Below are 71829 nucleotides of genomic sequence, written 5' to 3' on the forward strand. Positions count from 1 at the left end.
AAAAACAATTAAAATCTGGCTTCAAATGTCAGCATCATTTATTGGTAGACGCAAATCAAATTTTGAGAAGTTGTACACTAGTGAGATGATCCCTATTTAGTTGCCTTCTTCTTTTACTTTGACGGGAAAATCGTGAAGAGTGTGGTTTAATCACAAATCGAGAGAAAACATATATATTTTCGACCGATTTAATGTATTTGATGCACCAAACACGCTTTATATACCCGATTTTAATGAAAGTTGGAATGAGTGACGAAAATTGTCCTACAAATAAATTTGTCAAACTATATTTTACCTTATTCGGGGTAGCGAAGCGCACCGGGTTCAGATAGTAAAATATAAACATTGACCTCAAGCTTAATAATCTTGTTTTCATTAACATTCGAAAGGTCAACAAAACGTAAATATTCGACAGAAAAATCCTTTTGTCCAATAGACATTTACGACACTGCGGTGGAACAGAAATTATATCATAAATAAATTTTATTGCAAATTTCAAACATAATAAAGAATTTGAAAAAAAATAGTTAATTATAAAAACGTGTTAGAGAAAATATACAAACACTTAAAACCACAAAGATTAAGCAACGGTTTTATCGTTTATTGTTGAATTGCTCTTATAAAAAATGTCAAAAACAAAATATCGCAAAAATGTTTATTTTCTGCATGTTGTTTATAAGCCAAAGTATTGGACATAATATGTTACAAACGTTCAATAAATACAAATAAACGTTTTGTTCTGAACTCAGTAACACTTACAGTCAGCCTAAAATTCCGATTAAACGCTTAAACTACACCTTAAAACTTAACAAGAACTATGGATAAAATTGCTCAAAAAGTCTAACTTGTTCATTATTTTTATATTTTAAATATATTGGACAATGAGTATACCAATGTAGTTAAATAATTCTCTGTAATACTGCCAACTACTTTACATATTTCTTGGACAATTTAAAACAGTTGAAAATTTTACTCAAAAATTAAATGGCTACGTCGGTGTATGGGACTATATATACATCTGCACCGATTTGTTTGAAAATTGGCTCAATGTTTTTTAGGCTAGTTCAGGTTGCATGTGTCAAATTTCAGTGATTTTGGTGCATTTTTATCTCATATCAGATGCGAATATATATGGAAGCTGCATCCAAATCTGGACCGATTTACATTATTTTCTATAGGATTAATCCTTGTACAGAAGATATGCTTTGTGCAAAATTTTATATCAATCGGACTATAAATGAGCTTTCTAGGGTTTTTGATCAACTTTTAACACAAATTTCCCCTCTGTACTCCGCCATGAAATATTCTGAACTAATACGGAATAGTTTTTTCGATTTTTCAAAATAGTCTGGCTTAATCCCTTTTGTTGTTTTAATATTTAAAACAACAAGTTTATTAGTGGAGAAGGTTTGGCATTGTTCGTCAAGGGGTAAGGCAAGGAAGACTAGTTTCGATCCACGCCACTGGATCTCATCAGTTCCCTTTGTTTCTTGTTTGTGGATATTCTCCACCGAAGTTATTTTTCAATAACTTCTTCAACAAGGAACTTTTTATACCCAAACATCAATCGTCAGCTCGAAGTATAAACGTAAACAAAGAAAACCCTTCAATGAGAAGTTTTTCTTTGGTAACCTAACACAACTCCGACGAAAGTGTTTACGAAACAAAGCAAACCTTCTTCCACTCGTATGTGTCGTTGATTTTTCAACAAATGCACATACCCAAATGCTGTTTGGTAGCTTATATACCAACAACACACAAAACCGTGCCAGTGTTTCTCAAATAGAACATTGGTGGCGTTTATTTAATTGGGATAGCTGTTACAATTTTGATTTTTCAAAATAGTCTGGCTTAATCCCTTTTGTTGTTTTAATATTTAAAACAACAAGTTTATTAGTGGAGAAGGTTTGGCATTGTTCGCCAAGGGGTAAGGCAAGGAAGACTAGTTTCGATCCACGCCACGCCACGCCTTGCCTTACCCCTTGGCGAACAATGCCAAACCTTCTCCACTAATAAACTTGTTGTTTTAAATATTAAAACAACAAAAGGGATTAAGCCAGACTATTTTGAAAAATCAAAATTGTAACAGCTATCCCAATTAAATAAACGCCACCAATGTTCTATTTGAGAAACACTGGCACGGTTTTGTGTGTTGTTGGTATATAAGCTACCAAACAGCATTTGGGTATGTGCATTTGTTGAAAAATCAACGACACATACGAGTGGAAGAAGGTTTGCTTTGTTTCGTAAACACTTTCGTCGGAGTTGTGTTAGGTTACCAAAGAAAAACTTCTCATTGAAGGGTTTTCTTTGTTTACGTTTATACTTCGAGCTGACGATTGATGTTTGGGTATAAAAAGTTCCTTGTTGAAGAAGTTATTGAAAAATAACTTCGGTGGAGAATATCCACAAACAAGAAACAAAGGGAACTGATGAGATCCAGTGGCGTGGATCGAAACTAGTCTTCCTTGCCTTACCCCTTGGCGAACAATGCCAAACCTTCTCCACTAATAAACTTGTTGTTTTAAATATTAAAACAACAAAAGGGATTAAGCCAGACTATTTTGAACAAGTAAAAAAGCATTAAGTTCGGCCGGGCCGAACTTTTCATACCCTCCACCATAAAATATTCATTCCTGTCCCCAACTTTAAGTGAGTACGTTAAAATGTCAGATAATGTACATAAAATGCTTCATTCGGGAGGCCCTTTTTTATGGTGCCTATATCTAACTGTTGACAATTTTTGGTGGGCTAGAAATTGGTAGGTACTGTTATATAGGGGTTATAATAAAACATGGGCCTATGTTGACAGTTTTTGATGGGAGCCTTTAATGTCAAATAACTCCTAATTCGGTTAAAAAATTTAGCTAGAATCCTCAAAATATCGAAAATCGGTACATAACGTGGGAACTTCAAATGTCATTAACAGCTAGTTCGGAGGTATGTGGGCTATACGAAAATGTGAACTTAAATGAACAATTTTTGTTGCAGAATTTTTGTTGACTTTTAAATTTCAAATTACAGAAAGTTCGTCCAAAAAATAAAGCTAAGGTACGGAAAATCCGGAGGTTTGTTTTGGGGCTATACAAAACCATGGACCTACGTTCGGTTAAACATTTTCAGTAAAATCCTCAAAGTACCGAAAATCGGGAAGTATCGTTATATTGGGGCTATGTTGAAAATTGTTGATGCAGATGTGTGGTGACCACTACAACCTTCAAATGTCAAATGGGAGGTACCGTTACATGGGAGCTACATCCGAACATGGACCTATATTGACAATTTTTGATGGAGAGGTGTTGTGACCACTAAGAACTTCAAATGTCAAATTACTGCTAGTTCGGTTTAATATTGTAGCTAAAATCATCAAATTACAGAAAATCGGGAGGTACAGTTATATGGGGGCTTTCTTGACAATTGTTGGTGGAGAGGTGTGGTGACCACTAAGAATTTCAAATGTCAAATGTTCAAATTACAGATAATTCGGTTAAAACTTGTTGGTAAAATTCTCAAAATAGCTGAAATCGGGCGGTAACGTTATATGGGGGCTATTCCAAAACATGGACCTATGTCCCCAACTTTTGTCACATAAGTTTATTGACATTTAAGAACTTCAAATGTCAAATTATAGCTAAATCGGTCTGAAAATGTAGCTAAAACCGTCAAAATACCGTAAATCAGGGGGTACCGTTATATGGGGGCTAAACCAAAACGTGGACCTATGTCCACAACTTTCGTTATATAAGTTTATTGACATTTAAGAACCCTAAATGTCAAATTATAGCAACATCGGTCTGAAAATGTAGCTAAAAACGTCAAATTACCGCAAATCGGGGGGTACCGTTATATGGGGGCTATACCAAAACGTGGATCTATGTCCACAACTTTTTTTATATAAGTTTATTGACATTTAAGAACCCTAAATGTCAAATTATAGCTACATCGGTCTGATAATGTAGCTAAAAACGTCAAAATACCGTTATATCGGGGGGTACCGTTATATGGGGGCTATACCAAAGCGTGGACCTACGTCCACAACTTTTGTTATATATGTTTATTGATACTTAAGAACCCTAAATGTCATATTATAGCTAAATCGGTCTAAAAATGTAGCTAAAACCGTCAAAATACCGTAAATCGGGGGGTACCGTTATATGGGGGCTATACCAAAACGTGGACCTATGTACACAACTTTTGTTATATAAGTTTATTGACATTTAAGAACCCTAAATGTCAAATTATAGCTACATCGGTCTGAAAATGTAGCTAAAAACGTCAAAATACCGCAAATCGGGGGGTACCGTTATATGGGGGCTATACCAAAACGTGGACCTATGTCCACAACTTTTGTTATATATGTTTACTGACACTTAAGAACCCTAAATGTCAAATTATAGCCAAATCGGTCTGAAAATGTAGCTAAAAACGTCAAAATACCGTAAATCGGGGGGTACCGTTATATGGGGGCTATACCAAAACATGGACCGATATAGCCCATCATCGAACTTGACCTGCCTGCAAACAAAAGACGCATTGTCCCAAAATTTCAGCGTCCTATCTCCATTTTTGTGGATGCTAGAGTGATTACCACAGACGGACGGACGGACGGACGGACGGACGGACGGACGTGCTAAGATCGACTTAGAATTTTACCCTGATCAAGAATATATATACTTTATAGGGTCGCAAATGAGTATTTCAATGCGTTACAAACGGAAAAACAAACTTAATATAACCTCCATACTATGGTGGAGGGTATAAAAATCAAAATTGTAACAGCTATCCCAATTAAATAAACGCCACCAATGTTCGAATAGTTTTTTCTTTTTGTTCCAAAAGTTCCAACGTTTTTTAGGTGGAAATGTTTTTGACCAAGGAAAACCTCAAATACCTAAAAGTTCACTTAGCTAACTATAACTACCTGAAATCGGGCGGTACCGTTGTATGGGGGCATGAACACTACTTGGGCCTATATAAAATTTTTGATTGAAAGTTTTTAACTACTGGAAACTATAAATACTTAATGACATTCAACTTTACCCGAAAATGTGGATAAAAACTAAAAGAAAAAATGAATTAGGTTGTGCCGTTGTATGGCGCCATAGCCAAATCCATCCAAATACCTTAAATCAGCCGGTACTTATTTCAAAACTATGACCTATGTCCGAAACTGTTGGCAGCAACGTTTGTTGATCACTACGAAACCTAAATGCTAGATTACAGTAAATTTAAACCGAAAATGAACACATGGAGGATATGCCTAAATATGTCAACAACTTTTAATACAGAAGTTTGTTGAAGGTTAAATTATAGATACTTCGGTCTGAAAATGTGGCTAAAACATAAAAATACCCGAAAAACCTTATATGGGGACTATATGTCCATAATTTTTGAGGTGAAGCATTTGGAATCTTATATGCCAAATCATAGCTAATTCGGTCTGAACATGTATCCATGGATCGATATAGTCCACCTTTGTACTTGACCTGCCTGCAAACAAAAGACGCATCTTTCCAAAATGTCAGTCTTCCCTCTCAATTTTTGTGGATGCTAGAGTGATTTCCACAGACGGACGGGCATGCATTGATCGACTAAGAATTTTATCCTGATCAAGAATATATATACTTTATAGGGTTGCGAATGATTATGTCAATGCGTTACAAACGGAAAAACAAACATAATATACCCTCCATACTATGCATGGTACAACATGATACTATGGTAGAGTAGAGGGTACATTTTCTTAAAAAATGTCGTTTTTAAATTTAGCATTATTTTTTGGCATTTTAATATTTATTTTAGCATTTTTTAGCATAATTTTAAAGCTAATTTAGCTGCAAATCTTTTTTAGATCTGGTCACACTGGCGAAAAGAGCAACTGCAAAAACCGAAAAATGTTCGTAAAATGTTTTTGAAAATATCGCGTTTTTTGTACATTGGTTGCCTTTCAATGAAGAAACTACCACATCACTCGCCTTTTTGCGAAAACAGCGGTTTAGAAAATTTAGTGGCATGGAAGCTGTATCCGATTTATCCCAAAAATAGTGTATGATGCTACATCCACGGTTCTTGATGGATTTTATCGAAAGAGGTTTAGATCGATGTATTTTTTCATGGATGCTAGTAAAATCGGATGCGCATAAAAAGTGTATGCACTTTGTGCAAATTATAATCGTTATACAGTTTGTTGCACACTAAACTGCAAACGATGCTACATCTTAGCAGCCAAAGTAAATCCTGGCAAATGTGTACAAATTAAAAGAGAAGAATTCGCTGTATTGGTAAACCGCATGCGTATCAAGTGTTTTTGAGGATTTCGCGTTTTATACGCATTTCAAAATGAACATTACCAGATACAGTTTTATTTCATGATTATACCCCATTTAAAGAAACCCAACATATATTTAAACGATACCCATATCTTCCGCTAGATATTAGCGTCTATTCGAGAAGTGATTAGAATAAAAATTTGATTTTTTGCGTGAAATGCAACTAAAATAGAAGTATAACTCCAATATATTTTTCCTAAATTTTCTTCAACAAAATAAATTTTAATAAATATTTTCTCTTACAAAAATTTTATAAATTTCTTCAATACATTTTTTTGTTTTTGCTATAATTTACAAACCACTAAATGGATTTGTATAGTTTCGGTTTCATTTTAATCTTCGCGATGTTTAGATTCCGTACATATTTTTATATATTTTTCAGATGCATAAATAGTTGCAAACTACTACCAATTGTTTTGAACTCTTTCCTAATTTCCGCGAAAATTTACAACTTTTTTACTAAGGTTATGGGACCTCAGTAAACATATAGTATGTAGGAAGCCATAAATTAACAACGTTTCTCGATATAATTAATGAATAGCGTTTTTATAAGATTTTTTCTAATAATCAGAATTGAAACCGCTATAACTTTTCCTCATATGTATATTCTTAATCAGTATAAAATTCTAAGACGATCTAGCCATGTCCGTCTGTTGTAATCACTCTAGCGTTCGCAATAATTGAGCTAGAGCCCTATATTTTTGCACCCGAGTGTCTTGTTTCCATAGGCAGATCAAGTTCGAAGAGGGGCTAATCGGTTTTGGTATAGCCCCCATATAACGGTACCTGCCGATTTTCGGTATTTTGGGATTTTAGCTTCATTTTTTGACCAAACTACTTGTTATTTCACACTTCGAGTTCCCAGTGGTCACAAAATATCTCCACCAAAAACCGCCAACATAGGTCCATGTTTTGGTATAGCCCCCATATAACGGTACCTCCCGATTTTCGGTATTTTGAGGATTTTAGCTACAATCTTTAATCGAACTACCTGTAATTTGACGTTTGAGGTTCCCAGTGGTCACAAAATATCTCCAACAAAAACAGACAACATAGGTCCACGTTTTGGCACAGCCCCCATATAACGGGGGCTCGGCCCGGCCGAACTTAAAGCTTTTTCACTTGTTATAATTGGTATAGACCAATTGTATCATATCTTCCGAATCGTTGCCGCCCATTGTCTTTTTCCGAATATTCCGTCTTTGTTTGACTCACGACAGTCAAGTTATGACGCGTCATATACCATATACCCTAGAAGTCATAAAAATCATTCATTTTGCAATTATTTAGTTGACATCAAATAAATGTGGCACTTATCCATTTTTCCTGTTGTTTTTGCTATTTCCGATCGATATCTGCATTTATTACTTTGATGTTGTCATAAATGACCTAATTATGTACATGTATTACTTTTCTGTAATTTATAAATTAGGAGGGTTGGCGTTTTTTTTGTTTGGGATGACGACTTCTATTTTGTTTTTCAAAATAGTCAGGCTTAGTCCCATAGTCGTTGTTTTAATATTTTATTAAAACAACTTTAATTTATTAGTGGGAAAAAATTGCCGATGTTTACCAAGGGGTAAGGCAGGGAATACTATAGTTTCAGATCTCGCCACAGATCTTCATCAGTTCCCTTATTTCTTGTTTTTCAACAAGAAACTTTTTATACCCAAGTGTCAATTGCTAGCTCAAATAGATACGTGCGCAAAGAAACACTCTGATCTAGAGTATAGGTAGTGCCAAAGAAATTCTCGATCAGAGTGTTCTGGAACAGAGCAAATATCTATGCTCTGTTCCAGAACCTGCAAAAAGCTACTACTCTTTACTACGATAACAATTTTTCCTTTATGTTATCCAGAAAAATAGTAAAAAGTTGTAGATTCTTGGAGTTCTGGAACAGACCACTAATATATTTAATCAACAAGGACTCTGTCGATTAATTAAACACTTGTGCCCAAAAGCGCTTTAACTTTGTCATGACTTGTAAACGGTTGGAAGCAAACTCATGAAAATTCGTGACTTTTATTTTGTGAAAAACAAGTAAAAAAGTATTGCTCTGTTCCAGAACCTGCAAGAAGCTACTATTTTTTACTACGATAACTTTTTTCCTTTATGTTATCGGAAAAAATAGTAACAAATAGTAGATTTTTGCAGTACTGGAACAAACCATATCTGTTCGCTTTTCCTGTGTGAATTGAATACCAGTTATAAAACTAAAATTTGTCTTCCAAAGAATGTCTTTAAAATTTTGCGAATGCGGACGTTCTGAATATATCCTTACATTTTGCTAATAAATTTGATTTGGCAAAATATATTGAACTTTTGTAGAGAAAATACTTCAAGGATGTACCAGTTTGGATGTGGATCTTATTTTGTCAGCCATTATTTTCAATAATTTTAGTTTGTCACCCTATAGATTTTAGACAATTATATAAGGAAGCATGGACTTGCCCACGGAAAATATAATATCGCACTAAACAAGACCACTAGAAGTACCCAATCCCACGGCAGCGGATTCTTTCGTACCGGACTGGCCCGATACCATAGTGTTTCGTCCAGCGGCTGTCAATCCATCATCAAAACTATTCTTCTACGTAGGTTACTTGTTGCTACAACAACAAGGAGTACCTTTTTTCAAAGGATTCTCGAAAATCCTTTCAACTGCACTTATGTTTAACATTTGTGCGGGAGGAACCCGAAGATGTTGTCCAATATAGGCCCTCTTGGAACTTGATGTACGTTTGGAAGTAAATTTACAATACGAAGTTTCCAAATCAAATATCGGTCAAATCGGATATTTGGTTTGAAGGACATATTGCGATATACGACGGTCATAAGAAAAAAAATCAAGTTGGTATTCTACATATAGAAGATTTTAGCAATTTTTGACGCACAACAAAAAATGTATCTTCATTGTTGTCTCCACTGTTTAGCAACAAATTTGTCTAAAATGTGATTACAAAATTTTGGTGAAGGCTGGAAACAAATTTCAAATTGGATTTCAAGATAGTCCCGATTTAAGCCTTTACCTAATTAACTGCGTGTTGCGTGTGCGTTCAAAAAAAAAACAAAAACAAAATACATGTATTTGTTTTTGTTTTCAATTTGAAATACATGTATTTTGTTTTTGTATTTTTGAACGTACACGCAACACGCAGTTAATTAGGTAAAGGCTTTACATTAGGGGAGTTTACATGCGACAATTTTTCTCGTTCCTTTTTAAACTTTCCTCTTGCGTTTATAAAAGGCAATTCTATTCCGACAAGTTTTGTTTTCAAAACAATGAAAATAATGTCAAATACGATAAATATAAAACGAATTGCCTGAAAATTTCCGGTACGAACAATTTTTTTCCATTTCCATTCCCCGTACGTGTCTCTACTACAAACAGGGACTTGCCGCAAGTAAACTTGCCTAATGTAAATTGGGACATATAGTCCACGAAAAACACTTGGTATATGGTACATTCTGTCCAATAGACATTTCATTTCATACCCCCTGGGTACGTCCCTGCATTTATGGTCCTTTGTGATTAAAAATTATTGACCATAAATTGTGGACCCTCGTTTCGGTATAGTCCCTCGATTGCAGGTGTTTTAACTGGTCAAAATGTCTCCGATTTCAGATATTTGGAAGTTTTTATCTACATTTTATTCACATTCCTGATAAAGACCTCATATAATGTTAGTCCCAATTTACATTAGGCGAGTTTACTTGCGGCAATTGTCAGTTTGAAGGAGAGAGAGGTGAGGCATATGGTAACAGCCCCCTCTCTCACCTACAAACGAGAATTGCCGCAAGTAAACTCTAAACCTAATGTCAATTGGGACTTACGCATGTTTCCAATTGAACTAACTGAAATTTTCATTACAGTTTCTGAGAGATCAGAAAACAGCCTGAATTGAGAGCTACAATATAGAACACCTATAGTTTGATTATAATGTAGTTCGATTTATTTACTAGTTATTATATGTATAATTATTAATAATATTTGAGATATTTTTATTGTGCAAAAATTATGTAATAAATTTAAATGTCTAATTTTTTTGTGTTTGCATTAAATTTTGAATGGAATTTGTTTTGAGTGACAAATGACAAAATTCAATTGTTTAACAATGCAATGAAATCAGAGTTTTTGTTTTTTTGGAACCGAAATAAATGGCACAAATTATCAAGACAAGAAGAAGAAAACTAACATACATACTTAAATGCCAAACTAAATATGTAAATGAATACTAATAGTAACTACTTAGTCATAGTTAAAAGTTCAACTTTTAAAGATCGTGTAAGAAAAACAAAACAAGTTTAAGAAAACTTAAAATTATTGCTATTAGAGATTACGAAATAACTATAGATATAATTGTATATGTGTATGTACTTTTAAAGCTTAAGGAATACAAACAAAATTGGGAGCAGGTATAGCAATCCAATTACATAGGTTTTTTACATAATACATTTGCATGTGTTACTATTAACGTGGCGGAATCAATTCGAACATGGCATATTTCCATGTCCAAGAGCGTGCTAAGGATTCGAAACGGCAGCGATTATGTTCATACATATAACCAAGATCGGGTTCCATGCAAACCTAAAATAGAACAACCATTGTTTATATTGGATGTAACAGTTTTGAAATCACACCTTACCTCTGTATAAGGATCCGTAAGCAAACTTTGTACAGACAACAATACTTTGGAAACATTCAATGCCAATGACCATTTATGTTGGAATATGTCTATGCCAACATCACCGTGCCGTGAAACATTTGGATGTAGAATTTTGGTAAGAAAGCGTACAGTGGGTGGTATCATGGGATATCTGAAAAAAAAAACAACAAAGTAAAAAAATTACTTTTAAACAAAAAATAATCTTCAATGATGTTTACCTTTCTGGAAAGAAAATAAATATGAAAAATTTACCACCCTCATAGGGACTGTTAGGTGGTCCCAATATGCTGGCCTGCCAGTATGTATTCTGTTTATCCAATGGTATAGCCTCTATGCCCTCGGTGGCATAACTATTGAGCAGACGAAAATCATTTATCAAGAAATTTGCTCTTATAGCACTTTGACGTCCTCGTGGTGGTGTCTTAAGGGCCATCTGCAGTAAACATGTTCGACAAAAACATGAACTCATCAGAGCGCCATACAACTTCATCCAATCTTGTATTTCCACCAAATTCTGGAACAATGGCCAACGTTCTTTAAAATATTTACGCCACATTTGTTGTGAAGTATTTTGGGCAATTATATCATGCCATTGTTTGCACACTTCACTTGCCTTCCACATCGACATATCATCCAGATAAGAAAATATTATAACCATAATCTCTACCGGAAACGATAGTATATGATTTGATGGTCTTAGGGATGGAGTTATGGCACCAATGCCAATTTCATTTGCATTTGCTCTAGCCTCAGACAATAGTTCCATTAGCTGTGGTAGAGAGCGGGGTGCCGATGGTCTAGGTCGTTCAACAGGAAGAATAAGGTCTATTGCTGCTAGTCTTTCTGGTACTTCATTATCCATCGGTAATGCAGGTTGATCCTCTCTAACTTCTAACATATCATTATCGGCTTCAAGTTCAACATCATCCATTACATCTTCTTCCACAGCATCATTATCAGGATCTTCTTCTTCCACATCATCATCGACATCAACGTCCACATCAACGTCTTCATCATCGTCATCATTTTCTTCGGTTTTGTCTTTAAACGGAGGTTCATCATTGCCCGAATCTTCATCATCAGAAATTGTCGTCTCCAGTTCTTCTGTAGGGTCCGTGTTATACAAAAAGGCATGGCATGTTCCACACAATGGTTCATCAAAATTTGGTCCATAATAGCCATTACAAACCCAGCATGTTGAACTATTCTGTAATTATCACATACCAAGAGTATTATTAAAAAATACTTTAAAGAATTATATCACGTCGCTTACTGGAAAATTAAAGTGTTCCTCATGTATTTCCCTTTGTTCCTTTTCGGGTCTACCTTGATCTTCCACATCGGAATTCATCAAATCGTCATCAGATATATCCATATTATTATTGTCCATATTGTTGTTCTGTTGCACACAGAATGATGCCATTATTTATGCGATACAAATGTTTTTAAATTAATTTTCTCACAGCCGTTCCTTTTTCTCAAATGTTTTTCGTTTTAATACCATTGATGGTGGCATACAAAATGCCATATTATACAGCTTTTTATTAAAAATATATTTTTATTATTTTTTCAATGCACACAGCAGAAACGAATGAAAAGTGTATTTAGAATGAGGATAATAAAGATGAATGAAAATGTCAAAAGTCAGACAATGACAATAGCAAAACAAAACAATCGAATAAACACAATCACCATCGCAAACTCTTATGTTACACGCTGAAACTTTCATACGAAACTTTCCCATTATTTTGGCGTTCTTAGGTCGAGTTCCCCATTACAGTAATTTCATAAAATTACTTTTGTATGGAACTCGATCTATGAACGCCAAATTAATGGGAAAGATTCTTATGAAAGTTTTAGCGTGTAACATAAGAGAAAGTGATGTCAAAATATATTATGGGACATGGCAGCACGTCGATTTTATTGGCGTTTGACATTGCACCCCAAAACTTGCCTGTGTGACCTAGGCGTCCAGACAACTGCAAAAACAGTTGTAAAATTATGAATGAAAATCACCGATTTCTTTTCGTTTTCCATTCACATATTTTATTTTTGAACATATTCTTTAGTTTTCAGCATATTTGAATTATCATCTCACTTCTTTTTCACAAAAATGTCAAAAACTTGTTAACCCGACTGTCTGTAAAAAATAATGGACAGATGGAAGACAGTCGAGAAATGTATGTTTGTGTTAGTAAATCAGAGTTGTATTTGAAGACAAACTGTCTGGTGTAAACGCCTATTTACCCTGCGTTTACACATGACAGGACAGTTGAGTACATGTGACGTAAGGTAGAAACATAATGAAATACGCCGCTTTATCACGCTCAGTTTTATGTAAAAGACTAAAGGCAAAGTACTACCTAATTCAAATTAATTAGACAGCATTTAAATTAGGTAGTACGTGGCCTTTAATCTTGTGTTTGGTTTACATTCGGCGTCTTTTCGTGATTTCGAAGGCGTTTCGTGATTTCGAGCGGAATCAAGCAAAAATTATCATGATTTCGCATACAAAAATGAAATCATCTCATTTCGTGATTTCAGCGAAATCAACATCGAAATCGCAGTACACATGATATACAACCCTGTTATTGCCTGAAAAAGTACCAAAAGTTGCAACACTTTTCACGTATCATAATAAACAAGGTAGATGGTCAATTGATGCAACAAAAAATTTTAGTATCAAAATTTGTAAACAATGTGAAAAAAATATTAAATTACTTTGGCACAATGCTATTTTTCAGTGTGTTATTGTACTTTTTTTAATGGTAATGTTAGAAAAAAGAGCGAGTTGTCAAAAATTGATTCCCCATACAAATTTATTAAAAAATAATGGAACGAAAAAATTACGGAAATTGCAAAAACTGCAGCAAATCAACGTATCAGCTATCGTATTTAGATGATAATGAACATGTTGCTAGTTTCTACTATGCCAAAATTGTACGGCAAAAAACAGGAAAATAGGGTGTTATTCGGCGCTGTTTTTGTTTAAAGAGAAGTGCAAGTCTTGCTAAACTTCGGAGTACGGGAACGCATTTTTAGCACTAAACGGGAAAACTGCTGCAAGTTCTGAACACAACTTTTATCTATCAAAATGTATTATTATGATGTCTCAACGATAAAATCATTTTTTATTTTTTCATTTGTTATTACTATACACAATTAATACGATATATAGATAATTTTACGATTATTTTTCGAAATAAAGTTGTAAAGTTCTATATTGTCGTATATTTTTGATGACTAATTCAATTTACAACAACTTGTTTTGAAAATTCATGTTCGATCAGGTGCGCATATGCATCTACCTTGATCATTGTGATATGTTTGAAATCAACAACAAAATAAGTGTAAACACCGGGATGTATTTCAGGATTTCGTGAAATCCAGTGGATTTTAGAGCGCAAGTGTAAACTTGGCATTGGACAATAAACTGAGCGTGAAAAAAGCGGGGTATTTCATTCTGTTCACACCTGTAGACGTCCATGCAACTGCAAAAACGGTTGTAAAATTATGAATGAAAATCGTCGATTTCTGTTTGTTTTCCGTTCACATATTTTGTTTTTGTCTTGTTTCATCCCAGTACTGTTGTCTTTTTTGTTATTTGAAATAGTTTTGTTTTCATTTATTCAAAAATGTCCATGTTTACTGTCCACGAAAATTACCAGACAGTAGTGGGATTCTGTAACTCATTTTTGCTGTTATCGATTATTGTCGGTAAAATTAAAATGCTTATAATTTCGATAATTAACGACAATTGGTAAGTTAAGATCAGTATACATTGTCAGATTTGAATGACGATTTTTTGCAATTATCGATAACTGTCCAACCGTCCAGCAACAACAAAATATTTTGTGGTTGCATGATGAATGACAAAAATGAACGGCCACACTAGCAAGCAACAACAAAGCTGTCATTCAAAACTGACAATGTGTACCTAGCTTTAACGATGAATAAAAAGTAGTCGCTAGCCTCTACTAAACATCTGCACAAGCCACTTGTTTCTCCATTCAAGCCTTGGAACAAAAAACAAGATAAGTCGTTGTATGTCAACGCTACAAACGAGTCAAGTAAATCAACTCAACAAAATTTTCAAGACCAATCAAGCTATGCCGACTCAACGAAATGTTCTAGTCAATCAAGCCACACAATGAAATGTTCGAGTCAATCAACTCACACAACAAAATGTTCGAGTCAATCAAGCCACACAAAGAAATTTTCAAGACCATCCAAGCTACACAACGAAATTTTCAAGACCACCCAAGCCAAACCAACCACCATTATAAAGTCGCTCAACACAACAGCTGAGTGGTGGGTGCGTCATAAAATATGTGTAAACGACAAATGTTTGAACAATTCGAAATGTTCTACCTGTTGGAGTGATGAAATGTCGTGTGTGAATTAGGTTACATGAATAAGAAAAACCTTAATGAAATCCCCATACATTTTATGACATTATGATACAATAAACGACTTTTTTGGAAAATTAGGATTTTTACTTTCAGGTGGTTTATTACCTTAGTAGGAATGTCCTCTCATAACATTACATCATAAAATCTCAACGTTTTTAAAGAAACTCGATAATCGAGTAAACGTTAAAACTATTTTGCCATAACCAAATGATTATGGCGTTCGAAATAAACATCGCCAATACTGCAATAAATGAATGAAATGATGTTACCTACTTCCCACGTGTAATGTGATGTGTGGCTTACGGTATGTATCTCTGCTCTTAGTGGTAAGCTCATACATCCATTGACATCTTCACAAAAATGTCTGTAATTTTTAATACAAATTCCAGAATATTTGATTATTATTTAAATAAAACACGGTTAGGTTTTTTAATTATTTTTTATTGTATAAACGGCAGAAAACCTTCCTGAAAACCCTGAAACCTAGAGAAAAGAATGATAGATTATTAAATTTGAAATATTTGTTTGTATTAAAATTAGACCAACAAAAAACAACTAAGAATAACTAAGTTTTAAAAATTAAAAAGAAAAAAATTAAATAAGATAAATAATAAATAAAATAAATATATAATAAAATAAAGAAATATGTAAAAAGTAAAATTAGTAATCAATACTTATAGTATTTAAAATAATACTTTTTAAATTTAAATTGCTATTTAAAAACATAATATTGTTAACGTTTGATGTGTTTTTACCAAGTACTGACCTTCTATCGGATAATTAATTACGTGCTCTAGAGAAAATTCTTTCTGACGCTGCAGTACTTGCAGGTGTGGCAAATAAAAAAACACTCAATTTATAAAGAAGTGGGAACTCACTTTTATGTAACTCCCACCAATTCAGTAAATTGAAATCTTTATAATACAAAACGGTTTTTGCAATGTATCTGGTTATTTCGTTACTCAACCCCTCACGTTGTCCTAGCAATGCTGAACTTTGAACAAAAAACTAAAATGCATCTTCATCAATATTTGTGTCTTTTACATCATTTGATGAACTATCACTTGAAGAATTTTCATAATGCTTTGCCATTTTTATACATTCCTCGTGAATTTGTTCCACATCCATCTGCTCAAAATGATGAAGTTTATTCGCTGGTGGAAACAAGAAGAGTGCCACCCTATGCACATCAAATATATTTGAGGCAACCAAGGTTTCTAGATAATGCAGTAGCCTTTCTTTAAATTTCCGCGTGATTTCCGAGTAGCTTGTTTGTCTGCATATACTTTTCAATTTGTGAATTTGAGGAATGACATGATGCAATGTGGGATAATTCTCAGCTTCCAATAGTCGTGAGGACTCCTCAAAAGGTTTAAGAATCTTAACGATGTCGTTGATGGTTCCCAAGTTGAGGTGAGATACTCTTCTGTATTCGTCCTTCTCCTCAAGAATTCGTGTTATATCTGTCCAATTATGTTTAATTGATTCCAACAGAAAGTAAATGGTATTCCATCGTGTTGGAGTGTAGCTTTTTAGAGTTGAATGAAGGCTGCTGTTTATACCTGCTTTCTTAAAGTATTTGACCACTTTTGCGCATTCACTTGACATTGTTTTGACCTCCTCCACATCAGCAATTGCTTTTTCAATGACGTTGTTAAGAAGGTGGTTTATGCAAAAAATGTGCTGCTCATTTGAAAAAGCCGTCTTCATGTTTGAGCCTCTGTCGGTTACGACGCGCACCAAATGGTTCAGCTCGCATCCAAAGTCTTTTAAAATGTTCTCCATTTTAATTCTGATGTTATGTCCTAAATTGATATAATTAATTATAAGTAATAAGACATAATTAAAAAATATGAACAAAAACAAAGAAAAATGTTAAATAAAATATTTACCAGTATTTTTAAGATTATCCATTCCTCTCATAGCCAAAACTTTATGTGACAGCGATCCATCCTCAATATAATGAGCGGTGGCGCCAATATATGTTCTCTTCAAAAAATCGTCCTTCCACAAATCACATGTTATAGCAAATCCATTATCTTTTATTGATACCAATTCCTCCTTTATTATAACATGTTGGGTTTGGTACAAAATGGCAATATTACGGGAAACGGTAGTAAAATGCGGTAATAACTTCATAAAATCGATATTTTTACCGTACGAATGACCAGTCTGTAGTATAAATTCTACTAGATTGTGTAAGCCGTCATCGTTTACAATGTTGAACGGTCTACAGTTGCCAACTACCCATTGCACGACCAGTTGTAAACACATTTTCTTCACTTCATTATCTGGTTGCACTTTAATATTATTTGATTCTTTATCGTTTTTATATTTTTTATAGCAAGGATGCCTCAGCAAATTCGAAGTGTATCGCAAATTGTTTTTATATATGTTTTTACACGTGTTACAAATCACGATATCTTTCAAAATTTCACCGTTTTCATTTTTAATATACATAAAAATATTATAGACTTCACTTCTTCCAGTTTTTTTAACTGTGGTATATTCTCCACTAGTTATTTTTTCTTTAATATTTTCAAAATTTTCCATATTTTCACTACTCAAACACAACCTTTCTATTGTAGAACACACACACAAATGATCACAACATTCGCTCAAGCGACCACAATGATCAAAATGAAACGCACAAGCGACCACAATGATCACAATATTCGTACAAGTGACCACAAGCTTGAAAATGGCACGTTGTCACTTAAGGCCTGCGTACATAAGCTGCCTTGCCTGCTTACCTTGCTTACTTCTGATAAAAGAATAAAAAAGAAAAGGGCAACCCAGTTCGAAATTTCCTCGGCCTTCTTTATTCTTTTATTTTTATTATGTCAAAAATGAAGCAGGAAAGCAAGGCAGTCAGGCAGAGCAGCTTATGTACGCAGGCCTTTACAGTCAATCAAGCTTGTGATCGATGTGGTCAAGCCTATACAAGCCATCACACAATGACTCACTTGAACTAATTCATAACTGTGATTTGAATCATTCGGCTTAGTTTGTGCGAATGACTTGAATGAATCAATAATGTCTTAGTCTTGAAAAATGTCAGTTCATTTAAGACGGCACTTGCAGCACTTTAGCCTCTACCGTAGAGCTGGCAAAAAATCGATGGCACTATCGATAATACCGATTGTTATTTAAAAATTCAATATCGATAGATAGATTTGCCTATCGATATTATCGGAATAAAAACCCCTAAATCTGGGTACACATTGTCAGTTTTGAATGACAGCTTTGTTGTTGCTTGCTAGTGTGGCCGTTAATTTTTGATATTCATCATGCAACCACAAAATGTTTTGTGGTTGCAGGACGGTTTGACAGCTATCGATAATTGCGAAATATCGACATTCAAAACTGACAATGTGTACCCAGCTTAACATGAAATCCATTGAAATAAATAGAAATTTCGCTGCTCTTCGGTTATGTGTGTGTAAGAAAGTAAGTCCGTAGTTACACGTACACATTTTTCGGAAAAGTAAAATGCATTTTCTTTATATTTTTATAAAATAAAAGCAATTGTTTATTCTCCTTTACATTTCTGTGAACTACTTGTGGAAAATGTCAAGAAAAGCATTGACATTTCCGCCATTTTCATCTCCAAATTAATGGTGTTGACAACTTAACGATAATATCGATAGCAATCGATATTTTAAAATATTATATCGAAAATATCTAATGTTGAGAATATCGATTGTTTGCCAGCTCTACTACTGATACCACTACCTGATAGTTCTGCCATGGTTGTACTTGTATTATTGGCCATGATTCTACTGTATTTTGAAGCAGAGTTGTAATTTACATTGTTGTGAAATTTAAATGATTCCAATTCTATCAGCTGGTGTTGTCTAAACAAAACAGTAGTTCGTTTTGTTGGCACGTGTAAAAAATCCGAAAAATTTAAACAGATTGCAAAAAATGAAGCCTAAAAAGAAATTAGGTAGTTTTCCATCGCATATTTTTGTAAAAAAAGTTATGGTAATACTTCTCTTCCATCCATAAAGGTGTTGGGTTAAGCCGTGAAGAACGACAGGTGATTGTTATTGGCGAAATAATACAGGAACTGTTGCAGGCACATGAAGAGAAAAAGGATGTAAATCTCAATCGCATGAAGTCAAGAATTTCATCCAAATATGGTTTGGAAAGTTCGCCACGTTTGGTGGATATAATTGCAGCAGTGCCGCAAGAGGCCAAGAAAATTCTTTTACCCAAGCTAAGGGCCAAGCCCATAAGAACAGCAAGTGGTGTAAGTTTGTTAGTTAATGTGTCGACAACGTTTTATACCCTATTTATTTTTTCTTGTAATCCATTTTAGATTGCCGTTGTCGCTGTAATGTGTAAGCCCCATCGTTGCCCACACATAAACATGACTGGAAATATTTGTGTTTATTGCCCAGGTGGCCCAGACAGTGATTTTGAGTATTCAACACAATCGTATACGGGTTATGAACCCACATCTATGCGTGCTATACGAGCTCGTTACAATCCATTTTTGCAGACGCGACATCGTGTGGAGCAGTTAAAACAACTGGGACACTCAGTGGATAAAGTCGAATTCATTGTTATGGGAGGAACATTTATGTGTTTGCCCGAAGATTATCGTGATTATTTCATAAGAAACTTGCATGATGCCCTGTCGGGACATACAAGCGCTAATGTTGCTGAAGCCGTTCGCTATTCAGAAAAATCACGCACCAAATGTATTGGTATTACAATTGAAACGAGGCCAGATTATTGTCTAAAACGTCATATATCCGATATGTTATCCTATGGTTGTACACGTTTGGAAATTGGTGTACAATCAGTTTATGAAGATGTTGCTCGAGATACAAACCGGGGTCACACTGTAAAGGCGGTGTGTGAGAGTTTTCATTTGGGTAAAGATGCCGGTTATAAAATAGTGACACACATGATGCCCGATTTACCTAACGTTGATTTTGAACGAGATATTGAACAGTTTATTGTAAGTGGAAATTTGTTTATATTAAGCGAATACAAGGAGGTTTTTGTACAATTTTGCTATGGTTTTAGGAATATTTTGAAAACCCAGCTTTCCGTTCAGATGGTCTAAAGATTTATCCAACATTGGTAATTCGTGGCACAGGATTGTATGAATTATGGAAGACGGGTCGCTACAAGTCATATCCCCCATCAATGTTGGTCGATTTGGTGGCGAAAATATTGGCTTTAGTTCCGCCATGGACTCGGGTATATCGTGTACAACGTGATATTCCCATGCCGCTAGTCAGGTAAGATGAAAAAAGAAATCAATCTCTATTTTCTGACATTCTATATTAAGTCTGGCTTTGCTTGAGTTTACACACTAAGCTCGGATCGGATTGGTATTTTTGTCACAGGTTAGTATCTTCACCTTGACATAACATTCATCCACAGAATTGGCCAAGGTCGATATCACCAAAACCTCGAACCTTTGTTGCCACATACTCATCCACCGCTCGTTGATGCTCAACATATGTCCTTATCAGGGATTGCGCTCTACATATACAACTACGGAATTATTTCGTCAATGTCTATGTAGCATCATGCTGTCCCAGTGAGTCTTCGTTGCCGCCAGATTATTAGACTCCTTAGCCATTCCCTCAACAAATACAGGAACAGCCACATTTCACTTTGCTTTACCAACCCCTGCCCAAGCATATTTCTAACAATTAACATGTTCTAGATTCCGGAAGCAAGAATTCAAGAAGACAATGCTCGGAAGGGTGAAACAGGCGGTTCTCCTGAGTATGTGGATCATTACATGTTTGTGGTGTCGGCTGCTACCATGGTTCAGTCAGACCGACTGATATGTCCTTATGTTCGTTTTGTAACTTTTGTAAATCTGTAGACTTAAAGAGCGGAAAATAGTGTATTTCAATCCAGCTACTACATTCAACTTGCTCCGTCTTTTTGACTTAAAATTACTCAGCTAGACCGGACAGTTGAGAAATCTGCAATTATATTTTATTCAAATAAAATCTAGAATTAATTCTCTACAGATTTGGAAACTTTCTAGCGATATAATATTATTTTTTACATATCCTTACAGCTCTGGTGTAGAACATGGCAATCTGCGTGAACTGGCTTTGGCTAGAATGAAAGATTTAGGTACCGAGTGTCGTGATGTACGTACCCGCGAAGTGGGTATTCAGGAAATTCATAATAAAGTACGGCCCTATGAAATCGAATTGATACGACGAGATTATGTGGCCAATGGTGGTTGGGAAACGTTTCTTTCATATGAAGATCCTGCACAAGATATTCTCGTGGGTTTGTTGCGTTTGCGTAAATGTTCACCTGAAACATTCAGACCAGAATTAAAGGAGGGTCAGTGTTCCATAGTAAGAGAATTGCATGTCTATGGATCAGTGGTGCCAGTTAATGCCAGAGATCCTACTAAATTTCAACATCAGGTATGTGAATTGAATCCTGGTTTCAAGTCTTTAATTAACAACAAAATTTGTTACAGGGCTTTGGTATGCTGTTGATGGAGGAGGCTGAAAGAATAGCCCGCGAAGAACATGGCAGCACCAAATTAGCCGTTATTTCTGGTGTTGGCACACGCAATTATTATCGTAAAATGGGCTATGAACTTGATGGTCCCTATATGTCAAAGAAAATTGCTTAAATATCACTTGTGATTTGAAGTTATCTTCTTCTTCTTCTCCATTTTTATTTTAATATATACTACTTAAAATGTAAAATTACATACTTTGTAAAAGTCTTTCTAAATATCAAGAAGAATGAGGAGGGAGAGGAAAAATACGACTTTTGTAAACAAAGATTCATTATTAGCTTAAATCAGAATACACATTTGTTTTTTTTTTTTGCGACAAAAAATTAAAGAAAGCTATTATCGTCAATATCATCAATCATCATTTACATATGTACTACTATTTTACACAATGAACAAATTGTATGTTTGTGTGTGCATTGTGATGCAGCGGAACGTTTCTCGGAGAAAGTTAAAACTAAACTAAATTAAATCACACAATAGCCTCAGCTGAGCCAAAGACCACAAATATTATCCAGCCCACAAGATTTATGCCAGCCGCTGCACTGAAGACCATTGGCCAGCTTTGTGTTACTTCGAGAATGTGACCAGCCAAATAGACACCCAAGAAACCAGGTATGGCTCCCACAGTGTTCATGAGACCAAAAACACTGCCTGAATGTGATGGCGCCAGATCTTGGGGATTAACAGTTACTGCATTATTGTGGAAACCGGTACCACCTGTAAGCAAATTGAATAATTTTATTTTAAATTGTGTTCAAAATTGAATTATCTTCACTCACTCACCAATAATAACTGTCATACATATCAAAGCAGTATGAAAATCTGTTGTCCTACTCATTATAAAGAGAGCTAAATTTTGCGCAGCAAAACAACAGCTTTGTATTATTTTTCTTACCGCCGACATTGACCAGTCACGAGCCAACAATCTTCCCGTTAGATATTTGGCAAAAAATGTACTTGGCGGTAATGCCAACCATGGAATCATATTTACCACCCATCCTTTCGCATGAGGGAATCCATCATGAAAATATGTTGGCAACCAAGAGAGCAAAACAAAGAAACAATTCATTTCACAGGCATGTGTTAGAACACAAGCCCAAAATGATAGTCTACTGAAATATTTTAACCACGGCACTGTGTCCACATTTGCCTTATTAACACACAAACGGGATGGTAATGAGACGTTTATGATACGATTACGCTCTCCAGCCATGGCATAGTAGCGCAGAACCAATGCCCAGGCAACGCCCATAAAGCCAATTACCCGAAACACATATGACCAGCCAAAATAATCCAAAACAAATGAACCCAATATGCCTGTTAGCAGAGTTCCAATTGCCGATCCAGAGGTGAGTAGACCAAAAAAGCTTGTGCGTTCATTCGAGCAGAGGTTCTAAAGAGAAAACAAAAGTGAACATATTATAAAGACAAAGAAGTATTCAGCCCAATTATGAATATCAACTCCCTGTCTGTTTTCTAGGATTCCTTTTTTAAGTTCAAACGACAGAAAGGCAAAACACACGGGGAGTTTGCATTCATAATCACCCTGATTGAAAATCCATAATCTCCGTACCTGGCTTGTTAAACTAATCATACTGGGAAAATGTACACCCTGAAATGCTCCATTAATTATACGTATTGTTACGATAAATGGAATGGCATAACCTTTAGCAGCATTGGGAGCCCACCATATTATATTGGGCATAAAAAATGTTATTAGAGACCAGCCGATTGCTGCAAACAATATAACCCTTTGACCACCAAAACGGTCACTAAAATAACCGCCAACAACCTGAAAGAAAGAAGAAACAAAAATTTATTAGAGATGTTACTTCAGGAATGAAAGAAATTGTAACCAAAATACTATGGTTAGTCGAATCGCATATGGTGTTTGAACTTGGAGGACAGTATTCTTATTCCTCAGCAATTGGAAGAGTGGATCTCCCTCGTTTAATTTTGGAATATGCTTTCTATAACGCGAGGGAAAGGGCGTGTGGGTTTTAACTTAATGGTATTCACGTTCCTTCATGAAGCTTTCCATTACATACGATGGACTTGTCTGTAGGGTTTGAACTACAGGAAATGTTGAAATTAAGCAGTCCATTGCTCCTTATGGATCTTTAACGATAATCGTCGACTGGATATCTACTATTCTCTTTGGAATTTTACAAGATGCGTCGCCAAACGTGGCTGAAGTCATATCCTTGTTCACAAGGGTTTAAACTGAAGTTCCGGCTCTATTTCAGATTGTCTAAATACTTTTTCCATAGGGGTCACAGCCCATCCTTTTTACATCCAAAGTGAGTAAAGACTTAGTTGTCAAGTCTTTGCCATGGTACTGGAGGTCTTTCCCCCATTAATCTATGGCCTCAGCTGAAGCCTGGAACATAGAACGCATGAAAGGACCGACCATTGGCAAAAGCAGATCGAACTGGCCTCTAGAGACAAGACGCTGTTAAGGATGGAACTACGACCAAAATTTTGGCCGACGACGTTCCCACCACAACAACTAGCTCTGCAAGTTAATTGGCCAAAATAAAAGAGTGCGTACCGTAGGTCGATGCACTCCCAACAACCAAACCTGGAGCGATATTGACATAATCCAACGACACATAAACGATTAACTGTTTTCGACCCTCTTCAAAGGGTGGACATGCCACGCAAAATCGAAAGATGCCAAGTCAAGAGGGATGGAATAAAAAGAAATTATACCAGGAAGCTGGGAAGTCTGACCAGGAATAGGCATCTTTACCTGGGAGTGTGGTTCCTACCTTCAAGACAGTTAGGTGACGGAGGAATCATTCCCCAAGGCAGGAAACCAATGTTCTTAACGTGGACATTATGTAAACAAGCTAAGTTTCTTGAAAAACTTATCTTACGTAAGTTTTGGATCAGAAGTCGATCCCAGACATTTCGAATTAAAAATAGAGCAGAAACTATTTCGAAACAGGTTGAATGTTTGGACTGGATTTGGATCGATTCGAATTTAACCTCAGGTAGGGTTTGCACTGCTGATCACGACAATATATATATCATGGGCAGCAAGTTCATACTTCCCGAGATATACGGGTATGTTCTGAGACACACTTCACCTCTCACTTCACGCTTTAAGCATTCTGTTCACCCCATTTACTCCTATTCTTTTCAAAGATTCATTAGAGTATTTAGAAAGAACAGTTCACCCTAGTCCGTCCATAAAATACTCGAAAAATAATCGTAAATGGGGTGAAAAACTTTAGTTTAAATCGATTTTTTTCGTATATAGCCGGCCTTCAGCCAGGGATTCAAGCCTATCTCCTGTTTACAGGAACAAATCTCGGCTAACTCGAACAACATTTTCGTTTAAATCGAATTTTTTTATGATCGATACGAATTTCGTTTAAATCGAATTTTTTATGATCGATACGAATCCGTCCAACCACTCAACTTATGCCACTGTTTCATTTCATTCTCTTGATCTTTATTGATCAAAATAATGAACGTATCTATAAAGCAATAGCCACTAAAAGTTTTCTTTACCTACCTGTGTTAACGTGTATCCCCAGAAGAATGAACTCAATACTGTTCCTGAATCAGTTTTGCTCCATTTCATTTCCCCCGCAACTGCGGGCACAAGTAAGGGCATTGTGGTTCGCGTTGAGTACAGCATACATGTTCCGGTAATTAGGGTAATAAACCAAATTCGTTTTTCGTGTCTAAAAAAGGAAAAACATATGTATGTAACTCCCAAGAGACCATATTCTTGTGGGGGAAGGGAATTACCGTGTCCATATCGATTGTGTATCAACTAATTCATTTCTTAAAAGGGAATATTTTAACTTTTCATCCATGCTCATAATGTATTTTAATTTCCGCGATATATTCAGATTTGCGCAAAATGCAAACAATGGTCAGGTCAGCTCCGGATACAAGGGAACATTTTAGAACACTTTCAAAAGTTTTATCTTCACTTTTGACAAAAAGAGGTTGGCCCCAAAAAGCTTCTTTCACTTCTAAGACTGAATTTTGCTACCTTTTTTAATAAAATAATTAAAAAGCAAAAGCCAGTTCAGCCTCAATTCATTTCAATTTGCCAACACGACCGACACGACAATTTTTCACGTTAGAACACTTTGGTGAATGAGCAGTTCAACGAATAATCAAGATGAAAGAGATTACACGATAAATATGAATAACCAAAACAAAACGAGGATAAACTGATAAGCCGCAAAATGCTTTCAATGACGCCGTTGTTAAGTAAAAGCTCCCGTTAGAAAATCGCCGCCGTATAGAAGAATAAGGACAAATCAGAATGAGCGATAAAGCAAAAATCAAAACAAAAACATTAAATACAGGGCTTTGAAGATCCCGAAAATAACAGCTGATTTTGATGACATTCACCAAGCATTGATATCCCCCACCACATCATTACCTCTTATAGGTGTAATAACGACCACCGGTTTTTTTCTATTGTGTTATCACTTCAACATAACTAACAAAATGTCAGTTTTAAAAAGAAGAAGCATCTAGCTTGCATACATTTTTTCGCCGTGTCTTTTTTGCAAAAAGTTTACAAGTTGTATAAAAAAATATTATTGTAAATTGTATAAATGAAATTATTGTCAATAGTTTAAGAAAAGTGCGTACAAAGATGGCTCCGTTTAAACGCCAACGTCAACCGAAAATGACCACACAAGCCCTGCTGGATTTTGACTTGGGCGAAAGTTCTTCAGACAGCGATTTTCAGCCATCAAAGGACGATGAAGATGACGATGATGATGATGGAGGTGATAATTCATCTGCTTCATCCTCGGATGATGATGATGACGACGAAGAGGATGATGATGAGGATAACGATGACAAATGTGACACAGATGATTCCACACTGCAATTAAAACAATTACTTGCAGAGTCTACAGAGGACATCAAGGAGGATGACGAGAAGAAGAAAACAACAACATCAACGACAACAAACAAACAAACTGCCGCTGCTGAGGAGTTAGTTAATGGTGTTGATAACATAGAAAGTGTGTTAAGAAAATTAGATGCAAAACCGGTTACTATTACGAAGACACCCCTCAAACCGATTTGTTGTGTATGCTTGGGTGATCGCAGTGATGATTCCAATGAAATTGTGGAGTGTGATGGTTGTGGTGTTTCTGTCCACGAAGGTTGCTATGGCGTTAGTGATAATAATAGTATATCCAGTACAAACTCAACCTGTTCCACAGAACCATGGTTTTGCGAAGCCTGTAGGGCTGGCGTATCGGAACCAACCTGCGAATTATGTCCCAACAAGGGTGGCATTTACAAGGAAACAGATGTTGGAAAATGGGTACATCTTGTGTGTGCCCTCTACGTGCCTGGTGTGGCATTTGGAGAAGTTGACCAATTATCATGTGTAACATTGTTCGAGATGCAATACAGTAAGTGGGGAGCAAAAGTCTGTTCCTTGTGTGACGATGCTCGATTTTCTCGTACCGGTGTGTGCATAGGTTGTGATGCCGGCATGTGTAAGAATTATTTTCATGTGACTTGTGCTCAAGCTGCTGGTTTCCTAACAGAGGCCCATCATGAGGATACCGATGCGGCGGATCCTTTCTACGCCCATTGTAAGGTACATTCCGAAAAGGAATTAATACGAAAGAGAAAAAGAAACTACCATACATTCCGCATGAACATGGAGGAAAAACAACGAGAAAAGGCTTTACACAAACTCGATGATCCATGTCCGGCACAAATGCGCATCAACCGCAAACTCCAGAAGTACCAAGTAAAGTATGCAAATCACAAACAGGCCCGACCGGAGCCGTGGGTTCCCACCCAGAAAATGTCTCGCATGATAACTACCTCAGCATCAGCGTGTAGACGACTTTTAGCCAAAGCCAAGGTAATGGATGTGGACGTCGACCTAATGGAGGAGCAAGATATGCAAATTCAATCTCTAACCGATATACGTAAGAAGTGGCATATTGCTCCAGCATTTAGTGTTGAGTTTGTGGCATACTACATCGATCGCATATCTCGCACCAAAGAGCTCAAAGAACAACTAACAGACATGGTATCGAGAAACTCCACACTTACCAAGGAACAAGGACATCTGCGTTCAGAGTATGATGGTTTGCTGGACAAAAACAAAGAGTTAAAGGCAAAACACGAATCCCTTATAAATTCCATATCACAAATGCAAACGCACATCAACTCTCTGTGTCCGAACAAAAATATGCCCAATCCTCTAAATATAGGCAGACCAGTCAGTGAAGATCAGGCAAAAACCTGTACTCCACCTTATCGACCGATTAGTGTTCCCACGGCAGCAGCTCTTAAAATGGGAGTTGGATTTCCATTGGCTCGTTTGGGTCATCCAAATACTAAAGGCGACAATAATAGACTGCTCAGTACACAAGCGATGAATTCACCTAATCTTGCATGCAATTCCACACCTATAAAAGGTTTCTCCCCTTCATTCCTCAGTCAAAAACAAAAGGCCTCCAGCATACCCCATCATCTATCAACGACACCGCCAGTAGAAACCCATAATTGTGGCATATGCAAAAAATCAACAGATCAACATTTATTGGCAAAGTGTGACACATGTAAATTATACTATCATTTAGGTTGTTTAAATCCTCCACTAACACGACATCCTAAGAAATCCAAGTTATATGGCTGGCAGTGTTCCGAATGTGACAAGTCCGATCAATCAGATGGTGTACCCGAATTGCCCAAAGGACCAAGAAAATCTCGAACTCGTTTTAACAAAGATGGCATAATTGTACCCGTAGCAAGAAGTTGTACGCCGCCGCCGGCACAATGTAATGAAGACACGTCGTCATCTACGCAACATTTGAAAAATACTAACTCTGATTCCACAGCAGGGCCACCGCCTGCCAAAAGACGTTCCTTAGATAATCAAATTGCAAATTCGTTAATCTCACCAACGCCATCATCGTCGTCATTTAAGAAACTATTGAACAAGTCATTACCGAATGTCATCGAAATGTCAACAACGGATACAAGTGAACAAAATCTCATTGGATGTAATAACAACAACAATAATAATAATAACGACAGCTCCGATTCCATTACACCGAAATTAAGTAAAAAGTCTAAATTAAGTTTAAATTATTCAAAATCACTGGCCACTCAACAAGATTCGCACCTGCCAACTAACAAACAGCAACAAGGAATTGTAAATAAGGAAAAACATGTATTAAAGCCGGCGAAAGCAAGGCTTGAAAGTAAGTATTTTGTATTTGATATTGTTGAAAATATAATACAGTCGAACTTCGATTATCCGTAAAACTCCATTATCCAGGAAAGAAAAACATATATATTTTTTTTCATTTCATTTTAAACGTGAAAATCTGATGTCCACTAAGATAAATTTATATTTAATTAGCAGGGACACAAACCACTCTACCGGAGACACAAAGCTGTTAGCGCTCCTTAAAGAATCTGCAAGGTCGTTCCCAAAAACGGTAAATATCGCGACATCGGGCAAATTTTTTTAAAAAAATTATTAGTTCAGGGGATATCTGTCTAGATAAGCTTTCCAATGATACCCACGTTGAACTAAAAAGGATATTTTTTTACAAAGAAAGCAATTTTTGAAAAACTCTGTTAACTTTAACAGTGCAGTGCTAACGCTCTGTTAGCCAAAGCGTTAACAGAGCGGTTTGTGTTTCCGCTAGAGTGAGGTTTGTTTCTTCGCTAATTAAATACAAATTTATCTTAATGGACATGAAAATCTTTATCAATTACATTTGCCTCCTCGTAAATGGAAAGAAGATAAGCCTCTTTGTTGTTGTTGTAACAGTGTTTGTTATTATGTTTGTATATTCGTTCTTCTGTTCAATCTGGCTCTGGGTCTATCTCCAGTTCCAGGAAAGTGGCTACTTCGATGGGATGTAACCACAGATCCACTGGAGTTAGATGAGTAGGTTTGGCTGGGCAGTTTAAAAGGTGTTTTGTGTCGTGCGGGCCCTTGCCACATACTGGGCAGATGTCTTGCACGGAGCGGTCGATTTCCGCCCAATAAGAATTTAGGCGACTGCAATAACTCGAGCGTAGTTGAGCCAAACCTACTCTAGTTTGTCGTGGCAGCTGACGCTCCTCAGCTGCAATAGATGGGGAATGTATTTCCAGGACTTTATTCACACTATAATTGCTTAAGGCTTTGACAACTGCATCCGTGTGAATATTATTTAAACCTGCTCGATACGCTTGTTGATCTAGGGGTTCTCTCCTGTATCGTTGGACGTCTTTGTAGTTCATTGGTACTTACCAACCACACACATTTCAATCCTAGTGACCCCCGGTTTCGTACGAAAAGTGGTGCATCAGATTTTTAGTAGACTTATATCGCTTAGCATACTTCTAGTGACTAATAAGTTAATTTAGGTTTAAGGACCTTTGATCCATTGTTTTCATCATGGATAGGCTTGAAGATAATGATGAGAGAGATTTTATTGTTATTGCTTGTTGGATTGAAGATGAAGAAGTAGTTTCCGGAATATTGCTGTTTTGTTGGCCGATTATTTTGCTGGAAGTAGGTGTATATAGAGAGGTACATTTAGTAGATATGTATTTTTGCCAAGCCATGATAGGGTTTTGTTGTATCCAGCTTCGATTTTATGGCCCCATCTATACATGGTTAAATATTGACTTTTTAAAGCAATTCTGGGCTATATCTCTGAAACCCATGTGAATCTTCACCTGATCTCTAAAGCAACTTTGTAGATAAGGGCAAGAATAAAATATTTGGTGAAATAATGACTCCAAAAACTGCATTTATTTCATCAAATTTTATAAAATATTGAAATTATATACATTTCACACCATATCTCCAAAACCGTTAATTTTTTCTTGATGTTTTATTTTGGAATAATATTTGCTGGGATGTAATACACAACTCTTTAGAACATGTCATTGTTGTAAAATGCCTCTATGCCGTTGTTTTTAGTAATTTTTCAACGACGATTTAATAAAAATGTCAATAATGTAGTAAAATCCGAAATGCGAGAATAAACTGTTGGTGTGAACTGTGTTTGAAATACGTGTTGTAAAAATATGATGCAAAATACAGCTGAAACAACATGAAGTAAGCATTTTATAGTTTCAGATTGTTCTAAAGAATTGTTGAGAAGCTTATTTGGAATATTGGTTCAACTCCCAATAGTTTAGCTGATACTATGCAGCAACTATGTAAAATATTCTATATTTTATCGACTTTAATGCCCTAGACTGAGTTTTACTTATGTGGTCTGTTCAAAATATAAGTTCTACTAGTTTAGGGCTGCAATATTGCCAAAGACAGCAAGGCCAAATTCTTAATCATTTATGAGATAAATGTCCGATAAATGCAAAAAACTGTAGTTTAGTCCGGTTTAGATGAGGCCATAAAATCGGAACTGGATCTGAAAGGACAAAACCCTACTAGGGGTTTTGTAGTCTCAATATGTACTTTAAAAAAATGCATTATAGATGTTGTTTGCATTTTCAGTGTTGCATAGTGTAATCAAGAATAGTTCGCGAGTTTATGGTCCATGACTACAACATAATGTTAAAATAACAAACAAATTTATAATTATAATATAGTAGCTTAAAAGATTTTGCTTAGTCCATCAACATCATTCTGGTACAATTTGGGATCTTGATCGTAAGTACTCGTCTCCTTACCGATGTAAAATTTGGACCACCAAAGTAATGGAAAGAGTTATCTACCCGCTTGTCCGACAAGTTTCGAACCTCGACCAAGTCCATTCCAACCTTTACCAAGTCCAACTGAATTCTTCATTTCGGAAGCTACATACGAGTTAAAGTTGACCCAAAATGAACTATTTTACAGCTCACAAAATTTTCAACCTGGTTAAAACTTATTTTCCTTTCTTTAAACCTATTTTTGAAAACAATTCTTTATATTTACCATTTATGGAAAAAGTACTGATTTTTAAATATTTTTTTTTTAGATACTCACCCATCACCGTTGCTGACACCATTGCCCAATGACGAGGAACCATTAGAATTAATTAAAGCACCGAAATCTTCTACGCCTATACCTGCTGTTGCGGATCCCGACCCATTGTCATTGCCTTGTGCTTCAACTAGTAGTAGTACGACGACCATTATTACACCAAACAACAATAATTCTAATCCAACATCCACAGAAGATGCATTAATAGGCGCAGATGTAAATTCTAAACAATCCCGCAAACAAAAACGAAAAGATAAGCACAGAAATAAACACAATTTATCATCGGACACAGAGAGGTCGATAAACAAAGAACATAAACGCAAGCGTAAAAAGAAACAGCATGATATGGAAGCTCCGCAAGATACAATGGCCGGAATTCCTAAGATAAAAATTAAATTTAAAACATTGCCACTTCCCGGCGAAGATACACCAGAAGCTAAGTTCTTTTATGTGTCTGCGGATATGGTGCGATCCGCTGATGAGGCATCACGACCGGGTTCAGTGGAAACAATTGAAGATATGGCACCGGCTATATTACCCGATGACCCTATTCCATCAAATCTCAAACACAATACAACGCCTACCCGTCCCCATTCCGTTAACACATCTACAACAACTATAAAAACAACAACAAACTCTCCTGGTACTATTTCGAACACCACTCTATCGCCCATAAAAACTTCTCCACGTAAAAGTAGCCCACGGAAATCGAAAATGGCAAGAACGTCACTCGGCGCTAGGACAAGTATGGGTGGCAGCGCTGCTCGTTCCAAGAATACATCCCAACAAAGCTCGAATCAGGTGCTATCTTGTTGTGTTTGCCAAACGAATGGTACATCAACGAATATGGTTACATGCGATGAATGTCGCAAACATTATCATTTCACATGCTTAGATCCGCCACTAAAGAAATCTCCAAAAATACGCGGATATTCATGGCATTGTGCGGATTGCGATCCCACAGATGATGAGAAACACTAAAAACGAAACTATTGATATTCTTTTACAGTATTTCAGACCATTTACTTAAATTCTTCAACCAGAAAACTTCTATTATTATTCTTCAATGACACAGGTTCAAATAATTATTGCTTTTTTTCTGAATCTTTAGATGGTTATATTATTATATACACTATATGCATGACAACCGATTTGAGATCGGTTTTAATTTTATTTACTATTAGGTTCTTCACAAAAACAAATAAATTTTACATTTTAACAATAATAATCAAATTACAAAAAAAAATGTTGTGTCTGATTTTTGATAGCGGTTAGTCAAGGAAGCCAAGAGTACTTGTTAGATATGCAGACATCGATATATGCATGTCCGATGCGGCTTTTGCAGCGAGGCGACTTTTGTCGCAGGCAAGTCAAGTTAAAAAATTGAGTATCTGGGCCTATATTTTGGTATCTATATATAAAAAAGGATGATGTTAGTTAATACGCTTATAACTCAAGAACGGCTGAACAGATTTTGACAATTCGCCAATTCAATTCAGAAAAGGATAAAACCTAAAAAAATCGCGAAACTTTGCGAAAAAATTGCAAAAATATTTTTTCAACAAAGTCAAATTATCCACAAATTTCTATCGAGCTTCGCTTTTGGAGTATACCTTGACACCTATTTGGACAGTTTTTGGCGAAAAATGCCTCTGTTTTGTAAATTTTTGAAAGTTGTATAGAATTTTTTTATTCACAATCAAATCGATTTTCATTTAATTTCAAGCGCCTTTATAGGAAATTAACAGCGAAAAATGTTTAAAAGGAGAGGGCTTAGACCATGTTTATATTATAGCCCTTTGCAGGGTTATCCTTCTCAATGGGGATTTATTTAACGTATACGCAAATGAATTGACAATTGAAACCCAGTGGGTTTGTTAAATCCGGTTAAACGTACTATTAGTTTAGAGTTTGTAAAGATTAGTGGTGGTTTCAGATTCCGATCAAAAAGATGAAGATGATAACGCCGAAAGTGGTTTCCACAATTTTGAGGAAAAAGGTACAAATCCACAAAATTGGTGGGTTATTTGAAAAATCAAGAGCTCGGAGGTAATTTCATTGGAAGTGAAATTGTGGCATACATACATATATCTATACTTTTAAACCGGAAGTAAAGACATCTTCGAAAGATCAACTTCCGATTTCTGTGGTATAAAATTTAAGCTGTACTGTTTAGATCGTGTTATGATACTAAAAAATGATGTCCCCACTGAAAAGGAGTATGAATTCAATCAGTTTAGTTCCCGCAGATCTGGAAGGTAATTACAAATGGCCAAATACATATCGACGCCTCCAAATAATAGTATGCTAAGTCGACTTAGCATGTTTTCAAGTTCTTTACATTTTTATATTTAACGTCCTTTAACTTAAATTCTGTCAAATTTTGGTAATGATCGGACAATCCGAACAGAAGTTATTAACAAATATTTACTCAGCATAGTACTGAAGGTCAAAGAAATTTCCAAACTTTTAGAGCTTGTCCTGCAAAACTCGCTTTTCAGAATTAGCAAACTATTATTTGGAGGTGTCGATATGTACACTGTACGTATGTACATGGAAAAAGGATGATACTCAAAATTGGAAAGAAGAAAAAACAAGAAATCGGAGGTACTGGAGGTACTGACATATATTCGTTATCGGGCGACATAAGTAGGTAAATACTAATTAAACGTTATTTAGTTTGTGATATTATGCTAAGTTTACATTTACGAAATCCACTCGATTTCAACTGTCAATTCCATAGCTCAAACGTCAAATGAAATCTCATCTGGATTTCATTTGACGTTTAACCTATGGATTTGACAGTTGAAATCGAGTTGATTTCGTAAATGTAAACCAAGCATTAATTTGACTATGTTATTTACGTCGAGATTAAATATAGGCTGACCAAGTAATCGACAACAGTCATGTGTTAGTGTGAAAAGACTTTAAGCATCCGAAAAACACAAAGAACGGCAACTAATAGAGTAGCTCTGCTAACAAGGATCAATGTGGATCGTACAGTCCCAGTCAAAATTAAATTACCGCATTTGTCCGTGTTATCAATTTGCAATGCAAGTAGAATTCGGGAGATCACGTTAAATAGAGAAGTCAGAAAAAAGTAGACGTAGGTGGTTACCTGATAACGATCGTATCCCTCTGTTCAAAATAGGTTTCCGGACAACGCGGTAATCCGGACACTAAAATTTTTTACATTGTAGACTCTGTAATCCGGACATCTCATAATTTTCGTACCTCGATAATCCGGACATCGAAAATTTTTCATATTTTGAGCATTAGATTCTTATTTATTTCATTGGTATTTTCGTTCTTAGCAGTAGAAATTGGTGTATAAATAAGAAAAATTAACTTTTTTAATGTTTTCGGTCCACTTCTCGTCTTCCTGGCTAGCCTCTGCTAACTCAGTTATACAGTCAATATGGAATTAACTATCTGAATCTGTCAAACGAGTTTTTACCGTTCAGCCATTGATAGCTGGCTATGATAAGCATAAGCAGAATTTTAAACCTAGTGTTGGGTAGCCTAGTTCCCTTTAAAATCGATGCTGCGTGTTCCTTTCCTCTAAAGTTCATTAGCCTTCTAATTAGTTAGAAAGTTCCTTGGGAGCATGTAATGTGTTCCAAGGAAATTTTACCAGAAATGTTTAAAATATTTAAACCGTTGGAATTAATAGCTTAGTTTTTAGATTTAGATTTTTTTAAATTCTCTAACTCATTCTTTGAGTTGTCGACAGAAATCGGTAAAATTAAGGAGTCGATTATCGATAGCAATTTTCGTTGAGTGGAGTTGCCGGTTGTCAAAATTACTTTATGTATGGCAACCTTCAACTGAAGTTGCGAATCTCAGTTGACGAACAGGCTATTTTCCAGCAACCAGTCATTTTCAGTTGCAGTGAATATTTTCGAAGAAACAAGAAGTAAAATTGAAAGGAAAAACATTCTTGTCCTCTATCAAGTGGACAACTCCCTTCAATACGTTCGACAATGTAGATTGAGCCACGCAATTGTTATCATAGCCATGGGACTTTTGGAAACTTCCCTCCTTAAAAAATCTCAACGCAGCGCGTACTTTTAAAAGTGGGGTATTGCTTTTGATCTGTAACTTACTTTGAAGTCATTCTTTAACGTTTCCACAATGTAAACTACGGCAACCTTTGGCAATCGAAAATACGCCTTAAACCTAAAGTAATGTACTGATTATACAGATCTTTCCAACATGAGCTTCAATGTACAGTGCCGATGGCAATTCCAACAGATTCTCTCAAATTCCTTCTAATACAATATTTTTTACTTACCTACACAATCAAAAGTTGCACGACTTCTTGTGCAGGAATCCGCAAATTGTTAATTTTTCTTATGTGCATATGATGTTCAGCTATAACCAATGTTGAAATAATAAAGTGAGAGACATTTCAAGTTCGGGAGAGAAAACGTTACAATTCTTTACAAAATCAGAGTGGTTGAATATTATTCTTGTTTTGAGTTCGTAAAAAAATTAATTTTTTCTTGTGCAGATATATGCAAATTTTACAAGAAAATTACAGTAAAATCACCAAAATGTTGATGCAGCTATATATAGGTGATACAATAATAGCAACCTATGTCTTCATTTGCTGTCAAAACATATTTTTAATCAAAAATAAATAACAAATATTTCGCTTCTATAAAAAATATCTGTGTACAACATCTTTGTTTAAGCTTCGCGAATAATATTTTAACGTTTTCTTCTAACATTTGTGGATATTTCGCGCAAAAAAAATTTGACAGCAAATGAAGACTACAACCTAACGTCAACTATTGGATCACCTTTGATATATATATATATATATATATATATATATATATATATATATATATATATATATGTATAACCTGTAATTACCCTGCAAACATTTCGCAAAATTGTGGAAGATTGTTCGCTCAGATTAATCTTCTGTGATTCCCAACGGCGATCATTGGACGACTGTTTACATTTTTTCTTAGATTTTTCAAATGATCGCCCTAGAGAATCACAGAATACTCTTCTGGAAGAGCAAAAGATGATTGTTACTAACATTTTTTATTTTGTTGCATATAATTCTCATATACACTTTCAACAGAAGTTTGATATAAATGGCACGTATAATATTATGGACATGTGTACTTTGTCAATAGTACACATGTCCAGGTTTTACTAAACAAATAATGAAAGAAACAAAAAGCAAACCCCAAAGAAGAGTGAGAAAGAAATTTCATTTGTTCTATTCTTTTTTTTAAATTTTTCTTTACATTTTGATCTTCTGAAGATCTTCCAGATGATTAATCTGCGATTCTTCCCCGGGATTCGCTTCCCAGACACAGTTACTTTATACTGGGGATTCGCAGAAGATCCTTAGGTGCACTCTTCCGCGATTGAATTGATCATCCCCCCGAATCTCAGACGATCATTAAGCGATTAATATTTTTGAAAATTTTTTTTTTTGTTTTTGTTTTAGTTGAAGATTCAATCATATGATTGTTTAAGAGTCTGGAGTTTCCCCCATTGGCTTAACTTCATCACTTTCCTCTTTGCAGAGAAAAATGTTTACAAAACGCACTGACAGCTTGCAAAATTTACTGATCGCTACCAATATCATGATTTCATCCCGGCGAAGGGAATTATCAATTGGCTTTTCAGTTTTTGAAATGATGATTTTTTAGTGAAAACCTGAACTCTTTAAGCATCGAGTATTCTCATGTTAATGAGAATGATGCTCACTTTTCGGCTTTCCCAAAAAAACACCAGAACAAAATATTTGCAAGCTGACAGCACGATTCAACTAAGAAATCATCGATTTCTGTTAAGTTGAAATAACATCAACACAGTTACCTGTGAGTATGTCGTTGGAATTTTATTTACAAAATTCCGTTTTGCGCGAGCCTTCGCTGTTTTTTGTTTGTTTTGTTTTAGTTGAAGATTCAATCATATGAAACTCCAGACTCTTAAACAATCATATGATTGAATCTTCAACTAAAACAAAACAAACAAAAAACAGCGAAGGCTCGCGCAAAACGGAATTTTGTAAATAAAATTCCAACGACATACTCACAGGTAACTGTGTTGATGTTATTTCAACTTAACAGAAATCGATGATTTCTTAGTTGAATCGTGCTGTCAGCTTGCAAATATTTTGTTCTGGTGTTTTTTTGGGAAAGCCGAAAAGTGAGCATCATTCTCATTAACATGAGAATACTCGATGCTTAAAGAGTTCAGGTTTTCACTAAAAAATCATCATTTCAAAAACTGAAAAGCCAATTGATAATTCCCTTCGCCGGGATGAAATCATGATATTGGTAGCGATCAGTAAATTTTGCAAGCTGTCAGTGCGTTTTGTAAACATTTTTCTCTGCAAAGAGGAAAGTGATTAAGTTAAGCCAATGGGGGAAACTCCAGACTCTTAAACAATCATATGATTGAATCTTCAACTAAAACAAAACAAACAAAAAACAGCGAAGGCTCGCGCAAAACGGAATTTTGTAAATAAAATTCCAACGACATACTCACAGGTAACTGTGTTGATGTTATTTCAACTTAACAGAAATCGATGATTTCTTATGGGTACTTTACACGATATGTTTTTTGCATATGAGTTGTCACTTCTCCCATACAAAATGTATATGCAAAGTGACAACTCATATGTAAAAAACATACCGTGTTAAGTACCCATTAGTTGAATCGTGCTGTCAGCTTGCAAATATTTTGTTCTGGTGTTTTTTTGGGAAAGCCGAAAAGTGAGCATCATTCTCATTAACATGAGAATACTCGATGCTTAAAGAGTTCAGGTTTTCACTAAAAAATCATCATTTCAAAAACTGAAAAGCCAATTGATAATTCCCTTCGCCGGGATGAAATCATGATATTGGTAGCGATCAGTAAATTTTGCAAGCTGTCAGTGCGTTTTGTAAACATTTTTCTCTGCAAAGAGGAAAGTGATGAAGTTAAGCCAATGGGGGAAACTCCAGACTCTTAAACAATCATATGATTGAATCTTCAACTAAAACAAAACAAACAAAAAACAGCGAAGGCTCGCGCAAAACGGAATTTTGTAAATAAAATTCCAACGACATACTCACAGGTAACTGTGTTGATGTTATTTCAACTTAACAGAAATCGATGATTTCTTAGTTGAATCGTGCTGTCAGCTTGCAAATATTTTGTTCTGGTGTTTTTTTGGGAAAGCCGAAAAGTGAGCATCATTCTCATTAACATGAGAATGAATACTCGATGCTTAAAGAGTTCAGGTTTTCACTAAAAAATCATCATTTCAAAAACTGAAAAGCCAATTGATAATTCCCTTCGCCGGGATGAAATCATGATATTGGTAGCGATCAGTAAATTTTGCAAGCTGTCAGTGCGTTTTGTAAACATTTTTCTCTGCAAAGAGGAAAGTGATGAAGTTAAGCCAATGGGGGAAACTCCAGACTCTTAAACAATCATATGATTGAATCTTCAACTAAAACAAAACAAACAAAAAACAGCGAAGGCTCGCGCAAAACGGAATTTTGTAAATAAAATTCCAACGACATACTCACAGGTAACTGTGTTGATGTTATTTCAACTTAACAGAAATCGATGATTTCTTAGTTGAATCGTGCTGTCAGCTTGCAAATATTTTGTTCTGGTGTTTTTTTGGGAAAGCCGAAAAGTGAGCATCATTCTCATTAACATGAGAATACTCGATGCTTAAAGAGTTCAGGTTTTCACTAAAAAATCATCATTTCAAAAACTGAAAAGCCAATTGATAATTCCCTTCGCCGGGATGAAATCATGATATTGGTAGCGATCAGTAAATTTTGCAAGCTGTCAGTGCGTTTTGTAAACATTTTTCTCTGCAAAGAGGAAAGTGATGAAGTTAAGCCAATGGGGGAAACTCCAGACTCTTAAACAATCATATGATTGAATCTTCAACTAAAACAAAACAAACAAAAAACAGCGAAGGCTCGCGCAAAACGGAATTTTGTAAATAAAATTCCAACGACATACTCACAGGTAACTGTGTTGATGTTATTTCAACTTAACAGAAATCGATGATTTCTTAGTTGAATCGTGCTGTCAGCTTGCAAATATTTTGTTCTGGTGTTTTTTTGGGAAAGCCGAAAAGTGAGCATCATTCTCATTAACATGAGAATACTCGATGCTTAAAGAGTTCAGGTTTTCACTAAAAAATCATCATTTCAAAAACTGAAAAGCCAATTGATAATTCCCTTCGCCGGGATGAAATCATGATATTGGTAGCGATCAGTAAATTTTGCAAGCTGTCAGTGCGTTTTGTAAACATTTTTCTCTGCAAAGAGGAAAGTGATGAAGTTAAGCCAATGGGGGAAACTCCAGACTCTTAAACAATCATTTTTGAAAAATGTTTGCAGGGTAGTGACTGGTAAACAAACATTAATCTATTAGAGAGATGCTCAAAACACTTTCTCTTAAAAACAAAGGTGGAGAAAGCAAGAGGTAACTGATTCCAAAATCTTATTGTGTTGACGCACCGGTAACACCTTCGTCTCCTCATGAAGAATGAATTATGTGTGTGTTTCATAGCAGTTGTGGTGCTTGTTGGTCCCGGTCCACACTAGCGTGAATTTCATCAAAAAATTTCATGAAATTAGGTGTTCTAAAATCGAATTCCCCACTACAGCAATTTTATGATTTTGCTCTACTATGGACGTCGATCTAGAGACGCATAATTTCATATCAAAATTTCAGTGAAATTACTGTAGTGTGGTCCGGGTCCGGGACTTGATGCAACACTTCTCCAGTAAAAAGTAGGAAAACTTGTTTCTTGCACGTAAAGTAACAGGGGTGTAACTAGGCGTTTACACACAGAGAGTATTGGCAAGACAATAGCAAAGTTACAAACAATTTTCACCAATACATTCATATTTTTCTCTATATATATTTAAAAATTTCTAAATGTATTTGTGAAAAAGGTTTGTATTTTTGCTATTGTCTTGCCAATACTGGCATTTGTAAACGCAGGGTAAATAAGAACTGCTCACCTTTCCATTCAATTAAATTTTAAATTAATTGAATTTACATAATTTCGTTACATTTCTTGTCGATTGTTTTAAATTCGCGTCCAAATCTAAGAACAAAAATCAAATACCTGCCGGCTCTAGTGTAACCGTGCTATTATAGTACGTTTATATATAACCGGATTTAACAAACCCACCGGGTTTCAAATGCCAATTCCTTTGCGTATACGATAAATAAATGCTCATTAAGAAGGTTAACCCTGCAAAAGGCTGTAAGGCCATGTTTATATTATAGCCTTTTGAAGGGTTAACCTTCTTTATGAGGATTTATTTGAAATATAAGCAAAGGAATTGACATTTGAAACCCAGTGGGTTTGTTAAATCCGGTTATATATAAACGTACTATAATATAAACATGGGTTTACAGGCGTTTTGCCCGACCTTTTAAATTAAACCATGAATGTAACGGTATATTTTTAGGCAACCCAGTAGTCATGTAGTAACTATTCGATCTACAGAACCCTTTGGTTCTTTAACGTTCGATCTACAGATCCATCTGTGTTTTTTTAATGAACAGCTGTTTTTTGACATCTGTTCATATTGTTTTTTGCAAGGAACACAGAACCGACAGTTCGGTTTTTGGACGACAATTGACAATTTCCCCCACAAAATCTTAACAAGATGCGTGTTTCCGTTGCTAGATTGACCAAAATGGGTCTCAAATTGAAGGAGTTGCGTCTCCATTTATGTCAAACTGGTGAAGCATCGAAGGGTGCCAGGTGAGTAGATAACTAAACAACATTCCAAATTAAGGTTACATAAGAACATATGAACTGAAAAATATCCTTTTTTGTCATGCCTTACAGGGAGTTCGTTGAACGTTTCTATCCTGCATTAAAGAAAAGCAATCCTGAACTACCTATTTTGATTAGAGAATGTGAAGGTGTACAACCTCGTTTGTGGGCTCGTTATGGTAAGTAGCTTGTACGGTTGAGAAACGCGTAAGCTTCAAGCTTCTCGCAACTTGCTGTAATAAACATTTAAAAAAAGTAAATGGAAAGTTGTATACGCTCTGGATATAATGAAGACAGTTTTAATCCTTAACACGTTCGCGGACGCAAAAAAAACTCAGAGAGGTGCAAAACATGACACCCAATTTTTCTCCAAATTAGTTTTGTTGCATTTATTAAATAATTATTAATATTATTATAATTTTTTATTTATTATATTATGGATATATATGAAATTAGTCGTATTATTTACATTAATCACCAAAACTTACAATTGTATACAAGTAGATGACTAAAAATTAACTTGAAAATGAATGCTATAGCATTCACGTCCGCGAACGTGTTAACTCTTGGAATTATCCATAAAAATACACAATAAAACTTGTGAACTTGCGAAGTGGGATGATTATTGGATATACCAGTAACAACAATGTTTTGCGGGAAGTAAATATCACCTGGAGAATTATGCATTGTGAAAGGTTGGCTATCTACAGGTTGTCTTCCGTTGTTAGTTCGAGGAAGCTCATCAGTGCATTCGCCTATATCGCCGCCTTTGCTGTGGTATTTGGTATCAATTCTCGCATTTGACCACTAAACATGAATTAAGCAGCAGAACAAGTCTTATGAAACATTCACCGTAATTGTGTCACAGTATCCAGATCAAAGAAAATAGTAGAAATTAGTAGATTCTTGCAGTACTGGAGCAGACCAATGGTACATAATAGGCCTACTGGTTTCCGATTTTTCCGAGAGATTTTGAATACTTTTTTTAGAAATTTGCCAATTTCTCTAATATTTCCCTAGAAATAGGACCGATTTTCTAAAAGTTTTTTTTTTTTAAGAATCTCTCTCTGTTCGGTTATTGTAGAAAAAACAACGGATTGGTTATAAAATTCTCATATACATTTTTTTTAATAAAATGCAATTCAAGCTCGTGTTGATAGTTTCAACATACTCGTGCACATCGTTGACATTGCTCTACTCTTAATCACAAAATGATAACAAAAGGGAAAATCATAACAAAGTTTGAAATTAGAATCTTCAATAAATAGCGCATAATAAGAAAATTGTCTCAGAGTTGGGGTTTGTTCTGAGTTGTGTCAATATCAAAGGCGTTCGTTTTCTTCGAATTTTTCCAGAAATTTTTTCAGAAATCAAACCTATTATTTTCAGAAATGCTAGGTTTTCCTCCGAATTTTCGAGAATTTGTTTCCGATTCGGACCGATTGCTTTCCCAAAATCTAAATTTTTCTCCGTATTTTCCTGGAATTTTCTTCCGAATTCGTCGGAAACTCTAATATTTTTTTAGAATTTCCTTAGAAGAACTTTCTGAATTCGGTGCCCACGTCCATACAACTTTCGTACCGGCATCAGATTCACAAATTTGCTTAGAGATTCTGATCGAATTCGAAATGAATTCGGAAAACATGTTAAGATGTTAATATTATCTTCCCGCAAAAATCCCTAATATATACTAATCCGAACGGCGCGTAGAGACGTTTATATGACTGAAATATTAAAAATATGGAGCGGCTACAAGTATAAAATTCTCTTCTAAATAACATTTTTAATCGGACCTGCTTTCTAGAAAATTCTGCTACTGAAACATCAGAAGGTTAGATCCAAAGGGGGCAGTGTGGCACTGTGCCATTTAATGGTAATTTATTAGACCACAATGGTTATATTTGTTAAACGACCAGTGAAAAGTTCTTAGACTAAAGACTTTCTTGTTCGTTTCTTAATATGATAATTCATCTCAATTGGAAATCCAGAAATATAGTTAGGTTTTTAACAGTAGAGGAAAGTTTAAGGCCACCACATCTGTTGTTGGTGAACAAAATCTTTGGAGTAAATTAAAGTATTCCACAATGTGTAGATTGAAAGGTGATCATAATGTTATGGTGGTTCCATAGGCAAACTCTAATCCTGGTTGAAGCTGGTCGAAGGTTGGCTATCTGATGGTTGACTATCGGTCCAAAGCGTATTCAGTGACGTTATGGATTGCAATACTTCGCATTAATTCTGTATCACAGCGATATGGAATAGGATGCTTAAAACATTTACAGACATTAACAATGCAACTGACGTTACGAAAGTCAGCTATTGTGTCAATGCCGTCCTCGGAAAGACTCTGGGCAAAAATTGATGGCAACGTGCAAAGCATCTGCCGAGCTTGCGGTACAAGTCCATATGACATGATTTTCAACTGCCCAGCCCAACCTGTATAACTAATTCCAGAAGCTTTGTGGTCCTTCTGTAGAACCACCCACATTTCCAGATTAGAAGATTGAACTATTACGCAGATAAACAAACACGAACAAAGAATTATATCTACGCGGCGCCAGTCTGGCCCCCGAGATTATGTGATACGAATTGGAAAAAGATTTAAACTTGCCAGAATGCCGCACTGAGAACAGCAACAGGGTGCCTCATCAAATCTTCAGTGTTCGGAAATATTGAAAACACGGTAATGACAAGATAAAGGACTCAAAATATTAAATTAAGATAAAATAAGTTTGAAAGAAATTTTTGAAAAAGTATTACTTATCTTGCACAATATCCGACAGGGTTTTGAAGCTTTTGGGCCATTATCTTAGGAAGTATTGACTTACTCCGGAACAAAATGTACCATTGTAAATGAGGCCGCTCCAACAATCCATTGAACATGTACATGAGGAGGCAAAAATTCTTCCTGTAAAGCAACACAATGAGATGCTTTCGTTGCAGTACCCGCTTGGATGTTACCGTGTGAGCCATCCCAATCACTATCTTGTGGGTAGGCCCGACACATTCAGGCAGATCAGGAAGGATATCCGTGCTCTAGAGGGAGAGGTCCAACGATACAGGAGAGAACCCCTAGATCAAGAAGCATATCAAGCAGGTTTAAATAGTATTCACACAGATGCAGTTGCCAAGTCCTTAAGCTACTATAGTGTGAATAAAATCCTCGAAATACATCCCCCATCTATTGCATCTGAGGAGCGTCAGCTGCCACGAAAAACTAGAATAGTTGGCTCAACTACGCTCGGGATATTGCAGTCGCCTAAATTCTTATTGGGCGGAAATCGACCGCGCCGTGCAAGAGATCTGCCCAGTATGTGGCATGGGCCCGCACGACACAAAACACCTTTTCAACTGCCCAGCCAAACCTACTCATCTAACTCCAGTGGATCTGTGGTTACATCCTATCGAAGCAGCCACTTTCCTGGAACTGGAGATAGACTCACAGTCAGATTGAACAGAAGAACGAACATACAAACATAATAACAAACACTGTCACAACAACAACAATTATATCAATTTACTGTTACAAATAACAACTTACTTAAAAATTTTGCTAACAAATGTCTTTCTTTTTTCTTTTAGCTTTGGGTAAAGAAACCTCCGTTGCAGTAACAAACCAATCTGCACAGGACATTCAAAAACACGTTGAAGCATTAGGCAAATAGAGACATGGGTGGTACTTCCAGAATGTCTGAATTCTATAGAAAAATGTTCATTCGCATATAAGTCAATAATATTGTTAAAGAAAATAAAAAAACTTGATGTTTTCACAAATAAACTATGTTGCACATTTATTTCATAGATTCTCATTATATTCCATTATATCTACTTACATATACGTTAAGCTTAGCTTGACATATACCACTTTGTTTCAGTTTCTTTTGTTTTGAGAAAAAGGTACATTGTTTTCATGTTTCTACAAATTTCACTACTATTGGACGTCACGAAAAAAGCGTACATTGTAATACAATCAATAATTACAAAAATAGTTAAGGTGGCCAATGAAATTCATTTAGGATTAGTTTTTCAACAGTTATAATAGAATGCATAACATTCGATCGTTAATTATCGAACGGAGGCAGGCCGAATAATTCCGGTTGAAATTGTTCCAGCGATAAAATTCTTTGGGTGGCCAATGAACACATTTCCAATGGTACACGTTCATCGGGTACCATTACAACTTGCATACCAGCACTGTGAGCACCCTTGACACCATTTGGAGCATCCTCAAAGACCAAACATTGTGCGGGATCGGGTTTGTCGGAAAAACGCGAGGCAGCAACTAGGAAAATATCAGGTGCAGGTTTGCCTTGTTTGACATCAGGATCTGTGGAGCCACAAACTTTATGATTAAAAAGCTTAAAGATTTCCCGATGGTGGGTAATTTTTATTTCCACCATGTCTTGACCGGAGCTGGTTGCCAAACAAAATGGGATGTTATGCTTGTGTAAATGACGCAATAGTCGTTCAGCACCTAAAAAAGGAAATAATAATTTGAATAGTATTATGGGATAGGAAATTGTTTTAATAGTAAATAATTGATTAGTACTCATATTTTATTTCTAAATAATTATCCTAGTGTTATTCAATTGCAAGCACTCACTATTTGTAGTTTGGCTGACTTCCGTATCAAAACGTCACAATTGCGCATTTTTAACGCAGTTAAAAAAGCAAACATGATTTCTGATGGACTTTGTTTGGCATTATCGACGAACAATGCATGACTGTGCAGCTGAAATATTTTGACGAAGTTTAAAAACCACAAAGCATCTGACGATACGGAAATCAGCCCTTCTATCCAAATGGTAAATTTTTTACTTTGTTTTAAATATTCCATGCATATAACTTTATACAACAACACATATGTATATCGATATTCTAATAAAATTTATATCAAACATTCTAGATCTGTTATTTCACTGTGCAACATTAAAAATGGAGAAATCGACAGTAAAAACAATAATTTTGCATTGTTATTCCTGGCAACGTTTGGATTTAATTGCTTTTCTTGACAATTTTAAAGCATAAAATAGCGTCATTAATTAGGGTTCACTACATACGCGCCCTCATTGGGACTGGCATTCATGAGGAATACGACACGACGGCCACGTTGGATCCTTCGATGAATAGAAATATCACTGAGCTCGATACGAATACAAACATGTGTACACTGAGGTGGCAGCCGCTAGTCGAATCATGGGTGTTGTGTGGTTCCGGACAATCCGGTATCGAAGAACCGATGCCCCCTTTATGTCTCCCGTAAACCAATTACATGAGGAGACAAGGATTCTTTCAGTACAGAAGAAAAATGGCATGCTTTCGTTGCTGTACTTGCTCGGGTGTTACCATGAGGGCCATCCTAATCACCATATGGGGATAGGACCCCCCACTAAGGCATGTCACAAGGGATCTTCATGATCCAGAAAGAGATGTCTAACGTTACAAGAGAGAACCTCAAGATCAACAAGCCTATCAAACAGTTTTAAATAGCACTCTCACGGATGCAGTCGAAAATGCCATAAACAGCTATCGTGTGAGCGTCAGCTGCCACGACAAACCACAGCAGCGGGTTCTTTCGTACCGGATTGACCCGGCCAGCGGCTGTCAACCCAGCATCAAACCTATGGTTCTACATAGGTTTCATGCTGCTACAACAACAAACCAGAGGTGGTTTTTCTCAACTACGCTCGGATGGAGCAGTCTTCTGAATTCCTGCAGGGCAAGGGTCGATGACACCGTGTGAAACATCTACCAGCATGCGGCACAGGCTCGCATAACACACTGCACCGTTTTAACTGCGCTGCCAAATCTACCCAACTAACTCCATCGAAGCAGCCACATTCCTAGAAACTGGAGATAGACTCAAAGCCAGATTAAGCAGAAAAGCGAACATACAACGTATCAAATACTGTCACAACAACATCATTGAGCTGGAGGGAAATCAGTGATTGATATCACCACCAAATAACTGACTTCCGAAACGTCAGTTACTTTGCAAATGTCTTAAGAATCCTTTTCTATATCGCAGTGATTCTGAATTAATGCGAAGTACTGTATCCCAAAACGTAGCTGTTGCGCATTTGAAACACAAAATCCCTTCAAAATAGGCATCAGGTAGAAAACTGATGCATTAGTTAGATTTTGTGCGTGCTGTTTGCCTTTTCAAATACTTTTGTGACGATTCGGAAATCAGCTCACTCTCCACCTCTAGTGGTATAGAGATTTCTACAACATCGAAGTACTGCCTCCAAGCCGAAACCTTTATAATCAAAAAAGCTACATAACGGATAAGCAGTATGAAATGCGACACAGTTGGGCCAGTGACTATATGCCCTAGATAATCAAGCGGCCCTTAAATCGCTCAGGTTCTATTTATCAAGTCTGCGGCAGTTTTGCATTTGGACCCGGGTCATTCAGCGACATAATCCGTGCCAGAATATGCTTTGATTTTGTATTGTATTTAGAAGAATTTATCTAAGAATTTGGGCTAACAACTCAATGCTATTAAGTCATAATACTTAAAAACATGATTCTTCTCTTTCTACATAAATACTGTTATGTTTTTAATGATACTAATATATATTTGCATATATAACATAAAAACCATTAAACATTTTTAAATTCTACTTCTATCCAGATCTATATTATGACGGACAGTAAGTCCAGCTGACTAAGTTTGCTGTTAAAATACATCATTGAGATTTGAAATACAAAGAAATTCAAATCACAAAGTAAAATCTATAAAGTTTATTGCCAAAAGTAGTAGATCTGATTGACCTTCTATATTATATGAATATATTATATTGTAATTATATATAATTATGCATTTGTTAAGATTAGGTATATGTGTATAGGTTTGTATATAATGTTTTTGTGTTAATATTATTTGTTATACATACTCTCATTATTTTTACATATTAGAAAGAATATGGAAATCAAAAGGCAAATAACATATTGCAAACAGAGAGTACAGATTTTTGATACCTTTATTACTCTATGTATATACTTTGCAAGATAAATTATAGTAACGAAAACAATCAAACCAAATCCATGAAAAAAGTCATATAGCTATGTACAATACGAGTACTTGTACAAAAATTAAAACTACAAATACAACACAAAAGCAAAATTATGAGTTTGACAGAGTTTGACAGTCATAAAACTGCTCTCCCTTTCTCATAATTCCATCAAACTTGTGCTTGCTCTTGTTTATATCAATGAACGTGCTTTTTTTAAAAACAAAAAAGTATAAAAATTACATCCATTAAAAAGTTCACCCCTTGAGGTTTGTCTAACCTTGTTTCAGTGGACAATCGGCTAGGCGTTCACTGCATAATACATGGAACTTTTGTAAAAATTCGTCCTTGGTTATAGGTAAACCTAAATCGTTAACAACAATTTCAGCTGTACGTGGTTCAGTAGTACCCAAAAGCTTGAGACGTGTTTCAATTGGATATGGTTTATCGTATTCTTGTGCTATTTGCCTAATGACTTCCTCGTACACAGATTCAGTATCTGCGTTTTACAAGTACAGCACACACGCGGCATATAATAAAGATAAAAAGAGAAAAAAGAAAGCAAAGAAAATGTTAGTATTGTTTATTAATAAAAATTACCTGGCATCAATTGAGCATTTGTCATTATTTCCCCGTTTATTTGTTTTTGTAATTTTGAATATTCCTCCGGAGTTACGGGTAGTTTGTAGACTTCAACAATTTTACGACACATATCCATATGTACCATGCCCATTAGAGTAAGTTTTACATCGAATGTGTACACTTGATCGCCGAACTTGTTCAAGATTTGTTGCGTCGCTTCTGTGTATAAACGTTCTGTGTCTGTGATATACAAAGATATTATACGTACAATATAAATATAATAGATCAATTTATAACATAAAAGATATCCAGCTCTGTGCTAAAAAAAATACATCGACACTTACATTCCTAGATCTACATCTTCTATATATATATATAAAGTAGATAAATGTACGTTTGTTTGTTTGAAGTTTATGGACTCAAAAACCGCTGAACCGATCTTCCTGAAAATGTCAGAGTATATCACTACATGGCCTGAAAGTAACATAGGCTATAAAAATTTCTGAAATTCCGCGTTGATCCGGAGATATAGCATCAGAATCGGATTTTTGATGCAAATATCTATAGAATGATAACAGATAATGTCTCCAAATTTTGGATGTGTGAAAGAATTTGGTCTAGAAATAAATTTGCCCAATTAAATTGAAATTGGTTCAGATTTGAATATAGCTCCCATATATATTTTCGGCCGATTTCATGTATTTTATGCTTAAACACGCTATGTATGTCCAATTTCAATGAAACTTGGAATGTGTGACGGAATTGGGCCTAGAAATAAATTTTCTAAATTATGTACATTGAAATCGGTTCAGATTTGGATATAGCTCCCATATTTATTTTCGTCCGATTTCATGTATTTGATGCACCAAACACGCTATTTATACCCGATTTTAATGAAATTTAGAAGAAAATTGGCCTACAAGCAAATGCGTCAAACTATATTATAGCTTAGTCGGGGTAGCGAAGCATACAAACAATAGACCGAAAGACGAAAACGAAGGCACTTCGTTTTAAGTTTTTCACCTGTGAACAGATCAAAAAAACGGCTACGCGTACAAAAGTGTTGTGATGAAAAACAAGTAAGAACGGCGTCAAGTTCTGCCGGGCCAAATTTGTTATACCCTCCACCACGAGTTGTATTGAAGTAAAATGTAATAATTAGTTTCCTTTCATTTATGAAGAAGACTAAATACAAAATTACAGCAATTTCGGTAAAACAATGGGGTTACCTACAAAAAAAGAAATTTGGGATGTACCGTTCTATGGAGGGCTATGTCGAAACGTAGATATATCGTCGGTGTCATGCTTAAGTGTTCCATACACCATTTGCCTGATTCGAGAAAAACTCAAGTTAATGTTTAAGGCCATATAGGATACAAATGGTGCAATAATCCAATACTTTAAGAGCTCAGTTCTACGTAACTAAACTCATAGAATATATCAGTATTTTATTTTAGTCAGATATATGTGATAGTCTAGAAGTTATGGTCAATTTTTATAATTGCAAAAAGTTGCTGAATTGTTCCATGGAATCTTTTTTTCATGTTTTTGGCAGTTTGTGTCACATGGAACACATTTTGTCACATTTCAACCAAAACACTTTTTATCAATCGTGTTCCACCTCCCTTATATGAAGTGCTACTGTGGAGTTTAAAAATCAGGACTTTAAACGAAACATTTATTTTTCTCATATAAACACAATAAGGACCATACTTAAATGTTTCCTTAAGACTTCTTTAAGGGATTGCCTCCACTTATCACTACTTTTTTGTGGTAAAAATTTCGACCGGACAAAACGGATTGATATTATGCATTTCTAAGGCAACATAAAACATTTAAACGCAATTTTCTTATAATACCATTTTTGTAGTTGGGCTGAATGGACGTTTTTGAGTATATTTTTGTGGACTTACATCAAAATTTTGTCTTTAAACAAGGGATTTTTTGTTTAAACGATTTATAAATTTTCGTTTTCATATAACAATACAAGAATCAAAAATATTTGAATTTAGAAACTGTTATTCTTCAGTTTTTAAACCAAGTCCTTTATAAAAATTTGTTCCATACGCCACACTTTTCCGTAACTTGACAAAAATGGGCAATTTTTTGTTCCAAACGCCATCATTTTTGGTGCGGAACAATTCGTTTTTGTCTCTTTTTGTTCCATATGCCAAACGACATGGATATGGAACTAAAAAGTTCAAAGTTGTTTTGTTCCATACGCCAGGCTTTATGGATATGGAACAAAACGACAAGATTTTTTGGATCACAAAGCGGATATGGAACATACTTGCATCTGAATATCTCAGAAACTATAAGAGATAGAGAAAAACCGACCAAAAAATCCGAAAGAGCATGGTTCAAAACCTTGTAAGGTACCTTTATCTCAAAATGTCAAAAATGGCGTATGGAACACTTAAGCATGACACCGACGATATACCTACAAATTTCTGGCGGAAAGTTTTTAGACTCAAAGAAGACTAAATGCCAAATTTCCGATAGATATTTCGGTAAAAATAAATTTGGCCACAATCTTCAAAATACCGAAAATGGGGATGGCTATATGCAGACGTGTACCTATACCGACAAATTTCAGTTGGAAAGTTTTCTACCACCAAACAAAGACTAAGTACCAAATATCAGCCATTTCGGAGGGATATTGAGGCCACAACCTTCAAAATACCGAACATCGGGAGGTATCATTCTATGGGGGGCTATATCAAAACGTGGACCGATATAGTCCATTTTAAATACCAAACATCCTATGAGTTATAGAAACTTCTATACCGAATTATAAAGCTCTAAAAACGGACAGACGTACTTGGTTATATCAACTTAGAACTTTACCCTGATCAAGAATATATATACTTTATAGGGTCTCCGATGAATATTTCGATGTGTTACAAACGGAATGACAAATTTAATTTGACCTTCTATATTATGGTGGAGGGTATAAAAACACTGCGGGTGTAAATCTGTCAGAAGCCCATATTACTTTTAACTTCGGTAATTATGTTTTCATTGCCCTAAATGTATGCAATATCTAAAATTATTTTGCCTCGTGCTAATAGAAACTATTTATATTTTAAATTTGTTGAAGTCTATTTCTGTATTTCTTGCATATTATTATCTGAGGATATAGTTTTCACCAGACACTAACCCTATATAGTCTTTTGTGTTGTCAACAAACTCAATAAGAGCATACTCCTCCTCGGTGAGGATGTCTACATCTTCGTCAGTCTAAAACCCCATATCAAGCGTTTTTCCTGGGCCTCCTTATCAGTTCAGTAAATAATCCCCTGAATATGTTATATGTATGGAACACATGCATATACCCGTAAACGCTATTTGGAATCAGATAAGCACATGTTACAGATAAGAATCAATTATCTTAAGCTAACCGGCAATATTGACATACTGACTTGTGTTTTTGATGAGGAAAGAAAACAAAGTTCTTCAAAAAATAACACAGAAAAGAAAAAAAATAATAGTGTATGTATTAGGAAAGGGGATTTTTGTGACCTTCAGACAGAAAGAAATCTTCATTGATTACATTTAAAATATGCGTCATCATTGGCGGGTTATTGATCGAAATTAAAAAAAAAAACATGTTGCAATGCATGCAAATTGTCACACGTTTGCGCCTTCACCGTCAATATGACTATTCAATTACATCATAATAACTATTAGGTTTTTGTAAAAGTCGCCACGTCGGAAAATTTTAAAAATAGCTCTCAAATGAATGAGATAGAAGTAGTACAACGAAAAACCCGATCTATGATTCATACTTACATCTTTTCACGGAAGGAATTACATCAAGGTTATTGCCTCTGTTTTTATATTTATACACGCATAAAAGTTATCGATGTTTAATTTATTCTCAATGAATACAAGAAAACAATATGCAATACAATCAAGTTCACAAAAAACTTACCCAGGAGTAAACCGTCCATGTCAAAGATGCAATGGGTAACTTTCTTAAATTTTGTTTCCGGCATTGTTGTTTTCCACAGATATTGCTTCACAAAGAATATAAAAAGATTTCTCACAAAAACTAATAACTTGCAATGGAAAAATGTAAATGTAATGTAATGATGTAACAAATTCACGGAGCACGAACTTTTGATGTTGTTTGCGGAAATTAGTGAATAGGAATGATTAAACGTTTGTTTTTCATTTACGCCACTACTTGACAACAAATGTGTGTAATAAATCTGTCAAGTTTTATTTTTGCTATAAGCCAAATAGTTGTTGGTCGATAGGGCCCTCCTTGATGGTGAATGATAGATGACCTGATGTTCGCTATTCAAGTTTAAGGAAAAGTAATGACTCGCAAACTCGCAAGGTCATTTGTCAGTAGTTGTTTTTATCCTTTTGTAATCCCAGAGTACAAAGCTTCTTTTAAAAAATCGCCGCCTAGGTAATAAGAAATACAGAATAAAGCAAAATGGTAGATAAAAAGCCAAATCAAAACAAAAACAGTGAATTATAAATTGGGGTTTGAAGATCGAGAATGAACTCTGTTTAAGGCGCATACCTAATTACGTCCGTATGCCCAAAGCGTGTGTGGTGAAAAAAATAGAACACATGTGGTCTGTAGTGCGATTCTCTAACATATTTTTAGAATTACCGACAAAAAATCGGTAAAATTAAAAAGCTTATAATTTCGGTAATTAACGATATTTTTCGGAAAGTTAGCGACGAATAACTGTAGTAGGTGTAGGGATAGGTAAGTCGACTTTCGGTTAATCGATTAATCGACTTTTTGCAGTCAAAAATCTAAAAATCGTAGTCGACTTTTGTGTGGAGAGAAAATCGCATAATCGATTATCTTGTGATCGATTTTCGTGTTTGTCCACAGGTTGTGGACTTGGCACTTTTACACTTTTGGCGGTTTTACAGTTTCAAAAGAAAACTCGAAAATCGACAAACAGTCGATTATAATCGATTTTCTGCGGTTATGAAAAAGTCGAAAGTCGAGTTTTAAGACAACTGAAATAATCGCAAGACAGTAAAATCGCATTTTTAGTTTTAGACCAAAATCGAAAAGTCGAAAAATCGATTATTGCTTTCCATTACCTATCCCTAAGTAGGTGACGAATAGCTACGTGTTTATTTATCTCTAATAGTACAGTAAGGCATATCTGTTAGCTCGTAAGAACATATCCCAAATAAATATGGCCATTGGCAAAAATGAATGAAATAAATTAGCGACGAATAAAAAGTAGTCGTAAAGTTCTACCGATAGCAAGGGTGTTGTCAACTTTTATTTGAACTTTTCATTCATAATTTTGCGTTTTAATGTTAACGATTTTTGTCGGTAATCGCACTACTGTTCCATTACTGCAGTAGAGAATCGCACTACTGTTCCATTACTGCAAGAATCGACTATTTTTTCGATATCATAAAGGAAAATTTGTTATCATAGTAAAAAATATTATCTTCTTGCAGGTACTGGAACAGGCATATGTATTCAATTTCAATTTATTTTCATAAATGGGAACCTAGCCCATAGGGCCAACAGCGGTTCCAAAAGATACAAAACATACACTACTCCACAAGCTTAAAAGTAACAATACATTAAATTTAATAGTCTTATGCTATGTTTACATTTACGAAATCCACTCGATTTCATCTGTCAAATCCATAGGTTAAACGTCAAATAAAATCCAATGGATTTTAGATGAGATTTCATTTGACGTTTGAGCTATGGAATTGACAGATGAAATCGAGTGGATTTCGTAAATGTAAACTTATCATTAAAATTCATTAACAGGATGTACTGAAAATATAAAGATCTGTTTAGTAAATCAGCTAAGCAATATGTAAAATAAGGAACATAAACAATCATAACAAAAATTTGTAATAGTCAAAAAATTATTAATCTTCAAAATCACGCCGATTGACATATTCAAAGCTTTGTTCCAGAACTAAAAAGTTTTTACAATTTTTAACACTTTTACACGAAAAAGCGTTCCCGTACACAAACAAAACATACAAAAATGGCGCTGAACGACGCTCTCTTTAAAAACTTTTTACACGACAAATTTGGGCGAGTAAAAAAATAGTAACATGGTTGCCGGCATCTGATTGGCTGATACTCCGACTTTGACATTTGTTGCAGTTTTTTTTACGTAGGTATTTTCCATTTTTCCGTTCCCGAACTATTTCAAAAAACTTGTGTGTGAGAACAAATTTTTTGCACTTCTCTCTTTTACGAGTTTTACTATTAAAAAGTACGGGAACAAAGCTCAAGTAACTTCCTTTTATAACAGATTATGGAACCACTGAATGTCTTAAGATATTGCGGTAAACTATTGAACCCGTACGAAAAAGGATTTTTTCAACAAAGGAGTCAAAAGCGGTACATGAATTTGTGTATTCCTGACAGATCTAAAACAGAGGAAGGGGCTTGGATTTTTATAATCTTAAAGAAAAAATACATGCACCTAATATTCAGAAAAGCATCAAACGAACTACCAAAAAATTCTTCTACATACGGAGAAACATGATCACGACGTTTAAGCACAAACACATAGCGCATAACCCTATTAAACAATAGTTTAAGCTTACGCAAAACATAGGCACAACTTCCACCAACAACCTCAATACAATACAAAAAATGCGGCATTGTCAATGCATGTACGACCTGTATCCTAATTTCTTTAGGTAGGAGCATGGTACAATAATTCTTAGGTAGGCCACAGCTAACAGCTGATTACAATTTTTTTTTTGTTATGGCTTATATGCCATTTAGATATGACTTCATTAGCCGGATTTAGCACATTATCTGGTTTTATTTGCTAAATCCAGCCAAAATCTACGAGATTTCCCATACAAAAATAAATCCTCGTATTGAGTGGATTTGTTTTAAATCCGGCATAAATCCTCGTATACAACTCTGTTTTTTGCAACATGTTGCTAGAAAATACAAAAAGTTGCAAGCTGGCACAAGAAACAAGGTAGATGCATCGGTGAATTGCTACACTAAAGATAATTTAAAATGTAAAAATTTGTAAACAAGGCGGAAAAATTAAATTTGTTTTGATGTACAAAGTTGATTTTAATCAACCCAGACTAATAATTATTATGTCTAAACGATAAAATAATTCGATTATTTATTTTATATGGGCAAACTGCGATAGAATAATTATTTATTTGCTCTTTAGCTAGCATTAGTAGCATAATGTGCTAACATTTTCAGTATTAAACAATAAATTTGTAATTTGACGTATGTTTTTTGAGAAGAATTCCACTTACAACAAATTCTTTTGACGTTTCAAATTTGATCAGATGGGCTGATGCATCTACCTTGGTAATTGTGCTACGAACAAAAATCAGCTGACTGCAATTTAAATCCTCCAAAATGTATATCTAAATGCAATGAGATTTGTACTGGATTTATTAAATCCAGTCGAGGATTTATGGCTAGTCTAAATGTGCTATTAATCTGTCAAAACCGTGTTGACATGCAGAGTTGATATTTATTATTGATCAAAAAATTCAACTCTGTTTTGTTTTCATTTCAACATTTCGTTCTTCTTCTTCTTTGTTTACTCATCCGTTATCATTCATCAAAACAATTTTGACGTTTTACGCCATAGCGACAGGGTTGTATTTTTTTGGCGATTCTCATACCTGGCCTACCTATGAATTATTGTACCATGGGTAGGAGAATATCCAGACAAGATAATGCTAAGTTTACATTTACGAAATCCACTCGATTTCAACTGTCAATTCCATAGCTCAAACGTCAAATGAAATCTCATCAGGATTTCATTTGACGTTTAACCTATAGATTTGACAGTTGAAATCGAGTGGATTTCGTAAATGTAAACCAAGCATAACTTTCTTAAAATAAAGTTTACCTTGGAAACCAAACAATTAACATGCAGATCAAACACCAAACCACTATCAAGCAACAAACCAAGATATTTCGTCGAGCTTACAACATCTATAGACTCCCTACAGATGGAAACATTTATAGAAATCTCTTGAAAGTTGCCAAAAAAAAAACATAGCCGTAGTCAAATGACTATATTACACCATATGCTTTTTCACATGTATGACATCAGCTGGTCTGTATATTAGTATACCCAGAGTGACAACACACATGCGAAAAGGCATATGGTGTAATATAGCCATTACTTGTATTATTTATTGAGAGCCCATTGTTGGACAACAACGTGACTAACATATTATGCAAAACGTCCATAAAACATATTCCCCTTTAAACAAAACCTGTATATCATCAGCAAAAACAAATGACATACAATTTCTACTATTAATTGCCCTGTTCCCGTACTTTATAAAGTGGTAAAAGTCGTAAACGATTTTCATATAAATTTTGTGTACTGGAACGCAAAATGTGTAAAAGTGGTAAAAATTGTAAAAACTTTTTAGTTCTGGAACAGAGCTAATACAACCAAACAAATCATTAACCCTGCGTTTACAAATGACAGGACAGTTGAGTACATCTATTGATTGTCAAAATCCCACAACTTGCCTGTGTGACGTAGGCGTCCCGACAACTGCAAAAACAGTTGCAACATTTTGAAGGAAAATCATCGATTTCTTTTTGTTTTCCGTTCACATATTTTGTTTTTGTTCATGTTCTTTTGTTTAATGTCATGTTCACACGAGCGTTTCAATTACGTTGTTCGCCTGTCGAACGGCGTACACGAATTAACCCGTTTCCACGACACCATTCGTAATTAACAGAAACATAAACAAAATTTCCTTCATTTTTGTTTCCTTATTTTCACGAAAATTTGAACCGAAAACACATAAAATATACATTAAATGAATAGGAAAAGCAGTAGACTTTCCTTCAAATGTATCTTCTATACTTAACTAAACACATTTCATTCATTTTTTCCATAAATTCTGAATAATTTTGTATTTTCAATATATTTTTATATGATTCTATTTTCAAAATTAAAGAGAGAGAGAAACATGTCAAAACAATGTTTGTGTATACAGACTTTCAGTTATTTGTTTCCTTTTTGTTTCTGATTTTTTACGCGATTTTGAACTAATAGACAAGAAATGTGTGTGGAACTAAGAAGGAAACACATCCTTCTTCCTTCTGCATCTATATAAAATGTTTAGTTCATTAATTCTCATTCATCTTTTTTCTTTTTTCTAAAAATTTTTGTGTTTTCAACAAATTTTTCAATTTTGAATTTCGACATGTCATAATTAATTTTTTCGATAAATTCTCTCATTTGTTAGGGATGGGACTTTTTTATTCGTCGTTCAGAGAGTATTTCTAATCGAACAACGTAGAAAAATCGTCGTTCGTTCATAGAATTTTGTGTGGGGAAATAAGTAATTTATTCGTAGTTATGGGTCGAACAACGAATAGAGAACGAACGACGTACCGTGGAAACGGGCTATAAAACACATTTCAATTATTATATCACTTATTTTTACAAAAATGCCAAAAATTTGTCTTTCCTTCTGTCTGTGAAAAAATGATGGACAGCTGGGAGACAAACGACAAATTTATGTATGTGTTAGTAAATCAGAGTTGTATTTGAAGACAAACTGTCTGGTGTAAACGCCTAGTAATGTACATTACACACAACAAAGGCCCAAGGACAGAACCTTGGGGCACACCACTACTCACTGGTAGCATACTCGAAACACAATTGGTCTGTTCCAGTACTGCAAGAATCTACTAATTTGTACTATTTTTTTCGATAACATAGAGGAAAAAATGTTATCGTAGTAAAAAATAGTAGCTTCTTGCAGGTTCTGGAACAGAGCAAATTTTTACAACTCATATATTGCAACCTCCGAAACAAATACGAAAAGATAAGCTTACACGCTGAAGACGAAAAATTAAAAAAACGATGCAACTTCTTAATCGAAATGAATGGCCTGTTCCCGTACTTTATAAGGTGGTAAGAGTCGTAAAAGTTGTAAAAGTCGTAAACGATTTTCATATAAATTTTGTGTACGGGAACGCAAAATGTGTAAAAGTGATAAAAACTGTAAAAACTTTTTAGTTCTGGAACAGAGCCGAAGTGATTAATTTTGTCAAAGGCCTTTTCAAGGTCTAAAGACAACAACCACCCCCACCAACAGTGCTCCTCACATTAGCTGTGTCTTTTTCCGTGATAATTAGTAATAATTATTAAAAATGTTTCGAATTTTCACAGTTGTACAAAGAAAATGTTGCTGAAAAAAAGTGTTTCAGCAACATTTAGTAAGTAAAAAGACACACCAATTGTCAGTCAACCCAACAAGGAGGGACGTTGTACTACGGTTACATCTAAATCCATACTGAATATCATGCAACAGTGATAGCTCATTGATGTAACCCAGCATTTGATCTTTCAATATATGCACAACCATCTTTGAGATTATCGGCATAATTGAAATAGGTCTATGATCCCGGGAATCATTACTTTTCCGTATAGGCACTACTTTAGAAATTTTCCAATCTGAGGGAAACGTAGACACAGTTAACATCGTATTAACCATGGTTCAATTATTAGAAGGTTGGGCAGGTTCATGAAATTATAAAAAAACAACTCTGATGCCGGTTTGCTTATAACTTCAAATGACTAATAACAAATGCAACAGGTTTTGTTTATTTGAAATATTGTCAAATATTTAAATTGAAATATTTTACATATGTATGTATGCCCACGTTTTGGTATAGCCCCATATAACGCGAATTGTCGCTTTCAAGAATTTTGAATGTATTAGCCCAATTTGCCCTTGTAATTTAAGACTTTGTATCTGCAGAGGTTAAAACACATTTCCACAAAAAATTTTTATAAAGTCCACGTTATGGTATAACCCCCACCATACAAGGAAACCTGTAGATTTTAGTTCAGAAAACTTAACGGCGGAGGATATAAAACGATCGCCCGGCCCAGTGGTCACTAAGCTCACCATGGTGCCACCTTCCAAGCTACCTTTACCATCTGTTAAGGTTAGTGAGCTAACATGTTTACTCATAAGAACGCTAAAAACTTGAGCTGGGCATTGGGCTAGTAACCCATCTTTCCAAAAGATCGTATTATGAAAAACATAGAAACAGAAAACACCCCCATCTTACGTGTATGACCTCGCAAAAGTTTTATGGATTACAAACAGCGAATCTGCACCTGGAATGTTCGGAATCTTCACAGAAGGTGCAGTTTACGCTTTGGAATATGTACTTGAAAAATACAAGACCGATATTACTGCCATACAGGATATACGATGCATTGGGAAAGGCGCCACAACAACACTTAATGGCCCCGGCACATGCGGGTCCGAACAGACGAGCGCTTAGAAGAAACGCATGATAGTTGTCCTGCCCATGACATATTTATTTTATTCGATTTTAATGCCGAAATTGGAAAGGAGAATGACTTTGGTCCAACAGTCCGAAAATTCTGTCTTCCCAGTGAAGCTTCTGGCAAAGGAATCATGTTGATAGACTTCGCAGCGACAAAAACATGACAGCAGTATTAGATTTATTGTTACGAACAGACACAACACGGAAGTTGGACATCGGTAAGCTGCAATCACAACACATATCCACAGCATATTCCACTCATCTGACCCCATTGTTTAATGCAAGAACACGTCGACAATGTTGAAGTCATTTCTGCTTTCAAAATTGTACATCTTCTATATTTGTTTTTGTATATTTCCAATGTGATTTTGAATAAATTTATTTTGCCGTTTGCCAACTTTGTCAAAACTGTTTTGACACAATAGGAGAACCTCAGGAAAAAATTGTAATCAGATGTTTGCTGTGCCCTACCTTTTAATGATTGTACCATGGTATTAACAATATGCACCAAATGACGTCCAATTAAAGGGAACACAAGCCTCAGAAATTTAAGCTGAAAACCATCATAACCAACCGCTTTAGATTTTATCTTATAAAACGCATTTACAATTTCAGCCAAATCAACAGCTCGAAACGAAAAACCAAGAAACAACAAATTCATTCACCGTTTGATTAGACACAAAATTATCAGTGTTCGAAAATAAGCACTATGGTATCGTACCGTACCGTTCTGTACCGTACCAAGGTGGATAGGTACACTACGATAGTGTACCGCTCCGGGAACAAGTGTCGTTTAGGGGCACCTCTCGGATCCGTCCGAGGTAGCCCTTGGGACCCTGATTCCAACGATATATAATTTTCCGGGGGAAGTCCATACTTCCCGAGATATGGGTCTTGACATTTCGGAAATTTCGTACTTTAACACCTATAGGTTGTTTAAGGGCACCTCTTGGGTCGAGCTGAAATTTTTACCATGGGACCCTGAACACAACAATATATAATTTTCCGGGGGAAGTCCATACTTCCTGAGATATGGGTCTTGACATTTCGGAGATTTCGTACTTGTAACATCTTTAAGTTGTTTATGGGCTCCTCTCGGATCGGGCTGAAATTTTTACCATAGTTAGCCCTTGGGACGCTGAACACAATGATATATAGTTTCTGGGTGGAAGTCCATATTTCCCGAGATATGGGTCTTGACATTTCGGAAATTTCGTACTTGTAACACCTTTATGTTGTTTATGGGCACCTCTGGGATCGGGCTGAAATTTACAGTAGATAGCCCTTGGCACACTGAACACAACGATATATGGCTTTCCGTGGGGAAGTCCGTACTTCCAGAGATATGGGTCTTGACTTTTTTACTTTTATCACCATTATTTTTAAAACCTATGCAATATGGGACTCGTTTTAAAGCTCACGAAGAGTGCTTCCCAATGCCCCCAATAACTAATAATGGTAATTAGATTTTCTAATAATAATTTATTAAGTTATTATTGGGCTACACGATCAAAACATTCTTTTAAATTGAAAGTGTTCTTAAGTAGCAGGCCTTCGGCCGGGGATTTAAGACTTTCTCCTATGGACAGGGACAAAAGTGGGCTACGCGATCAAAACTTTAAATTGAAAGTGTTCCTAAATGTTCCTAAGTGTCAAAACCCATATCTCGGGAAGGATGGACTTCCCCCGGAAAATTATATATCGTTGTATTCAGGATGCCAAGGGCTATCTACTGTAAAAATTTCAGACAGATCCGAGAGGTGCCCATAAACAACCTAAAGGTGTGAAAGTACGAAATTTCCGAAATGTCAAGACCCATATCTCGGGAAGTATGGACTTCCCCCCGGAAAATTATATATCGTACTGTAAATCCCCTAAACGACATTTAAGCCCCGCTCCGGAACACAAACACTAAAAAATATTTTAGTGATACTGTACCGGAACACAACGATAATCGCAGTGTACCGCATGCCGGAGCACTAAAAATCGAAGTGCTCCGACTTCGGAGGACTAAAAATCGTAGTGTTCCGACTGCGGAGCACTAAAAATCGTAGTGCTTTGACTGCGGAGCACTAAAACTTTTAGTGTTCCGACTGCGGAGCACTAAAAATTTCAGCCCGATCCGAGAGGTGCCCCTAAACGACATTTAAGCCCCGCTCCGGAACACAAACACTAAAAAATATTTTAGTGATACTGTACCGGAACACAACGGTAATCGTAGTGTACCGCATGCCGGAGGACTAAAAATCGTAGTGCTCCGACTGCGGAGGACTAAAAATCATAGTGTTCCGACTGCGGAGCACTAAAAATCGTAGTGTTCCGACTGCGGAGCACTAAAAATCGTAGTGTTCCGACTGCGGAGCACTAAAATGTTAGTGTTCCGACTACCGGAGCACTAAAAATCGTAGTGCTCCGACTGCGGAGCACTAAAAATTTTAGTGTTCCGACTGCCGGATCACTAAAAATCATAGAGCACCACGTGTTGGAACACTAAAAAATAATAAAAGTATTAAGTTTTCTTAGGAAAAATATTTGGTTAAATTTGATCATATAAAAATTAAAATAAACTGTTACATTCATGTATGTTTAAATTAGTTAAACACATTGCGAAATTTGGTCAAAATTATGAAAAAACAATATTTAGTTTTTGTGGAATGAAGCACAAAAATTGTCGTGCCGGAGCACTAAAAATCGTTTTGTACCACGTTTTGAAACTATAAGGTAATGAACCTGCGAAGTTGTCGAACAGGCCTAATGTAATGATGTAACAAATTTACGGAGCACGAACTTTTAATGGTGTTTGCGGAAATTAGTAAATAGGAATGATTAAACGTTTGTTTTTCATTTAAGCCACTACTTGACAACAAAAATACAAACAAAACTTTTAAAAATAACATAATGTTAGATAACCAGGCTGTTAACTAAAAATACTAAAAGGGGATGTTAGTAAACCATGTAATTTACTAAGGAAAAGCCACAAATTGTTACTGGATGTTGTTCGTTTACTCTACAGTACAATGCAAAATACCTTAGCCGATTACAAGAAGTTACTGAACTTGTACAAATTTGTACGAATTGTTGAGTATACGAACACACCTAATATTATATATCTTTGGTAAGTCGATGGTCAGACTAGCACGATTTCAACATGGCGACGTCAAGTTTATAGGCGAGGGGTATGAAGTAGTGAAACCCATGTACATGGTTTTCTGTGTTTGTTATGTTGCCTCTTCTTGTTTTTCGTTGCAAGATTATTTCTTCCATTTTCTTTCATTTTTATTTTCTCAAGCGAACGTTAACAACAAAACAAACATAAAAAGATTTAATAAAAACATTTAATTAATGAAATAGTGAAAATTTAACTATTAATATTAATTTAAGTATTAATGTTAATTATTTTATGTTGTTTTTTTGGTTTATTTATGTCTTTTTTTGTTTTTATTGGTATGAGAAACACAAAAAATGCGAATGGTAAAAAAGAAGACACGCAAAAATCTTAAATTTCACGTTAACGTGTGTGGACACTAACGAAACTTGAAAAGAAACTTTACCGAAATTGGTTTCAAGAAACCTTGCTAGTCTGACCATCGACTTATGACTCGCGTAACTTATCCTCACAAGGTCATTTGTAAATATTTAGAGATGGTATTTACCCGGGTAAATACCCATTTGTGGGTATTTATTTGGGTATTTACTATATTGAATCGCCAATACCACATTTTATAGTACGGTTACACTAGAGTTTTTTACCGGGTTAACCCACTTCGAGAGGATTTATTTGACGTTTGCGCTATGGAATTGACATTTGAACTCCAAACCCACTGGGTTAATCCGGTTAAGTGTAACCGGGGTATTACATCCTATTAGTACCATTTCACTGTAAAAAGCACCGAACTTCCTCCGCGGCCGATTCTGTACCATTTTACATACCGAAATACTAAGTTACAGTACTAAAGTAGACTAGTAATTTAAAGTACTTCATAACGAGCGGTATCGTAGTACATTCCATTCTGAGAAGTTTCAATATCTTTTCCATGGGCTACTATCGCTTTGATTACTTACGTAAAACAAAGTGAACATCGGCCACCAAGACATGTTTTTGGGCTATATGTTACGAATTATTTAAAAAAATAATTTGATTAGAGTTCATATAAACGATTTACGACAGCGATCAATGCGAAGTTTAACCCTGCAAAAAGGTATAATATAAACCCTGCATAATACATTTGCATTCACGAAACCCACTCGATTTCAACTGTCAATTCCATTATTTATACGTCAAATGAAATCCAATGGATTTAGGAAGAGTATTCATTTGACATATATGTAAAGGAATTGACAGTTGAAATCTACTCGATTTCGTATATGTAAAAGGACTATTAATCGCAAGGTGAAATAAATGCAGCGAATCCTTTAGGTCGTACTGCAAAATACAACCATGTTCTTATTGAACACAGCTCACTGTATGTTGATGACAACTTGGGAGTGCGACCAACTTCGCTCACTTCTTTCTTTCGGAAAAATTAAAGATGGTGAGTGGATGTTTTTCGTTGATCGAGTCGCCACAAAAGTGAAAAATGATTCCCATAACAATGGAAAATTACTGTTAAACATGGAAAAGAATAATTATAAAATGTGTGTAACAAAATTACGCAAAAGTAAGCACAATTTAAAAGGCAGTTTCTAGTAATGTGAAGTGTTTTTGTGTTAGTGTTTGGCGTGCATTTTCGTGGCGGCTCGTATTATAAACGTCAACACGTGTTTTGGCTTTAATAATTCCACAAAAAATCTAATATTTCGTTACCATTGTCTGTTTTAGTCGAATATCAAGAGGAAGAAGACCAGAAAGTTGCGTGGTCATGTAAGTCATGGTCACGGTCGTATCGGCAAGCACCGTAAGCACCCTGGTGGTCGCGGTAACGCTGGTGGTATGCACCATCATCGCATCAACTTCGACAAATACCATCCTGGCTACTTTGGTAAGGTTGGTATGAGGAACTTCCACTTGCGCCGTCAACACAAATTCTGCCCAACCCTCAACTTGGACAAATTGTGGTCTTTGGTCGGTGTCGACAAAGTAGCTGAATTGGAGAAGGAGAAGACTCCTAAAGCTCCCGTCATTGATTTGGTGAAATTCGTAAGTATAATTTGTGAAAACAGACACCAACAAACAAATGTGAAAAGGTTAAATGAAGATATACCCTAAGGCGTCGGGCGGACTGAATGCGACCGTACAATTGCTTTTCCCATGTAGCGAAAGCCTTTCAGATATCTTTTCACATTTTTTTGTGAAAAATAATAGCATTATTTACAGTTTATTATTTTATGCTTCCTGTTCTAATTGTTCAATTTTTCCTTTGTAGGGTTACTACAAGTTGTTGGGACGTGGTCACCTCCCCAATTTGCCCGTCATTGTTAAGGCCAAATACTTCACCAAGAAGGCTGAAAACAAGATCAAGAAGGCCGGTGGTGCCTGTTTGTTGGTCGCTTAAATTAAGGTAAATATTTAAAAAACGTGTTGTAGCAATATTAGAAATCCATTTTAACAGTGACGATTGATACTAGTCGCGTCAGACCATTGCTGAATGATTCTAGTTTTTACCATAACTGAACTGAGTTTTAAATTAAAAATTATTTTGATAAACAAAATAAAATGGTCAATTTACTAATTATGTGTTTTATGTGTTCTATTTTTTTGCAGCTCAACTTTTACCTCTTAAGTAGTTGAAATACATTCGACCATCTAAAATGTATTTGTTTTTTTACAATAAAAAAAAACTGTCTTAACAAGAATCGATCTCTGATGTTTTAAATGTTTTTGTGTTGTGAACTACTTTAGCAATCATTTTATAACTTAACATACTCGTTGATGGTTAAACAAAAATTGTCCATGGTTATCGGTATTATGAACTTTGAAAATAGTGAACAAAGACAAGGTTAATTGTTATTGCTAGAATTAGCCTTCTCTCGTTTTAACTTAAAGCACCAATGCAGCGAGTATGTTATGTCTTTATATTTTCGATTCCATTCTTTAGTTCTGCGTGTATTAGGTGGATTTACAGATGATGAGACGTATGTTGTTTGTGCAGTACTGGAGAGCGACCAGCAGGAGAAAACTAATATCCTCTTATGAAAATGGTGAGTAGACGTACAACAAAGTAGATTCTAAAATAAAAAAGAGAAAAATATGTCATGAAGATATTCCACAAGGCGTCGGGCGGACTGAATGCGACCGTACAATTGCTTTTCCCATGTAGCGAAAGCCTTTCAGATTTTTTTCTCTTTTTTTTAAACATGTTATACTTATTTGATTATGTTTTGTCATAAACTAATTTTTCTGTTTTCTATATCAACAGGTGGACTTATCTGACAAGTGCGAAGGACTTAACCGATGGGTCATGATCATTTTTTCAAGCTATACATTATCGAATAAAATAGTATGTATATCAATTCATGAACAGCCAAATGATATCAATAAAAGTTACTCAGTAAAAAAAGATTTAAATACACTTTTTTCGTTCACATTTGTGGGGTATTCATTTGGGTATTTACAATAATAACACCATCAACAAGTGTAGATATGAAAACAAATGATATATTCAGGGGCCTAATTACGACATTCGATTCGATCGAGAATTTGCTCGTGAATGAAAAAATCGAGCTATGAACACCTTTGTGCTCTCCAAAGAACACTAAGAAGGTTAGGTTAGGTTAGGTTTAGGATGCGCAGCTGCCGTGCTGGCAGCCACTCCACTCGGAGACCTTGAGGTCCATTGTGATCATCCTGACTATTGATGTTGTTGTGATATGATGTGGGTTTAAGTCGGCTATTGATGAAGTGATTATAGATGCGGCTATATGGTGAAGTGTGAATGTAGATGGTGATGATGTGAAGTGGAAGTGTGATATGTTGTGTGTAATCGATGAGGTTGTATGATGCTACGTATGGTGATGATGGTGTACAGGAGTCATGAGCTGTGATGTATGTTCTGAATGTTGTCCTTTGTCTGCATATGATGATACAAGGCTATTGATGATGATGAAGTGTGCGGTTGTGGATTTTATGGATAGATGATGGATAGTGTTGAAAAGAAGATTCACAGTAGATGTGTAGCGGAAAGTGTGATGTGTTTCTTTCTATGTGCGGGCATGTGTTATGTTGCGTAACTACAGATTGTGGTGATGTGTGACTGATGGGTATATGGTGATTTGTGCATACGGTATACGGTGGTGCGTGAGTGCTGATGGTGTAGTGTGTTTTTTGCTATGGGCGATGCTGTACGATGTTACGAGAGTGCAGATTGTATTCTGAATGATGCTGTGGGCCTGCAGATGATGATGATGATGATATGGTGAGCTAAGTGGAAGGAGAATGTGGATTAGGTTGGAAAGATGGAAAGGAGGGGAAGGAGAAAGTGTTAAGACAAAAGAGACAAGAATAAGAAGGATGAGTAATTGTGAAGGAGAGTAGCAGATTGTTTTAAGAAGAAAGATATTATTTTTCTATACTATGCTAAGCCTGTTCTGACCCGCCCCAGAGCCACTTTAGACTCTTGCAGTAAACCACCAGGATAGTAGGGTCAATAGAGGAGAAGTAAGACAGAGAGTCAATCACGTGTACACCAAATAGTCTATGCCTTTTGATCATCAGTCTAGGACAGCTACATAAAAGGTGCTCGATTGTCTCCGTTTCCTCCTCATCCTCACATAGCCTACAGTACTCAATGTTGTTATCATCCCACTTACAAGTCAAAGATCTTATTCTACAGTGGCCGGTTATGACCCCTGTAGCGATTCTGATTTCCGACTTGCAAAGTGAGAGAAGGGACGCAGTTCTACGCCCTGAGATTGCCGGCCAGATTGACTTCGACACCTTGCAACCAGGTGCGTCTTGCCAAATTCTTTCGGTTTTCTCTGCTAAGAAGGTAGATGGTAAAAAAATTTGGGAACAACTCTAGTTTAGTAAAAACTCTCCGATTTTTTTGAAATTTTTTCCAGAGGTAGATATTCACCCTTATTACGGTTGGCGTTGTCGTAGGCGTTCAAGTGTCGTAGACGTAGTCGTAGGCGTTGTCGTAGTCAATAATTTTTGGTATTATGTAAAATTTTCGACTACGCCTGTTTTGTAATAGATTGCAAAAATACAGGGTGTTGAAGATTATTAACATTTTCGACTATTACACGCCACCCTGTTATAAAAAAGAAAACAAAAAATAGAGTCAGTTAAAATAAAAAAACAATTATTTATTAATAAACCATAAAAATGTTAAGGGTGGGTTATTTTATATCTGACGATGAGGATGAATATACTCCGAACGATTTAAACGTAAGACGAAAACAGTTACGACAAGAATCAAACATATTTTCCATGACTGATACTCAGTTGCTGTTGCTGAAATCCATTTCTGTGAGGGGTATTTGTGACTAGTGTGCAGGGATCCTGGTTCACTTGGACTTGTTGCTCATTTCCATGAGTGATACCTATGCTTACAGGGGTTATTGTGCGGGGATCCTGATTCACTACGACCTGCGGCTCTTTTGCATGAGACCTGCTTACGCTTTGGGGAGTAACTGTGCAGGGATCGTGGTTTTCTAAATCTTCATGGATTATTCATGCTTCAAACAGTTCTTCCTCAGTGGTTGTTTCTCGAAGCGTTGAAGGCTGCTGGATTCCAATTGACTGATTGCCCGCGTTTACAATTGTATCCAATTGTAACAAGCTTAATGCTGCTTCTTCCGTGTCTGTTAGTATGTACTGCTTGAAGGATCCTCCACCTGTAGCACGACATTCCGCCTTATTGTGAACTAACTTCTTCCTTAACTTGAATTTGTAGCCAGCCCAGGGGCCTAATTCTCGCATACGTGATCGAGTTATTTCGATCGATATTTTCAGTATTTGGATTACGTCATCCGTTATCGAATACACTTTCGAGTTTTTGCCCGCCACACATCTGCTGTCGAAATGATTGTTTTTGTGGCACTGAATGAACTTTAATGAAACATTTTGCAATAAAACTAATCAAATTCACATATTAAAGACTTTTTCAATAAAATGAGTAAAAAAACTAGACAAGGGACTGTTTCTTAAAAACTAAAAATATATTTTCCAATGCCAGAATGGGATTTTTTTATTTTTACATAGTGGAATTTAATTCGGGTCACTATTACTTTTAATTTTTCAATTATTTTATAAAATTTTCATGTTTTCATTTCATTTTACGAGAAACTTGCCGCACAACAACTTATTTGTTTGTAATATTTTGTGATTACCACATGTTTCACGTTCAATAACCGTATGTATCGATTACTTTTTTAAATAATTTCGATCGTATAAGGGAATCCAAAAATTTCGATCGTTCGTAATTTGTCTTCGAACAAAAACTCGCTCGATAACGGATGCGAGAATTAGGCCCCAGACTTTCATCCAACCCTCACCTGTTCGTACTGGCGGTCCTAAAATGTTGAGTTTCGTACTAATTTTATTCCACTCTTCTTTCACGCTAATTTTTTTTATTCCATTGCTGTAACCTCTGGCCAAATTTGGATTGTTCTGCAAAATCTGGACCATTGTGTCAAACTGCTTTTTTGTGGTGACTTTTGTTCTAAAACATGTGCAATATACTAGATTTCCCAAATGATGAGCTTGGTTCAGAGATTGACACATAATTTATCGAATATTGGGAAACGGAACCCCCCAAGTTGAAAGAAATATCTTGCAGCCATCGGAAGAAATAAATATGATATTGCAGATTAATATAATATTTAATTTTGAAAATTACATAAAAATAAAGAAAAATGACATCTGGCGCTACAAATTATCTGTGCTTTGTATTCTTATTAATTCAACAAATTACATAATTGTATTGCAAATTTTATTTTTGATTGGCGAAAATCCGGATCCAAAGCATTGGTGCAAGAAGCCATGACAATGAACTGGTGCAAGAAGCCATGACAATGAACTGGTGCAAGATGCTATGACAATGAACTGTTGCAAAATGCCATGACAATGAACTGGTGCAAGATGCTATGATGATTAACTGGTGCAAGATGCTATGATGATGAACTGGTGCAAGATGCTATGACAATGAACTGGTGCAAAATGCTATGGCAATGAATTGGTGAAAGTGTGTGTCACTCCCTTGTAAATGTCATTGGTGATTCACCTAAATTTTCACCTATGACATGTCTCTTGCACCCATGATTAAACTATGATTTGTCATCGAACATTTTGCTGGGTACAAATTAATAAATGCGTTTTTGTTTGTAGTCCTTTTAAAATACAGTAAGGAAAATGCGATACAGCGGCTTTGTAATCACAATTATTACTGTACTGTACCATTGTCAACTGTTTGCATTTTCGTATATTTCGCTTAATAATTTTGGAAATTTGTGTGTGAGTAAGATCAGATTTCCATTCATATTCAATACCAACCACTCTTGGTATAAAGCTCCTTGTCCCAACTAGTGGTACCATTACATTTCTTGGAATAAAAGCCATGCAGACCACAGTTACAACAACATATCGTCGGTGTCATGCTTAAGTGTTCCATACGCCATTTTTGACTTTTTGAGATACAGGTGGTTTCTAGGGTTTTCCGGTATGCTCTTTCTAAATTTCTAGTCGGCTTTCTCCTAACTTCTCTAGTTTCCGAGATATCCACGCCTCGACGGGAAAGCATAAACCTTTTTCAGTTATGAAATTAATATTTTAAAAACTTACAAGTTTAAAAACACATTTCAAAAATTAGAATTTTAATTTTCGATTTAGAAGTATTTAATTTATTGAGGCAAATATGGAACATTTTTTTGTCGCTTTGTTCCATGTGATTTACAATATTTCACATTTGTGTCATAAGTGCGGATATGGAACAAATCGACAAAAATTCTTTTTTAAAAAAATCTCTATAACTTTTATATTCCAATACATATTCCTCTAAATTTTTGTAAATATGTTCTATATACTATTATTAATATTTCAAGTCAAAAATATAAATATTTGCTTTAGTCAGCTCCACACAGTCGTGACGCAAAATATAAAAATGCGATTATCTCAAAACGGACAAATGGCGTATGGAACACTTAAGCATGACACCGACGATATGTATACTGCCGATAAATACTAAATTTATGGCTTAATTTAACTTGAAATATCCATTTTATTTGTTCGTTTTTATTAACGTTTTAAGAAATTTGTCTGTTGTCGTCAACAAAATCTCTAACGAATAATTTCACAGCGTTTCTCGTAATAAAACGCCTCTT

At 35.6% G+C, this 71829-nt stretch overlaps 7 protein-coding genes across 9 annotated transcripts; 4 read left to right on the forward strand and 3 right to left on the reverse strand.

Moving 5' to 3' along the window:
* Positions 1 to 10259: 10259 nt before the first annotated feature.
* On the reverse strand, positions 10260 to 12673 carry morgue (modifier of rpr and grim, ubiquitously expressed). The gene is made up of 4 exons (XM_073966094.1): positions 12270 to 12673; positions 11215 to 12203; positions 10976 to 11147; positions 10260 to 10917 (listed from the first exon to the last, which is right to left on the reverse strand). The coding sequence occupies exons 1-4, from the start codon at positions 12417 to 12419 to the stop codon at positions 10801 to 10803; spliced, it is 1428 nt and encodes a 475-aa protein (XP_073822195.1). The 5' UTR covers positions 12420 to 12673; the 3' UTR covers positions 10260 to 10800.
* A 6465-nt stretch (positions 12674 to 19138) lies between these two features.
* Positions 19139 to 22224, forward strand: Elp3 (elongator complex protein 3). The gene is made up of 6 exons (XM_073969585.1): positions 19139 to 19357; positions 19422 to 19663; positions 19733 to 20380; positions 20449 to 20666; positions 21467 to 21830; positions 21887 to 22224. The coding sequence occupies exons 1-6, from the start codon at positions 19336 to 19338 to the stop codon at positions 22043 to 22045; spliced, it is 1653 nt and encodes a 550-aa protein (XP_073825686.1). The 5' UTR covers positions 19139 to 19335; the 3' UTR covers positions 22046 to 22224.
* Positions 22049 to 26227, reverse strand: MFS18 (major facilitator superfamily transporter 18). The gene is made up of 5 exons (XM_073969586.1): positions 25697 to 26227; positions 25458 to 25629; positions 23508 to 23726; positions 22718 to 23327; positions 22049 to 22651 (listed from the first exon to the last, which is right to left on the reverse strand). The coding sequence occupies exons 1-5, from the start codon at positions 25768 to 25770 to the stop codon at positions 22404 to 22406; spliced, it is 1323 nt and encodes a 440-aa protein (XP_073825687.1). The 5' UTR covers positions 25771 to 26227; the 3' UTR covers positions 22049 to 22403.
* A 166-nt stretch (positions 26228 to 26393) lies between these two features.
* On the forward strand, positions 26394 to 33135 carry LOC141394758 (uncharacterized). Its single transcript, XM_073969584.1, has 2 exons — positions 26394 to 29154; positions 31885 to 33135. Exons 1-2 carry the CDS (start codon positions 26565 to 26567, stop codon positions 32868 to 32870), a joined length of 3576 nt encoding a protein of 1191 aa, XP_073825685.1. The 5' UTR covers positions 26394 to 26564; the 3' UTR covers positions 32871 to 33135.
* Positions 33136 to 41432: 8297 nt separating this feature from the next.
* On the forward strand, positions 41433 to 45451 carry ND-B8 (NADH dehydrogenase (ubiquinone) B8 subunit). The gene is made up of 3 exons (XM_073969591.1): positions 41433 to 41658; positions 41746 to 41852; positions 45256 to 45451. The coding sequence occupies exons 1-3, from the start codon at positions 41561 to 41563 to the stop codon at positions 45336 to 45338; spliced, it is 288 nt and encodes a 95-aa protein (XP_073825692.1). The 5' UTR covers positions 41433 to 41560; the 3' UTR covers positions 45339 to 45451.
* On the reverse strand, positions 45438 to 53983 carry Gs1l (pseudouridine 5'-phosphatase-like Gs1l). Of its 3 annotated transcripts, XM_073969588.1 has the most exons (4): positions 53809 to 53983; positions 53206 to 53687; positions 49290 to 49511; positions 45438 to 46147 (listed from the first exon to the last, which is right to left on the reverse strand). In XM_073969588.1, exons 2-4 carry the CDS (start codon positions 53267 to 53269, stop codon positions 45735 to 45737), a joined length of 699 nt encoding a protein of 232 aa, XP_073825689.1. In that variant the 5' UTR covers positions 53270 to 53687; positions 53809 to 53983; the 3' UTR covers positions 45438 to 45734. The 3 variants fall into 3 exon arrangements, with proteins under 3 accessions (XP_073825689.1, XP_073825690.1, XP_073825688.1); XM_073969589.1 differs by lacking the exons at positions 49290 to 49511; positions 53809 to 53983 and adding an exon at positions 48970 to 49188 and having other exon boundaries at positions 53206 to 53786; XM_073969587.1 differs by lacking the exon at positions 53809 to 53983 and having other exon boundaries at positions 53206 to 53761.
* Positions 53984 to 65035: 11052 nt separating this feature from the next.
* RpL27A (ribosomal protein L27A) lies at positions 65036 to 66363 on the forward strand. The gene is made up of 4 exons (XM_073969592.1): positions 65036 to 65102; positions 65390 to 65707; positions 65934 to 66068; positions 66272 to 66363. The coding sequence occupies exons 1-3, from the start codon at positions 65100 to 65102 to the stop codon at positions 66060 to 66062; spliced, it is 450 nt and encodes a 149-aa protein (XP_073825693.1). The 5' UTR covers positions 65036 to 65099; the 3' UTR covers positions 66063 to 66068; positions 66272 to 66363.
* Positions 66364 to 71829: the final 5466 nt, after the last annotated feature.

The sequence above is a fragment of the Musca autumnalis genome, unplaced genomic scaffold, assembly GCF_047663935.1.
Source record: "Musca autumnalis isolate F117 unplaced genomic scaffold, ASM4766393v1 scaffold_2, whole genome shotgun sequence".
Classification (NCBI taxonomy): domain Eukaryota; kingdom Metazoa; phylum Arthropoda; class Insecta; order Diptera; family Muscidae; genus Musca; species Musca autumnalis.

Bases quoted from the DNA above. Each gene is read 5' to 3' on its own strand.
- Elp3 (XM_073969585.1), top strand. From the start codon at position 19,336: ATGAAGCCTAAAAAGAAATTAG. The intron at 19,358-19,421 runs GTAGTTTTCCAT...CCATCCATAAAG, and splicing joins GAAGCCTAAAAAGAAATTAG to GTGTTGGGTTAAGCCGTGAA. The intron at 20,667-21,466 runs GTAAGATGAAAA...ATATCCTTACAG, and splicing joins ATTCCCATGCCGCTAGTCAG to CTCTGGTGTAGAACATGGCA.
- RpL27A (XM_073969592.1), top strand. The intron at 65,708-65,933 runs GTAAGTATAATT...TTTCCTTTGTAG, and splicing joins TCATTGATTTGGTGAAATTC to GGTTACTACAAGTTGTTGGG.
- Gs1l (XM_073969588.1), bottom strand. From the start codon at position 53,269: ATGCCGGAAACAAAATTTAAGAAAGTTACCCATTGCATCTTTGACATG. The intron at 49,512-53,205 runs GTAAGTTTTTTG...TGTATATCACAG, and splicing joins CATGGACGGTTTACTCCTGG to ACACAGAACGTTTATACACA. The intron at 46,148-49,289 runs GTAATTTTTATT...TTCCTTTTTTAG, and splicing joins AAATGCTCAATTGATGCCAG to GTGCTGAACGACTATTGCGT.
- MFS18 (XM_073969586.1), bottom strand. From the start codon at position 25,770: ATGAGCATGGATGAAAAGTTAAAATATTCCCTTTTAAGAAATGAATTA. The intron at 23,727-25,457 runs GTAGGTAAAGAA...TCTTTCTTTCAG, and splicing joins GGGGATACACGTTAACACAG to GTTGTTGGCGGTTATTTTAG. The intron at 22,652-22,717 runs GTGAGTGAGTGA...ATTTGCTTACAG, and splicing joins ATGTATGACAGTTATTATTG to GTGGTACCGGTTTCCACAAT.
- morgue (XM_073966094.1), bottom strand. From the start codon at position 12,419: ATGGCATCATTCTGTGTGCAACAGAACAACAATATGGACAATAATAAT. The intron at 11,148-11,214 runs GTAAACATCATT...TTTTTTTTTCAG, and splicing joins TTTATTTTCTTTCCAGAAAG to ATATCCCATGATACCACCCA. The intron at 10,918-10,975 runs GTAAGGTGTGAT...GTTCTATTTTAG, and splicing joins TTACGGATCCTTATACAGAG to GTTTGCATGGAACCCGATCT.
- ND-B8 (XM_073969591.1), top strand. From the start codon at position 41,561: ATGCGTGTTTCCGTTGCTAGATTGACCAAAATGGGTCTCAAATTGAAG. The intron at 41,659-41,745 runs GTGAGTAGATAA...CATGCCTTACAG, and splicing joins GAAGCATCGAAGGGTGCCAG to GGAGTTCGTTGAACGTTTCT. The intron at 41,853-45,255 runs GTAAGTAGCTTG...TTTTTCTTTTAG, and splicing joins TCGTTTGTGGGCTCGTTATG to CTTTGGGTAAAGAAACCTCC.
- LOC141394758 (XM_073969584.1), top strand. From the start codon at position 26,565: ATGGCTCCGTTTAAACGCCAACGTCAACCGAAAATGACCACACAAGCC. The intron at 29,155-31,884 runs GTAAGTATTTTG...TTTTTTTTTTAG, and splicing joins GGCGAAAGCAAGGCTTGAAA to ATACTCACCCATCACCGTTG.